A 72,089-nucleotide genomic window follows, 5' to 3' on the forward strand; every position below is an offset into this window, starting at 1 on the left:
GTGAGCATTTATAAGAGATCAAATACTCCCCCAGAAAGATTGCTAAACTGTCTATATATGAACATACACACTTTATTAAACCATTCCCTTTCTATTGGACAGCCAAATTATATACACTTGGAGGGATCAGAAATAACACTGAAGTAAGTTATCATTGAACCTGTCTTTGTATAGATCTCTATTTTCTTAGATTAACTTGTTTCTAATAGATTTACTATACTAAATGATACTGAAATTTTCTTAAGGCTTATACAATATGTGAGCAAATCACCTTCCCCAAGATTACTAATTTACTACCCTTCAAGTGTATAAAGTTTTACTTTATATTCATAATACATTTGGGAAGGGTGAAAATAATGTCTTAACAATCAACAGCCCATGGACTGCCTTGACTCAGAGTTGAGCTACTGGATTTTTCTATTAGCTTGTATAGAAAATTAAGTTTACTATGGAAGAATGTGTGCTCCTTTATTATTACACTTGTATTTTTCCCAGTATCATCTCAGAAAGAAAACAATCTTAATTTTATACTTTTAATTATCCTTTAACCTCATCTACTGGTAAGCCTGTGAAATAACTCATTGCTAGTTCAATAATTCTAAATTCATTCTTCAGAAATATGAAACATATTCACGTAACAACATGTTTCCTTATCTTTTAAGAAAGGTGTCTAATTACAGAATATCATTATGCACTTTAAGAGAATGTACTACTCCTTTTTAAATTAAACTAAAAACTTTTCAGAGTCTGGTTAGAGAAAAATTTAGAGAAAAAAATTTGGAAGAAAGATGCACAGATGTTTGCTATTCCCTTTTAATCACTTTCCCCCAGAAATTGTTCGTTTCACCAGAATTCACTAAATATGGGAATAAAACTGCTGCCGAGTACAATCTATATCCACAAATGAAATTATCTAGTTATATTCAATCTATTCTGTATTTTTGAACAGCAAGTGCATTTTCTATATGAATAGTGAGCATTGAAATGCACTACAGCCACAAATTGTGATTAGAAAACTGCTTGTTTAGCAGTTTCAAAGGAAACCAACATGACAATCAAACATGGAAAGCAGATGGAAGATTTATTTTAGGACATGTAGCAATAATAGAGAAATTAGGGAGCAATTAAAACATGAAAAAAATCAGTTTAGCTGAGAAAGTGAATCCAAAGTTATTTCAGTTCAGTTCTCAATTATGCTTGTTCTTAAATGAAGATTTGAATTAGGAAGAATGAAATCTGAATGTTCTTTCAGCAAATAAGGTACAACTTAGAATGGCATGTAGTGATTGTTTAAAACAATCTTAGCAACCAGAGCAATTACTCAAGACGAGTATTTATTTTTAGATGGTAAATTCCCATATTTAGACTGTTGGCTAGATATCAGCAGTATCAGAAATTCATTGTATTCGGCCTTGTCCACTCTTAATTGTTTTTAAAAATTACATTTTCCATTGTAAGTAGATCAAATAATCGTAAGGACCCATGTGTGAGTTTCTTATACCTCTTGTGCCGAATACATCAAGAGAAATCAATGTGACCCTTGAAAATAAAGCCTTCTATAAATCACTATTACTGGACTTGGTGGGAACACGCCAAGGCACAAGGATACCTTTGTAGGAATATTTGAAGTTCTATACGTAATGAATTATAGTATCAGGTAGAAGTAATTCCAGACACTCACCCAGAATGCTTGTATCGCACGTGCTGGAGACGGACACAGAAGGCAGCAGGCACATCCTGAGGAGAAGGGATTGGTGGAAAAGGAATGGGCTTACCGGTGTTATTTATAGTGTCTTAGGCTGGATTCACAGGAAGCAGAACCTAACCCAGAGACTCGTATGCAAGTGGTTTAATAAGAAAGTGCTTCCAGGAGAAACCAACAGAGGAGTGGAGACCCCAAGACAAGGAAGAGGTTGGAGCTAATTAGGTGCTGTTTTAAGCAGAGGCCCTGGAGGGTGGTTTCAGCCTGATCCAAAGAGAATTTTGAAGTGTTAGTTATGCCTTAGTTTTATCCCAACACATAAATGTACTTCCGAGAAGACAAGAAGACTTGATTAAATTAAGTTGCCGGTAGATGACTGGTCTCTTCGAGAGCTGATAATATATGGAGCAAATAATATCAGAGTCTACTTCTGACACATTAGATATTCAACATCCTTGAGAAGCCTGCATTATTGGTCCCTGCATAGTTGCCAACCTAATACCACAGTGTCTCAGTTTGTGGGCCTAAAGGGGAAAAGATGGTAGTTGTTATAAAACATGATTTACGTTTGTTGAAAAAATTATACAGGTATATAAGGTACTGATGAATATCTTTTATTGCCCCACCTCCACCACAGGTATAATCACTATTAATTATTCAGTACATGCCTCTTTCAGGCCTTTCCTCAAAGCTTTCTCTGTAACTGTTTATTGAAAAACCCTGTGGGGAAAAATCATTCCTGAGCCTATGATCACTTTAAAAAAGTACATGAATAAAGGTCAAATCTCCCCTTCTGTCCTCCTTCCTCTCTTGAGAAACAACTACTAGAAATAATCAGTATTATATTTGCTATTTATTCTTCCCTATTTTCCAAGTTTATACAGATATAACTGTTAATATGTATTTATATAGATGTGGTTTTAGAAAAATATAACATGCTATGCTTATAACTCAGTGCATTGCTCTTTCCAGTTAAGAATATAATATGTACAGATTTCCAAATTAATATATATGTAAATTATCACATTCTGTTTAATTCTTGTATAATATCCACCTTATAGGACACATTATAATTTATCATAAATTATATACTATAATTATAATTTATACATTATAAGTTACACATTATAATTTACCCATTCTGCTTTATGGGACATTAGATTGTTTCTAGGTTGTTGCTTCAGAAATAATACTGAAGTAAATACCTTCTTACTAATATTACACTATTGCTTTTTAGGGACAGACGCCCTGAAAAGAGACTTGTGTCAAATGTGTTTATCTTTTCATTTAATATATATCATATTTACAGCAGTTTTTAAAAATAATGAAAAGTCTCCAAAATATAGGTTTTTAAAAAAATCAATTCTACTGCTGCAGATACGTAACTTAGTGGGAAGGAATATTATGTGTTTTATAAAACAATTTAGAACAGTATATCTTAAGGATGAAAGAAATCTTTGGATTGTCTTAGCAATTTTTAATTTTTCAATTTTTTAAAAGATTTTATTTATTTATTTGACAGTGAGATAGAGATCACAAGTAGGCAGAGAGGCAGGCAGAGAGAGGGGAAGGGAAGCAGGCTCCCTGCTGAGCAGAGAGCCCCATGAAGGGCTTGATCCCCAGACCCTGAGATCATGACCTGAGCTGAAGGCAGAGGCTTAACCCACTAAGCCACCCAGGCGCCCCAGTTTTAGGAATGTTTTTAAGCGGATTTTATTTATTCATTTGAGACTGAAAAATACAGAGAGAAAGCTTGAGCAGGAGGAGAGGCAGAGGGAGAAGCAGACTTCCTGCTGAGCCAGGACTCCAACACAGGGCTCCCTCCCAGGACCTGGAGATCATGATGATCCTACCCAGAGACAGACATTTAACCATCTGAGCCACCCAGGCACCCCTGTTTTGGCGATTTTTCACAAAATCCCCTAACTGTTTGTTTATATAATATGATAAAGTCAAGGCATGACATGCATGGCCCAGTCTCAGATAAAAGAATTCCTCAGCCAAAGGAATTTTTAAAATTATTTCTTTGTCTATTGTTATGCTCATGCAGGAATACATGTTCACAATGGCACTAATTTAAATTCTTTTTCTCCCTTTTTTTTTTCTTCACACATTCAAGATGCTTCTGTATTTCATCCTTAATGACTATCAAAAACTTCTACCTTAGTTTTAATCTGCATTCCACCTGTCTCCCTTCCCCATTCTTTTCGAGTTTTCATTTCAAACAAAAACATAGGCAAAGTATAATAACCCTCGAAAAACAAAGAGAAGAAACTAAGTTGGAAAGCTAGAATTCTCTTTAAAAGGGAGGCAATAGAAAGCAGGTAGACCTTCCTAACTTTTTGTTTACTAGCCAGCAATTTCGTAAAGGACTTGAGGTTATTTTTTAAAATACATGCAATACAGGGGCGCCTGGGTGGCTCAGTGGTTTAAGCCTCTGCCTTCAGCTCAGGTCATGATCTCAGGGTCCTGGGATCGAGCCCCACATTGGGTTCTCTCCTCAGTGCGGAGCCTGCTTCCCCCTCTCTCTCTGCTTGTGATCTCTCTCTATCAAATAAATAAATAAATAGAAATCTTTAAAATACATGCAATACAGTAAAAAATAGATAAAAATGAGGCCAAACATAAAAGTGAAACCTATATTCATGAAACACTTTATTTATAATTTATACATTACATAACAGAGATTTCTACAGGATGATTATACTATAGCCTAGAACCTGACCGTGACCTGGGAGGTAGTCAGAACAAAAGAGTGTACTTTGGGTTCTGTTGAGGATATAGAAAGCTGGAAAGTACGTCACTCCCATGCACACAACAATAAAAACATTCAGATACTCTGCAAAATCATAACTACTTTTGAACACAATGGGAAGTTAAGGTTTCAGGGTAACTAACTTGAAATCTAAAGACAGGAACATCCAAGGAGAGACAAGATATGACCACTTACTAGCTTAACACCACACAATCTGGTAAAAAAAATTCAGGTGAAAATTTAACCAATTGGTAGAGGCCAAATGTGGGCTAAATGTGAGAATATAGAACATCTGGAAGACAAAGACATAGGGAGGATTCATACCCACTCACCGGGTCTTCTTCACGAATCTCATCAGGTATGTATAACAACTGGGGCAAACTTTTTAGAATTAATAATTAGTGTTTCATGAAAGCTGTTTCTAAGGATAGGAAAAAAAAATTTATTAAATGAATACAGCTTAATATCAAAACAGAATTGTAACAGTCAAAGAGAAGAAATTATATGCAAATTCCACTTGAAAAAAGATGTAAATCCCCAAATTAAAATGTTATCTAACCTAATTCTACAGCACATTTTTAAAACAAGACAATCATAATTGATTAAGATTTATCTCAGAATAAGTAGGTGGGGTCTGGGATTAGGGAGGGTGAATGATGGGGACAAAAAGTAAAACAAAGGAAGTGAAATAAAATCAGGGTCATAAATGGACTGGATGATAGTAAGCTTCACAGTTATTCCACGTACCTGAGTTTTAATTAAAAAGAAAGTAGACTGGAGCAAGAAGCTGTGGTAAATAACACGAAATGTTTGTTTTTTGGAGCTGGTCAGATATCACCCTGGGAGAGCCAATATATTTTTCTCCCTGTTAATCTGCATCCTTTCCCCCACCCCACCAACAGTGGGAAGTGTCATCTGGTTGGTCTTGTCTCTGTGAACAAAAATTTATAAGGCATTTTATAATGTCAATACTTTGCAAGAATCCTGTGACCTTGAGATTATGTACACTCTGAGAAAGCAAGACTCACGTGGTCAAAAACAAAAAATGTATCCATGGTCAGAATTTTGTAAAATACAGGAGAATGAAAATTAGAAAGTAAAAAATATATATAACCTATAAATAGAAGAAATATTAGGCAAATACCATTAAGACATCTCTCTAGCCACATTTCTAGATAAAGGACAGAAGAGTGTAGATAACAGAAATTAACAGATATATTTTCATAAATAAAAACATACTTTGCATGTTATTTTAAAATAAATTATTAAATTAGTTTTATTGAAATGTAACAAAAGAACAAGGAAATAAAGCAAAACAAATAACTGCTAACTTGATGTAAATATTTCTTCACGACAAGATATGTTAGTTTCTAAAATATACCTATAATCTTGAGGGTGAGAAAGGCTACAAATTCTTTAGGCATTAAAATAAAATCTTAACTACATTAGAAATTTCTAGAAGGTATCGATTAACTCCCTGACATTAAATAAAAGTAATTAATAATTTGGCACTTATTTCCACCAGAAGTTTTAAAATCTGTCCATAAACACTTGGCATTCCTTTTGACAAGACATAAAACTAACTCAACTTGTTCTCCCTTTGAGAACAGGAAAAAGTAACCTCTGAGATGAGGACATGATGGGCAATGTGGTTTTTACTTTTTTCTCTTCCTTGGACCACTCCATTCTGGGGGAAGCCACATACTATGTCATGAGGACATTCAAGCAGCCCTAGAGAAACATCCACTTCAAGAGGAACAGGGGCTCTCTGGGAACAATAGCAAAGGAGTAAGTCCTTTGCCAACAGACATCAGTGATTCCCCCAGCTGACCCTCCAGCCTCAGTCAAGACCCAGCCAACAGCCTGATTCATGAGGAACAATGACTCAGAACCACTCAGCTACACCACCCCCAAATTCCTAACCCACAGAAATTGTGACTTAATGCAAGTTTTGGGGTGATTTTTTTATGCAGCAGTAGATACCTAATACAGCTTTTTATTCTTGAATTTAAAAATTTTGATTCACTTTTAAACACTGGATTTTGGTTTTTCATTTTTCTTTTCCAGAAGAGTTAAGGGTTTGTTTTGACCTTTAAATCAAATGATTTAAAGGTCAATTAAAGATCAATTTAGCTGAGCATAAAATTCTTGGATCATATGTCCTTTCCTTTATAAATTTGTGGAGACACAGGGACTTGATAGCCCATTTTCTGGTACTGACTGGTTAACTAGTCCCTTTAGCACAGTTTTCCCACTTACCACAGAATAATTTGGTTTTCAAGTACTTAAAAAAAAAGTTTTAAAAAAATTTTTAGATTTATAGAAAATCTTCAAATATCATAGACAATTCCCATATACCCTGTATCCATTTCCCTCTGTTATCAATATCTCACATTACACTGAGTTGGAGGACTTAAATCTTTCCAAAATGAGAAGAGCAATTCTGACTAGAGATTAAATGTGGGTTTATCGCAATAGATAATTTTGGAAGTTCTCACCATGGATGAGACTGCCTAGGCAGTGAGTTTACAAAGAGAGTCTAGGGCAAAACCTTAAGGAAACCCAATGTTTATTCAAACAAACAAACAAACAAAAAACAAAACAAAACAAAAACAACGTTTAATGGCTAGATAGAGGAGAATGAGGCTAACAAGTAACTATAGAAAGAATAATGGCCAAAAATATAGGGAAAATCATGAAAGTGCAATGTTACAGAAGCCAGTGTAAGAGTGTTTTTAAAAGGAGTAGTTGGGTTTATCAAACACTATAGAAAGATCAAGAAAAATAAGTGTCCCTTACATATATGCTATAGAGGTCCCTCTTTCAATAGGAAAACAGAAAACTCTCGAACAATGTCCATATTACAGCTTTTTGAAAGAAGGGTGACATGCTGGGGAATTCTAATAAAGGTAGTGAAATATCTTCTAAAATTTCTAATTATAATGTTCAGTGAAATGTAAGGCAAAATTGCATTCATGGAAAGGAGTCAATACCCAAAGCTGTGACTTCGGGTTCTGCACTCACGTATAGTATATATGCCTTAATCTATGTTTTGGGGATATTTCAAAATGCATACTTCTCCTAGTCATAGTTGATTAGACCAAGGGTTGATTCTTGATATTACATGGCCCAGTCAGAGTCCTTTCTCAAGCCCAAATTAGAATTGGAAGTCTCCGGTCAACCAGAAATTCCAAGTAATCTGTGAAAAAAAGAAAGAGAATGGGATCTAACTGGAGAATTTATCAAGTCTCAGATACAAGCAGAGGTGTACATCTCTTGCCAAGAAGTAGTAACAGGGACTGGAGTCACATTTTCATAGGAAACAACTAGAAAACTGGATTAAATATCTTTTTAAAAACCTGTTTTTAAGACTTTGGACAACAGGCAACTTAGGACCATTAAGGTAAACAAAATGGGTAAAGTCTATGATGGCCTGGCTTTCTCCCTGGAGGCAACTGCAAGCTGTGAAACATGGAGAGCAGAATGCTGCTCTTCCTGAATCGACAGAGACCGGAGTTCAGGGAGACTGAGGCAGCCAGGAGTTGCAGGACAGAGTTATGTAGAAGAGGAGGTAAGCAGAAGAGGAGCTTCACAATTCCACAGAAGAGTTTGCTTAAGTCTTTGCTGAATACTAAGAAGTGTATGCACAGGGCAAACAGGCAGCAGGGGATTTCAGCTGAACACTTTCCAGAGCACACAGAGAAAAGATGTTCTTGAAATTCACTCAGGGAATTCAGTAGAAACCCCAGAAGAAGCATGTAGGACTAAACACTCCCCAGAGTAAAGGTTATTTTCAGCTCATCCAAACCATTGTTGAAAATGCCAGGGAAGGGACGCCTGGGTGGCTCAGTTGGTTAAGCAGCTGCCTTCGGCTCAGGTCATGATCCCAGGGTCCTGGGATCGAGTCCCACATCGGGCTCCTTGCTCGGCAGAGAGCCTGCTTCTCCTTCTGACTCTGCCTGCCTCTCTGTCTGCCTGTGCTCGCTCGCTCTCCCTCTGTCTCTGACAAATAAATAAAATCTTTAAAAAAAAAAAAAAAGAAAATGCCAGGGAAGCCACAAGTAAAATCTAAAGCCAGCATGATAGCAGGATACAAGGTCAGTGTGCAAAACTAATTTTCATGTATATATACCAGCAAGTAAACTATTATAAATTAAAAGTTTTAAATACCATTTAAACTAGTGTTAAAGCATGTATTATTTAGGGATAAACTTAACATAATATATCCAGGTGCCAGACCTAGATACTGAAAACTACAAAGGTTGTGAAAAATTAAAGGGGGGTTAAATAAATGGAGCGATATACCATGTTCATTCATCAGTATACTCAACATTAAGATGTCAATTCTTCCTAAATTCCTCTGTAGATTCAATGCCATTCTAATCAAATCCAAGCAAGCTTTTTTTGGTTAAAATGCAAAACACTGGGATGCTTGAGTGGCTCAGTGAATTAAGCATCTGCCTTCCACTCAGAAGATCGCTTCTCCCTCTGCCTGCTTCTCCCCCTACCTGTGTTCTCTCTCTCTCTCTCTCTCTCTCAACATATAAGTAAATAAAACCTTTAAAAAAATAAATAAAACTAAAAGCAAAAGACTGATAATACCACATCAGGAATGTGGAGCAACTGGAATGCACATTGTTGGTGGAAATACAAAGCGATACACCTAACATATTATTCTTGTACTTCTGTGTAACAAATTGTCATAAGCAGTGACTTAAAACACACACACCACTATTTTTAACTAATGGTTTCTACAGGTCAGAAGCCTGGGCATGGCTTAGGGAGGTCCTCGGCTTAAGGTTTCACAAGATTGCCATAAAGGTGTGGCCAGGGCTAGGTTCTCATTTGAGGCTTAAGATTCTTTTCCAACCTCCTCAGGTTTTTGGCAGAATTTATTTTTTGGCTGTAGCATTCATGGAAGCTGGATTTTTCAAAGACAGCAAGGTACAGAGTGACTCTAGAGTGAGTCTACCAGCCAGCAGAGATTCGTATATAAGATAATGTGTTGATGGGAATGACATACCCTCACATTTGCCACCTTCTGTTGGTTAGAAGCCAGTCACAGATCTTGCCCACATTCAAGGCACGGAGTTACAAAAAAGCATGAACACGAGGAAGAAGAAATCTTCTAAGGGGCTAACCTTAAAGCCTGTCTTCCACAGACAGACTGAAAAGGTCTGGAAGTTTCTTGGGGGATAAATCTGCACCATCCCATCACTCCCCACTTCTAATCCTAAGTCTTTACCCGAGAAAAATTAGTGCATACGTCCAGATAAAAATGTGTATGCGAATGTTCATGTAAAACTCATGTATAATCACCTCAAACTGGAAACAATCCAAATGTCTAGTTCCTGGCAGATGGAAAAACAAACTGTGGTGTATATACAATGGGACGTCTTTCAGTATTAACAGGGGAGAAGCCACTGACATACAACAACATGAATGAATCCCAAACATCTGTGCTAAGTAAATGAAGCCAGACACAAAAGATTACATTTTACTGATATGAAATGATAAGGAATTTTATGTAGAAAAAAGGAAGATACAGTATTTCACAGTAACAGAAAGCAGATTTATACTTGCCTGGTGCCAGGCATGAGGGATGGAGACTGACCAGAAAGGAGCACAAAGGAACATTTTGGGTAATAATGATATCATGTAGTGGTAGATTTCTGTAGGTGCATAATGTCAAATATTTATGACCAGAGCCTGGGATACCCTTTTCAACATCATATCCCACTCCGCCTGGGAGGAGGTAGTGCGTATAAAGGAATGAGGTGTCCGTTTCATTGTAGAGATTGAGGGTGATAATATGAGTTCAGATTGCACTCAAAAAAAGAAAAAAACCAACCTCAACATTCATATGTCTGACTATATGGAAATGGGAGTAAAGAAAATGAATGTGGGGTTTATTTCTGGATAGAAAAGCCCTAAAGGTAGACAAATGAGGGGATTGTAGTACATTTATTATGGCTGCTGTTAGAATTCAGATTGGTACAAGAGCAAAATAAAAACAGAGTTATCCTAGATCCAATGAAAGTTAAAAGAAGGTTAAGTGGAAAAGAAGTAGGCAAGCTGTAGGTATAGGAGAGAGAATGCTGTAGACGTACCATGGGTGATGACAGTGTTCAAAGTTTGTAGAAATGCAATTGAGATATTTAGAGTAAGGATGTTAAATGCAGAATCTTGGAAGATACATGAAGGGGAAATTGAAGCTGCTGACCTTTAAGTCAAGTAATTAAATATGTGAAAAAAGATTAAATGATAGACAAGAAAAGTATGCTATGGCAATGAAGATGGGGTGATCATGATGCAAACAGCTACAGTGGACTTCAACAGACATAGCACAGGATTGACACGGGACAACAACCTGAAGACAGGAGCTGTTTAGTCTTCTGGAAATATTCTTATCAAAACACCAATCTGTGTTCCAAAATATCAAAGTTCAGAAATTATCTTGGGAAATGAGACTCTGGGCTGCAACAATAGTACCTACACTAGGATTGAACCAGAGGTTAAATCAAGCCATCAGTTAGAATCCCTGCTTCCTGGGGCACCTGGGTGGCTCAGTGTCTTAAAGCCTCTGCCTTCAGCTCAGGTCATGATTCCAGGGTCTGGGATTCAAGGCCCGAACTGGCCTCTCTGCTCAGTGGGGAGTCGTCTTCCTCCTCCCTCTCTCTGCCTGCCTCTCAGCATACTTGTGATCTTTGTCTGTCAAATAAATAGATAAAAATCTTAAAAAAAAAAAAAGGGATCCTCGCTTCCTCACTAAAATGAGATCTATAACATCTTTGTAAATGTTTTTGCAATGAAATTTACCAAGATTATCTCCTTATTTTGCTTTTTAAGTATTTTTTAAAAGATTTTATTTATTTATTTGGCACAGAGAAAGATAGGAAGAGAGGGAACACAAGCAGGGGGAGTGTGAGAGGGAGGAGCAGGCTTCCCGCTAAGCAGGGAGCCCCACCCAGGGCTCCATCCCACAACCCTGAGATGATGACCTGAGCTGAGCGGAAGGCAGATGCTTAACGACTGAGTCACTCAGCCGCCCCACTTTTAAAGTTTAAATTAGGGGCCACTACAGCCAATATCATTTTGGCTGATTCTTGTATATAAGTAGTGATTTGAAAGATTCATTCGAACCGAATTTTCTCTGTCACTGGCCCTTCTATTAAACTGTTAATCGAATTAATTTATCAAGTTAATTTCAGTGAACCAGACATCATCCAAAGCCCTTATAATGAGGAAGCAGTAAAAGGAATTTTGAAATGTCAGGAAAAAGCAAAGTCAAGAGCTGAATATATTGAGGATCTCTATAATCATGATGTTGGGTTCATGCAAACCAAGCAGTTGTCTACTTTTTAATTTGAGGTAGAGAAGACCTAGATGTCTATGTGTAAGCTTCCCATCTTATGTATAACAAGACCATAATTCTCAATAAGCAGTTAAGCTCCCTGAGTTGATTAAAAATAGCTTTCCTCTGTGGAGACAGAACATTTTCTAGAAAAGAACAGTCTACCAAATGATCTTACTAAAGAATGGCATTTATCTAACTTTGGTGGACTTGCTTATATGGTAGGCAATGCTTGCTAAGAAGTCAAACAGGAAGGAAATGCTGCTATAGGTAAACTGCAACCCAAACCTAAAGGCTGTTAGTTATTGTAGGTGAGATCACAGAGAGGATAGATTGTTTCTCCATTACAAATAGAAATCTATAAGATAGTATTGATGATTTATTTTACTTTCCTATTGTAGATGTTTTTGTTGATGTTGTTATAAAAAGGATAGCATGATAATATCTACCATAAGCTGAACTGTCAAAATGTACACATGGAAACAGCCTAGCTACGTTATGGTAATCTACCCTTTGTGCAGATTATTTTTCTTCTGAATGAGTCTTTGGACAACAAATGTATAAACATACAACTATCAAATAAAAATATAAAAATCAGACATGTATAGATTGAAAACAGTGCTACTTCACATTCAAAACTCAATTCAAGTGCCTCAGGTCAAAAATTCATGCCTCAAGGGAGAGCATAAAGAAGCAGAGTATCCTGGTGAGAACTCCTGGCAGTTGGAAAACCGGGGCACCTGCTTAGAAGAAACAAACTTACCAGCTCCGGGGTTTTGTTACCTCATGGGAATGCCAACCTAGTAAGACACACTTCCTCATTTTCTTGGAAAGTCAAACCTGATTTTCATGTAAAATCTTGTAATGTTTCATCTTGGTAACTTATTTTAATTTTAAAACATTTACAGAACAAATTTTAGGTGGTTTTGTTTTGTTTTGTTTTGTTTTGTTTTTTGAGGGGAGAAGCTAGTGTTTGGCCCAGTTTTATATCTGGACCAATGGACTACCGATTGCACCAGATGGATTTACTGAATGAAGTTTAGTTGCATCTCTATGTTCATTCACTCTGTCTGGATTGATGACCTGCAGCCCAATCGGTTGGCTTCAAAAGAGAAACTCAGACTTCCAATGTAATTAGCAAATTTGCGAAACTTTATAAGAATTTACAGTTTTTAGCACGTGTGATCACAGAGCAAACAACTGAATGAATTGTGAGCCTGGAAATTGAATCCATCATTTAAACCAGTTAAGTGAGTTCCAGAAGCATAGGATTTTGTCACGGGGGATATCCCGCTTTGGTTTTCCATGGAACCTAGTTCACCGAATAAGCTACTCTTACTCAAATGCATACAAGATAAAGGTCTAAAGGGACCATGGCCTAGGGCAGTTCAGATTTGGTTTATAAATATCTTAAAGTTGTCAGAAATACCCCAGAGTTGTACAAGGGCCAGAGATTAAGAGATTCAATCCAAGAAAAGGAAAGAAAAACCCCACTAATGATACAAAGAATTGGACAAAGGATGACATTAATGATACCCACTTATATTTTGTTCTGACAGTTCTTTTGAGGGGTGTGTGTGTGTGTGTGTGAGTGTGATCTGTTTCTTTGAAACTAGAAATATCTTTCTGAAGGAAGGCTTGGTTTTTTCAACCAAAGCACAGCTAATGTAGCTTAAACAAGCAATAAATGTTATTGGTAAAAATGCATTTGAATTTTAATTAGAAAGTTGGAAAATTTTGAAGTTTAAAAGAAAAATCTGAATTTACCAACATGAAAATGTTATATTATTGATATTATGTTATATTATTGATTGGTTTTCTAATCTTAGCATTTCTTCCAGGGCTTTTTTTTTTTCTTTTAAGATTTTATTTATTTATTTGAGAGAGTGAGAGAGAGAGAGAGAACATGGGAAGGAGGGAGAAGGAGAAGCAGACTCCACTCTGAGCAGGCAGCTTGACATGACCATGACTCAGGTTGAAGTGAGATTCATAATGAACTGAACCACCTGTTTTGGGGGCCTTTCAATAAAGATTCTTATATTAAAAACAAAATCAAATAATAATTATTATTATCATTATCATTAGTAGCCACTGAAGTGTTTTATCTGAAACATGTTTCTATTAGGATTAAGGTACATGAAGAAATGTTTTTTAGAGAAAGATCTGAAACCAGATAATTAACTATGTGCTCTGATTTTTAAGGAATAATCTTTATATAGATAGAGAAGCTTAATAAAAGGCAACAGATGCTGATTAACCTAAATGTTGTTTCTTAGAAGTTTTAAATTTAGGATTCTTTAATTAGAAACTAAGAAACTACCAGTTCACCTTCTGAATAATATGTTCTAAAGTCAATAGGAGAAAAAGAATTACATGATTACTAAGTAGATGTCCTATTGGCTATCCATTAATTTTTATTCTGTATTTTGGAACAGATGTAAATATAATAATCAATAAATTAAATGAAAGAAGTGGTTAATAAATAAATAATGGAAATTCATGGCTTCTAAAATTTTACCAACTTTTTTCTAGGGGCAATCACATGGTTTCGCAAGTCAATTGTGAAACTTAAGGGAACTTTAAGGAGACATTAATTAGAATTAATATACACACATAATAGCCATTATGGAAAATACATGTGGATATTGATAAATGTACATTTATGAGGATTACTCTCATGGAAAGCCAATAAGCAACCATGAAAGAAAGGAAATTATTTGAAATCATGAATGCTGAAATTAGGCAACAAGAAATTACCGCGAAGAAATCTCTTTCTTTCTAAATGCCTCCTAGGAAAACAATGTCCAGTAATTAGATCCAGTCTTCTTCCCCACTCTGGCTTTCTTGAGGTCTGACTGATATACAAAATACTACCCATATTTCATATGTAGAATTTTATGTGTTCAGACACATATGTACACTTGTGATACCATCACCACAATCAAGGAAATAAACATTGGATCTAGTCTTTGTAGCACTTATGATAAATGTAGCCAGCTTTGTAGAAATGCTTAAGTTTGCTTTAAATTATTTTTATTTCTTAAAAGTACTGGAAAATTTATTACATTATGTGAAGGGGACCAGAGTGACCGTGGAGTGAAGATGTGAGAACTATTAGGAAAATATTGGAAGTGATAAGTACTTTCTAGTCAGTGGTAACCGCAATGAGGATCATTGCCCTCATAATTTTGAAGTTTACAAAGTATATTCCTGAAAACAAAGAGAAAAACAAAAAGCAAACAAAAATACCTATCAGATGCATTCCAGCATTTTTAGCCATCTCCATTCTTATTTAAAAAAAAAAAAAGCGGAGAATTTCTTGACAATGTAAAGCATTTCATGCCAGACATGCATTGTATCATTTAAATATTATGAATCCTGTCAATGTCTGTAATCGGTTCTCATATACATACGTGAGGATTCACATCTTTTCATGATTAGGACACTAACATATTAGCACACATTTCAGAAAACATTATTGCATTTGGGCTCCAAAAGTGAAAATCCTTGGAATTTAAAACTGCATATGCCAGAATCATCTTGGCCAAAAGATTCACAATACCTATTTCTAATAAAAAAATAATCTCCAATTCAAATAAAGCAGATACATATCAGTATTAAGAAAGCAATGAGCTCTACCTAATGTTGGAGATCTTCCATTGAACTTCACTTCCTAGTAAGATATTACCACCAAAGGATCCCTACATGAAAGACTTAATAAAGGGCCACATATGGCCCTGGGTTTGATTATTAGTGTACTGAATTCTGTTTTTATTATAATTGTTTCTTCTTTACTCTTCTATGCTTAAGGGATCTGCTCATATAAATGACTACAGGATAAATAAAGCTGACAAACACAAGTGACTGTATCTTTTGGCATTAAGATAATTATAGATCATTACACGGTAGGAATAGTCAATAGCCCTAAAGTAATATGATTAAATAAAGCACTTTAAAACTGTAATTCACCTAGCCTTTTTAATATTTTACTATTTCTTCTTTGTTGCTCTAAAGCTATGAATTTTAAGATTTATTTGTCACTACTCTCTATATTTTCTGCTGTACACAGTATTTGTGGGCTATGGCAACCAATCCCCTTGGGCTTTCTTTTGCTTTAATTTGCATAAACACAGGCATCATATGAATATTCAGTGAGTGGCTTTGCATTAAGTAAGTGCCCTTAATCAGCTTTTCAGTTCAGTTTTATTGGTTGCACGCACAGTCAGTTATTTCATCCAGAAAATCTGAAGGCCCTACAAACTAACCAGGTAAGGATTGTAATTCCTTGATGCATTTAATGAAAGAATATTATCATTTGATTACATAGGTTCTGGAGAATGCTAAAAGCATGGTGGTTTTTTTTTTTTCCCTGTGTTTTTTTTCTTCCCTTGGTGGTCAGGTGGGTGCATGATTCTCTAATTTGCATAAACATCAGATCTATGAATAATTCATCAGGGTTATTTTAAACACTAGGCTTCTACTTTGGATGGCACCAGGGTACCGCCATTTGATTGGCTGAATGCTGTTTTCATCACCAGCAGAATTCCTATAACATGAAAGCACCTAAAGGAGCTGAATTGAATATACAGTATTTGTTTTTTGAAAAAATGTCTGTTCTCTTTTCAAAGCAAATTGGGCTGCTTTTCCCCCTCCCTAACATTAGAACTTCTAGCTTTTCATGATAAATACATTACAAGCTCAAATGTGGCTACCGTTTGTAGACTTGACCGGTGTCTATGATTTCTGCAGAATGGGGTAGCAGCTGTATTCTTCTGAACATGCATAAACATGAGCGACATCTAAATAAGAAACTGTCACATGCATATGGAGCCCCGAACAGCTCCATTGCTAGGATCCATCTATTTCTCTTTATCAGAATATTCTCTCAATAGATAACTTTGAGACTGTTTCAACTATTTTAAAATGCCATGGACAATTATGGTACTATACATGCACATAATAAGCATATATGATCTGACAAATTATGTCTTGTGCAATATGTAATTTATAGTTTCTTCTCAGCCCACCTACAGATTTTTAAATCTGGGAGTTCTTTGCAGTACAATAGCGACAAGGAAAAGTGTTCCTCAAGAATGACCAACTAATTAATTTAGATATTAGGGTGTAATTCGCTCCCACAATTTACTAAAAATAGATTATACCTTTCTTTATACTTGTGGAGATGAGGAATATGGAGGTTTACACCATCCTTTGTTAGTCACTTGAACATTAGCCATTTGCATTTCTGGTCTCAGAGTCCTCACTGACAAGATTCTCATTGTAAACATCTGTGATCTTGAAACATTACAAAAACATGGGATTGGAGAATGGTGTAAATTGAATTTAGTCTTTGGCACATTCCATTTTTGTTTCCCTACTCCACAGAGGAGTATATCACAAATAAGATGTTGAACAATTACTGTTATGAAAGGTACTCTGAATGATATGTATAATCAGCCTGTGTAATCAACTATAAAATACTCCATGTTCAGTGTACTTGCTATACATTATCTGGATAAAAATACCAAAGGCATCTTTAACAGTGAATAAAAAGGCTGAAAATTTCTCAGTATTTCATAGGTTTTCCATACAAAATTTTTAGTTTACTCTATTATGCTGTAACATTTTTCAGACTTTTTGTAAAAACATTCATATGTGAACTTCATATGATGCTGAAATTAAAGAAAAATAAAATCCTTTTGATTTTATTTTCTAGGTCTCTATATACCTAATGATAGTGTTGGACTAGTTTCCATTTTCCTTTCTTTGAATTATTTATAATTAGGTGAGGGTCTATTTCTATTTTTCTTTCTTTCTTTCATTTGCTGTATCTTTGGAATCTATATAGGAAAGAAATATTTTTGAAACAATATTTCTTCACTCAGAACCAACTATCATAAACACATTTGACATGTTTATTATTTTATCTGTTGACAAAACACTTTATAAAAAATATGGAAAAAGGAATTCAAAACAAAAAATTGCTTAAAATGAGATAAAATTGCAAATTTTTCTCAGAATTCCATGGACTCATATGAGCAATTGTGTTTTACATTTAATTATAAATAGTAATATAAATCTCACATCTGCAGTATGCTATGTTTAATTAAGTCTTGCAGGATTCAGTATGGATGCTGTTTATTTAATTATCAGCCATTAAATGTTTACAGCTATAATAAACACCAAGCAATCTTTACCATACTATATAGAGATTACAGATTTGAAACTATTTAACCGAAGACTCTTACTCAGGTGATGCTCATCTTATTGAATACTTATCGTATGAAATCAGCTAAACTTACATTTCTTTAATATACAGTCCTTTCATTTGTTTCAAAATAATGCAAATTATTTTCTGAACAAAAAATAAATAGTTATAATTTCAGAAGAGATCTTGTCTTTCTTTAGATCTATGATAGCATATTTATGATTCTATTTTAGGTACACATAATTTTGAAAATGAAAAATTCTCATTTAACTCTTTTTGATGAAGCTATTGTGAAACCACTTTAATGTGATAAATGAGTTCCTTTGTGCTTTTGCCATCTGTATTATTTGCAAGAATCATTGAAGCTCTTTTAAAGAAAACATATTTTAAATGAAGTTGGAAACAACAAAGATAGTAAATGACCACAGAATTTACCTTTCATTTTAGTAAGAGATTCTTCCTAGAAGGGCAGGAGTCATCTTGTATTGCCTTGTGTAAAGAAAACAAAGCATTTGTTTAGATTTTGGAAAGAAATCATCACATAAATAGAATTAAAATTATAATGCATTGCATTCCTAAGGAAGAAAAATAATTTGCATCTTGCAAATAGTTTTATTTCATATAATGCTTATTTTATTTTTAGGCATTTAAGAAGAAAAGCAGTTGAGCATAATATACAAGTTTATGCTGTCATTTTAAAAGATATTTTTCTTTAAAAAAAAGATTTTTTAAACATCTAATCACCCTGTGTTTAATGAACAAAAAACATATATTCAGAAACCATGATCTGTAATATTTGCATTCTCATTTTAATCTTCTCATTAAAATGGTCAGAAAATGGTCCAAAAATTGTTGGTGAGTGATTTAAACAATTAAAGCTGTATGTTTATCATTGCTAAATCAATTGATTGTTAAGGTAAATTGTAACCAACAAGTGCTTTGACCTATATAAAATGAAACGTGGATTGATCTATATGAGGTGAAGCCTTACACCTGAGGAACACTTGTCTATACAGAAGTTTGGGAACCAAATATCACCTTAAGGCAAGAGATATTGATTACCTTATCTGGATTCCCTAGCATGATCATGCATCCTTAAAAATGACTGAATGTTCTCAATGAAGCTAGGACATCCTTTAGAAATTCTTTATCTAAAATTGATGGTGCAAGTCCATGATATGACCCATATACAAATCTCTCCACGCAGTGTTACTCATCTCTCAGGAACTCACTCAATCATTCCAAGTCGAAAATATACCTGAAATTTTCATTTTCCTGAACTAATCCTGTTGAAATCTAGATAGACAAAGTCTTTTTAGTAAAACTGTGTGTGAGTTAGCCAATTAAGTTTTTTAGTATAGTGGAGGACAAGGAGGAGGAGAAGAGATGGAGGCTTGGCTTACTTTTAAGTTCTCTTCTTCTGATTGGAGTTCCCCTCAGCTACTCTGGTTGCTTGATTCTCTTAATTAAAATTTATACAATCGATAATTTAATGGGTGGGTTTTGTAAATTATTGGGTAATGAATCTGTACAGTCATTCTTACATTATGATCCTTATCATATTTAGGCTGCCAGCCAATATCAGCAAAAATTCTATAGGCTTAGGTAGTATATATTTTTATTACATTTTAAGTTCAAAACTTGTTTGCAATTTTCTAAGGACCGCCAACCCAGTAGCATTCTGAACTCAGTGATAAGGAGAGCAAAAATTATTTGTAATTAAAATTTTATTTTAGAGTTTAATTATTTTGGAGGGAATTAAAACATTTTCAGCTTTCTGCCATATGATTTATGGAGGACATATATGATATACAGAGAATCTACCTGGGATGAGTACTTAAAATAGAAAGATCTTTAAGAAGAAATTTTAATAAGGGAGCCCCTTTTAGGATTACCATTGTTCTCTTCATTTGTTAGCATGGTTACATGTATAAATTTCTTATGGTGACTTGAAAAAATCACAAATACTAGTTAGTATCATATGCAGTGTTCTTCCACTTCTAATTTTAAGTGAAAGCAGTTAAAAAATTGGGTGTTACATTTTTTGTCAAGTTTTAGCATCAAAATTATGTTAGCCTTATAAAATGTGTTGAGCAGATTTCCTCTTTTCTCTGACACAGGTTCTATATGAATTATCTATTTCTTTGAGTTTTGTATAAATTGCCTATAAATCTATCTGGGCCACGCATCTTTTGAGGGGAATTTTTTCTTTCTGATTCAGTTTCTGAAGTGGTAGTGATCAATTGGGTTATTTCTTATTGCATATATTTTAATCATTTATATTTTTTCTAGGAAAAGGTTCTTCTCATTTAAGTTTCAATTTCATTTTTTTCATTGTATTTTCTTATGATTTATAAAATGTCTACTATATGTATAATATGTCCCTTTTTTAATTTTGTGTTTTATCTATTTGTGATATTCTATTTTTTCCCTTGGTAATTCTTGCAAGAGGTTGTTCGATTATCAATACTTTCAAGAACCAGTTTTGGGTCATCTATATTGTTTCTTTGTTCTTTATTTTTATTCATTTCTGGTTTTTTTTTTAAAGCTTTGTGGTCTCAAATTCCTTAGAGATGATCTCAGAGCTTTGTCCTAGCTCTAAAACTCTGTCATTCTATAAAAAGTTATCCTGTTTTCAGAAGCCAAATGGAATACTCCCATAAGCATGAAATGAAGTAGGATGTTAGTTATTAATTTGGTGAACTTATTTTTTATGCAGAAACCTTTTGTTCTGAGTAATCACAACCAGACCATTTCATAAGGTTATGAGTAGACTTTAGCTTTGGAGGAAATCTAGCTGGAAAGATTCCTATTCTGCTATCCTGAGGATAACATGATTTTTTTAGTGACTTTTTAAAAGTGTCTCCTTTTGACAGAGCTCAAATAGTCTATGGAGTAGTACTTGAAATACATTGTGCTCATGATTAAATACAATTGCATTAATTGCTTAGAATATGTTTGTGAAAAGTTCAGAACACAACACATGATTGCTTTAGACTCATTAGAAGGTTGCTAATCTACTTGGGATTTTTTTTTTTTTTTTACTTTCTCCATTTTGCAAGTGGACCACTAATATAAAATTATCTCAAAATCAGGCAAAATTAATGAAAAAGTGCATCAGTATTCTAGTCTGTCTGTTTGGATAGGATTTTCTTAGGAAAATCTGATTCATGCCTTTGGTATTTCAACATTAAGTCAAGTTAAATTCTCAAGTTAATAGACACACACAAAAATCACAGACTGAATTCTTATCTGTATGAAGAGTTGGTTCTTGTGTGATTGTTTAGTTGTCTGTTTGTAAATTCTCCTAGAATGACCTGAATATGCCTATCAGCTGTCATTCTTCCCTCTGAGCATGGTAACACGATGAATCATTTGGCCTAAACAAACACCAATTGAAGCTGCCCATTGGAAGTGTTTGAAATTCTATACAAATACAAAATCCAAAAAGAAAACAAGAACTTTTTGGAGAAAATATTTTAGCAAAATGATCAACTGTCTTGTGGAATATAGTAATCTCAATTGAGAGCTGTAACATTAGAATTTCGTCATCAGTTAGAAGCCCCTTGTACTTTTTTCATTCATAGCATATGGATTTGACCTACTTTAGTTAATAAAGCCTCTGATTAATTTATCTGCTTTAAAAATATAGGTAAATTTGGGAAGAAAACAGTTATTTAAATGTTAGTGCTATATATAAGTGATCAAACATGTAGAAAATAATTTTCTTTTAAATACAAATCATACATTACCTAGTTACATTTTAGTCATGATTATTTTTATTCCAATGTGGTCAATTTTACATTTGCTTCTTAACATGATTTCAAGAGCAATATTCTACTTATTTCAAGGTCTGTAAATTGTTTAGTTCAATATCTAGTTCCCAGATACTTGTATCAAAATATGTCTGAGCTTGCACCTATATTTTCACATTAAATTAGACCATTAAACCTAACTTCAAATACCCGACTCAGTGATTCTTTTTCTCTAATACTATCCAAATTCCTTTGCCACCAATTTTGAAGTCTTCTGGTCACAGTGAGAAGAATTTTGCCTACCAACAGACTATTTTAATAAGTCACATAAAGTACCCTGGAGAGAATTTGATTTCACATAGAACAGAGAATAAAGTCTCAATAGTGGTTGTTTCTTGATATCTCTGAGACAATAAATGATGTTTTAAAAGTAGTAATATCAAGATTTTGAGGGGTTTTAATTCTAATTAACTTACAATACCTTTGTGCAACCTGATAGGATTTTTACCTGATGGTAAATTTGTATGACATAACAGAACAAGCTGGGAATAGATTCAAATCCCCTAACAGATCTTGCAATTATATTAGGACTCTCTTGCAAAAGAGTTATCATTCTCTCACATGTACAATGGAGTATTATATTACCAGTATTTATAATTTATAAATCAAACATTGAACATCTTCTCTTCTTCTGCTCCTTCTGAGAAATAAATGATAACTTTCTCTAAGTGCTGAGCCTCACATGATGCAATCTGTTAAAAGGCAGTGCAATAAAAACAACAACATTGCTCGGGAACACTTTCCTCTTTATGTCAAAAATTGTAGCCTTTTCTCTTTATATCATCAGAAATAGAGAAGAATCTCCTTCTTCTGTTATTGTCCATCCACTATGCTAGTCTTTGATTACTTTGATTACATGATTACAATAAAGTTCATTGAAGCTGATGGTAATATGTCAAGCAATAGATGTAAGTATGAGAAATATGAAGTCATAGCAGGCGATGATTTTTTAAAAAATCAAAATATCCTTTTCATGTAAATGCCTGGGGACAGAGAGGTAGAGAGAGAAAGAAAATTGCAGTAACTACATGCAAAGAATGAAGTGGACCCCTATCTTACAAAATGTAACTCAAACAGATTAAAAGCCTACATTTAAGACCAAAACCATAAAACTCCTAGAAGAAAACAAGGGAATAAAGTTTCAGGAGGTTGGATTTAGCAAAGATTTCATGGCTGTGACACCAAAAGCACAGGTAACAAAGAAAAAATAAACAACACTACATCAAACTTAAAAACTCCTGCACATCAAAGGACACAATCAGCCAAATTGAAAAAGCAACCTATGGAATGTGAGATAATATTTGCAATCATATACCTTATAAGGATATACAACTCAACAAATATGAAAGCTGTAGTTTGCAATATACTACATCTAGAACCCAGAGGAGGTGAATTAGACAGAAGAAATAGTCATTCTAATTAATCAATTAGGTAATATGACACGTTGGTTTGGATTGTCAAGACTATCCACTTAAGTTTCCTTTTTTCCCTTAATGATTAGAGGTCCCAAGTTGTCTCCAGTCTCTTCATTGTATTTTGTGTGAAACCCATCACAGAACGGGAAATTTTGGGACCTCCAACAACGGCAGTACACACCTTTCCAAGTCCTCCATGTCAAAAGCAGGTACTCTCTTGGGGCTGTCTTTCTGGATGTGAAGGTTTTTACCATAGATTTGTCCTGATGATCTTTAACATAAAATCTTTTGTAGGCTACATAATGAATCGTAGTTATCTCAACAGCAATGGTAGCAGCCACAGTGTATTCAACTCGTACCTTGAAGTCAGACTCACGGCGCCATTGCTTGCAAGGCATGTGCACAGGACACTAGGCACAAACAGGCTTTCAAGGAGGGCCTGAGTAAAGATGAGAGAAACATCATACGTGCCCGAACTCCAGACCACTAAGGTGCAGGGACCGAGGTGGATACTAAGCATGTGTGTGTGCTTCTGATATTTTTAATATCTAGTTATCAATCTGTCTTTATCCACACACCCATCCATCCAACTCTCCATTCGTTCATCTACATATATATACTTTACCTCCTTCCTTTCCTTCCTTCTACCCCACAGATCTGTGGGTGATTACCTTAGCCATATGTTCCCAAATATTTTAATTCTCTAAGAACTTAAAGAATACAGAAAGAAGAGGGTTTTTTTTTTTTTAAGATTTTATTTATTTATTTGACAGCGATCACAAGTAGGCAGAGGGAGGAGGAAGCAGGCTTCCTGTTGAGCAGAGAGCCCGATGTAGGGCTCGATTCCAGGACCCTGGGATCATGACCTGAGCCAAAGGCAGAGGCTTTAACCACTGAGCCACCCAGGCGCCCCTGAAAGAAGAGTTATTAAGAATTTTTAGGAATTCCCATAATATCGACAAGACTATGGATACACCTTGTGCTTTTATTAACTACCTATAAAATCCCCCAAATAAAAAAGCAACAGGAAATGTGACTCAACTTTTCTTAAACTAAGTGACAAAAGGAAGCTGCACTGTGATTCACTTACTCCCTTACTATTAACAACTATTGTGTTTGCTGTTCTTCACACTAGTTGCTGTGTCAGGACAACTGCATACTTTGCACAGTGTTCTCTAGCAAATGTTTTGAAATTTACCCTCCAGAGACCATCTGCTATAAATGGGCTTCAGTGGAGTTAATGAATATTTTATTACTCTCTCGCCTTTTTTTTTTGGTTTAAAATGGGAAACATGGGTTAAGTGTGAAGTGTCAAATTAACAATAATGTTTCATTGAACCACTCATTTTCTGAGAAAGTTTTGTTCAGTATATGTGTATATTTCATGTAACCAGTTTATCCATGTGAATATATACCAGGGAAAACATAAGTGACTCAGTATGAAGTGTCGAATACTTTCTAGGCATAATTTCTGGCACTATAAACACATCACTTTTGATTGACTTGAAATAAGGCAGTCATTGACTGGTTCAATGAATCTGATAGGTCATATGTTCTCTTGAAAATCAAATGGCTTGAGAAAATTTTCTGCAGTAAGATTATTCACCTCACACCATTTTTTCTATTGTCACTGTTTGATCATCTTTTGCTTTGTAGCCATGTAAAACAGTGCTGAACTTCTCAAGTCATTCATTATTTGCCTATCAGAGAATTACTATGAGTTCTGGGTCAAATTTGGGGCATTAGCTTTCAAAATTCCTTCTTTCTAAAACAAAGAACCATTAATTAAATAATGTTACATGACATCACATTTTTGTATTCCAGCAACTGCACATGTGTTTTCTGTGGTTTTAAAAACAGATGAGCTGAAATATTATGTGAGATTTAATGACTTCATGTCACAAGATACAATTAAAAATATCTACTGAAGATCTACTGTGTGCCTGATATAATGTCGTGATTTTCAGATGTATCGTCTCATTTTATCCCCACATTGATTTATGAGAATGGATATCATCTACACTTTATAGCTGAGGAAGTTCAAATTCAGAAAGGGCAAGCAGTTTATCCAAGGTCACCCACTTTTAAGTTGAAGTTTCTTTTAGTCTAATGCAAAAACCTAGGTTTTCTGTTTTATCATGTGGACTCCAGGCTAATATTGATAGTTCTTCATAACATGAATAGAGTTACTTTTATAATAAAATTTTTAAAAACTCACTTTGCTTGGGGCACCTGGGTGGCTCAGTGGGTTTAAGCCCCTGCCTTCGGCTCAGGTCATGATCCCAGGGTCCTGGGATCGAGCCTCGCATCGGGCTCTCTGCTCAGCGGGGAGCCTGCTTCCTCCTCTCTCTCTCTCTGCCTGCTTGTGATCTCTGTCTGTCAGATAAATAAAATCTTTAAAAAAATAAATAAAAAATAAAAAATAAATAAAAACTCACTTTGCTTTTTCAAAGGAAAAGTAAAAAGGAAGAGAAACTTAAGTGCTCTTATTATGTGGTAAACATTATGCAAGATATTGTCAAATACTTTCAACTGAATCTTTAAAATAAAAATTAGATTATTTCTATAGTAAGTATGATAGGTATGGTTGGAATTCTTAATTCTAGACTTCATTTCTAGTTAACATAATCCATGCTTTTCTTAATTAGGTGGATAATTTATTTTTTAACCTTAGATAAACATTATAGATAATGCACGTTTTGCTTTTAGATATCAAGGAGTGAACCACTTTTTTGCTGATTTTATTTATTTGCTTACCAAATATTCACCAAGTGTATATAATAGGCCAGGTAGCCTTCTAGGCGTTCAAGTTGTAGATAAAAATATCCATCACTGTAGAACTTACATCCTACTGAATTTTATCTCTAGAACTCACTCATATACTACATGGAAAAATATTAGTTATAGACAATATGCCTTTTGATAATGTTTGTCTACCATTGGTTTAATTTAAGAGGTCAGAATCATCAAAACATCAAACCTAAGTTGTATCTTAATTTGCCAGTTGGTAAAACCATTTCTTGCTTTTTTTCTAACCTCAAGAGAATGAGTAGAAAATGTGCTCACATGTGTACCTGAAACAAACTTTCTTTCCATCAACAAATAACATCAGTAGCACATTCTGAAATCAAGTAGGTAGCAATTTACTGAGCTTCTTTTATTTTTTTTTTCCCCCCACAGTCATCTCTCTTGCAGTCCTTTGCTTTCTTATCCTGTGCCTAAGGCCTAAGACACCTACTTTATATCTCATCCCTTCTTAAATTCATTCTTTTTTTTTTTTAAAGATTTTATTTATTTATTTGACAGAGAGAGATTACAAGTAGGCAGAGAGGCAGGCAGAGAGAGAGAGGAGGAAGCAGGCTCCCTGCTAAGCAGAGAGCCCAATGCGGGACTCGATCCCAGGACCCTGAGATCATGACCTGAGCCGAAGGCAGTGGCTTAACCCACTGAGCCACCCAGGCGCCCACATTCATTCTTTATTACCACTCCTAGTGACATTTCTGTTTCTCCACATTTTCTTCCATATGAAATGCATAAAAAGTTTCAAAGTTGTTACGTGTGTGAAGAAACCTAGTTTCTGTGGTTACAACACTCTCATATAATAAGGTGATGTTGAGCATATATGTTGAGCCATTACAAATTTCATTCAGTCCTTAAAACTTATCATTATGTGTATATAACAGCTGTCTTCATTCTCTGACTACTTGAACAGTTTAAAAAGAGAGAAAGGGTGTTGAGTTTCAGAAGTTCTTTCTAGATCTTAGATATTAGCCCTTTATCTGTAGTGTTATTTACAAATATCTTCTCCCATTCCGTGGGTTGCCTCTTTGTTTTGTTGACTGTTTCCTTTGCTGTACAGAAGCTTTTTATCTTGATAAAGTCCCAAAAGATCACTTTCTCTTTTGTTTCCCTTGCCTTTGGAGATGTGTCTTGAAAGAAGTTGCTGTGGTCGATGTCGAAGAGGTTACTGCCATGTTCTCCTCTAGGATTTTGGTGGATTCCTATCTCACATTGAGGTCTTTCACCCATTTTGAGTTTATCTTTGTGTATGGTGTAAGAGAGTGGTCGAGTTTCATTCTTCTGTACATAGCTGTCCAATTTTCCCAGCACCATTTATTGAAGTGACTGTCTTTTTTCCACTAGATATTTTTTCCTGCTTTGTCAAAGATTATTTGACCATAGAGTTAAGGGCTCATTAATTGATTAATGGGCTCTCTATTCTGTTCCATCGGTCTATGTGTCTGTTTTTGTGCCAGTACCATGCTGTTTTGGTGATCACGGCTTTGTAATATGGCTTGAAATCAGGCAACGTGATGCCCCCAGCTTTGTTTTCCTTTTTCAACATTTCCTTCCTTGGTGATTCCGGGTCTTTTCTGTTTCCATGCAAATTTTAGGATTGTTTGTTCCAGCACTTTGAAAAATGCTGATGGTATTTTGATTGGGAGGGTGTTGAAAATATAGATTGCTCTGGGCAACATAGACATTTTAACAATGTTTATTCTTCCCATCCATGAGCATGGGAAGTTTTTCCATCTTCTTTGTATCTTCTTCAATTTTTTTCATGAGTGTTCTGTAGTTCCTTGCATACAGATCCTTTACCTCTTTGGTTAGATTTATTCCAAGGTATCTTATGGTTGTTGGTGCTATTGTAAATGGAACTGATTCTCAAATTTCCCTTCCTACAGTTTCTTTGTTAGTGTATAAGAAAGCAACTGACTTCTGTACATTGACTTTGTATCCTGCCACATTACTGAATTGCTATATGAGTTCTAGTAATTTTCAGGTGGAGACTTTAGAGTTTTTCACATAAAGTATCATGTCATCTGCAAATAGAGAGAGCTTGACTTCTTCTCTGCCAGTCTGAATACTTTTTATTTCTTTTTGTTGATAATATGGGCAGAGGACAAGAGTAGATACTTATCCAGTGAAGACACACAAATGGCTAGCAGACACATGAAAAAATATTCATCATTAGACATCAGGGAAATTAAAATCAAAACCACATTGAGATACCATCTTACACCTGTTAGAATGGCAAAAATTAACAAGGCAAGAAACAGTAAATGTTGGAGAGGATGTGGGGAAAGGGGAACCCTCTTATACTGTTGGTGGGAATGCAAGTTGATATAGCCATTTTGGAGAACAGTGTGGAGGTTCCTCAAAAAATTAAAAATACAGCTACCCTATGACATGGCGATTATATTACTGGGTATTTACCCCAAAGATACAGAGGTAGTGAATAGAAGGGCCATATGTACCCCAATGTTCATACCAGCTAACATCCACAATAGCCAAACTGTGGAAAGAGCCGAGATGCCCTTCAACAAATGAATGGATATAGAAGATGTGGTCCATATATACAATGGAATATTACTTAGCCATCAGAAAGGATGAATACCCAATTTTTGCATCAACATGGATGGGACTGCAGGAGATTATGCTGAATGAAATAAGTCAAGCAGAAATAGTCAATTATCATATATTTTCACTGTGGAACATAAGAAATAACATGGAGGACGTCAGGAGAAGGAAAGGAAAAGTGAAGGTGGGGGGAATCAGAGCAGGAGATGAACCACGAGAAGCTGTGGACTCTGAGAAACAAACTGAGGGTTTTAGAGGAGAGGGGCTTGGGGGCATGGATGAGCCTGGTGGTAGGTATTAAGGAGGACATGTATTGCATGGAGCACTGGGTGTTACATGTAAACAATGAATCTTGGAACACATCAAAAACTAATGATGTATTGTATGGTGACTAACATAACACACACACACACACACACTCACAAAGATAGAAAGACACAGAAAATTAGGGGTGATTTCTCCACAAAGTACAAATACTATACCCATCCTAGTCAAAAGCAGACAGTTCAAAAACAACAACAAAAAAATGATAATTTCAAAGAAAGCTATTTACATGCTCTTTCCTTAACCTAAACACAGATGAACATGAAAATAGGAAAACCACTGTTAGGTAAAAACCCAACTACATTTAACCTTTGCTGCTAATAGGTAATTGACATGGAAAGGAAACTTTGATCCCAAGACTTCTGGGCATAAAAGGTAGAGTTGTCCTCTTTTTGCCAAAGACACTGCAGCAAATAAAGACCTTTAAAAAACATCCTTAGTAGTAGACTTACTTACAGAATTGGAAAGCTAAGCCTGAAATTGCAGCATTTGTATATCTCTTTGCATTAGAAAATAGAAATAGAGGGACGCCTGGGTGGCTCAGTTGGTTAAGCAGCTGCCTTCGGCTCAGGCCATGATCCCAGCGTCCTGGGATCAAGTCCCACATCGGGCTCCTTGCTCGGCAGGGAGCCTGCTTCTCCCTCTGTCTCTGCCGGCCACTCTGTCTGCCTGTGCTCGCTCTCGCTCCCTCTCTCTCTCTGACAAATAAATAAAAATCTAAAAAAAAAAGAAAATAGAAATAGAAACAGCTTATTATATAGAATTATAATTGGTGAGTACTCTAAACTTTTAAAATCAAAACTTGGAACAAAATGCTGTTAGCTTATAAAATTTCACATGGGTAAGGAGTTGACGTGAATTGGACTGGATCAGCCTGAAAAGGGATACGGATGATGCTCTTGGAAGGACATGGAGCCATACGACTCAAAGGAAATGGTTACACCAGAACAACTCCAGAGACATTCTACCCAATTACAGCTTAACTAAAGACGATTATTACACCAGAAATTCCCTCTTCCCTTCATTCGTTTATTCATTGGGATTGAATAACTCATTAAGATCTAGTCGGTAACAACCAGAGAAAGACAATTATTGATCTCTCTGGTACGAGGAGTTTGAGAGGCAGGGTGGGGGGCTGTGAGGGGTAGTGAAGAAAAAAATGAAACAAGGTGGGATTGGGAGGGAGACAAACCATAAGAGACTCTCAATCTCACAAAACAAACTGAGGGTTGCTGGGGTATGGGGGCTAGGGAGAGGGTGGCTGGGTTATGGACATTGGGGAGGATATGTGCTGTGGTGAGTGCTGTGGAGTGTGTAAACCTGATGATTCACAGACCTGTACCCCTGGGGCTAATAATACGGTATATGTTAATAAAAAAAAAAAATGATACCACCTAAAACACAAAAACAAACAAACAAAAGACCTAGACACTAAGATAGGTGTTAGAGATACATCAGTGAACGAAAAACATAGAACCTCCTCCTCAGAATTCACACTTCAGCTATTTATGTATAGTTTTGGTAGTTTGGTATTATTTGTATAGTAGTAGATACTCTTTGCTACCGATCCCATATCCATTCACCTCTTTTCCTTTTAAAGAAATCTCTGTATTATCGAAGGTGCCACTGTACTCAGAAAAAGCAGCATTTGCCACCTTCCCTTTAAAAGAGAGATGTTGGGGGGCACCTGGTTGGCTCAGTGGGTTAATGCCTCTGCCTTCAGCTCAGGTCATGATCTCAGGGTCCTGGGATAGAGCCCCGCATCAGGCTCTCTGCTGGGCGGGGAGCCTGCTTCCCTCACTCTCTCTGCCTGCTTTTCTGACTCCTTGTGATCTCTGTCAAATAAATAAATAAAAATCTTTTAAAAAAAGAGAGAGAGAGATGTGGGGCGTCTGGGTGGCTTAGTGGGTTAAGCCTCTGCCTTCAGCTCAGGTCATGATCTCAGGATCCTGGGATCAAGCCCCACATCGGGCTCTCTGCTCAGCAGAGAGCCTGCTTCCCCCCTCTCTGCCTGCCTCTCTGCCTACTTGTGATCTCTGTCTGTCAAATAAATAAATAAAATCTTAGAAAAAATAAATAAATAGAAAAGAGATGTCTAATCAAATGTCAGCAAAGCCAATGGATGAGGCTTCCAGCAAAGCTCTTTAACTCTGAGAGCTCTTTAACTGAGCTCTTTATCCCTGCGCACTTCTTCCTTCTTTCCTCCTGTATGGAACATGAATATGATGGCCAGAGCTGGACAGTTATTTTGAAACTATGAGACAATTTGAACATGGAAACAATATTCTAAAAATGTAGAGGAGAAGAATCAAAGGAGTCTAATTTTTAGTGAAATCTCAGAATGACCACAGAATTTCCAGAAAGCCTGCCTCTGAATTTCTTCCACATGAAAAATAAAGTCATGTATTCATTTCAAATTATTATTTGAGTTTTTTAAAATATGCCTTTCTTTTTAATCTTGATATATACCAAATATATATATATATAATGTGTTATATCTATAGAATAAATGCTAACAAAAACATGAATTTATATGCATACCGAAATGTTATTCCAAATGTGGACCTTGTTATTTTCAATTAAAACTTCCACACACCCCTACCATTCCAGCTTTATAAAGCTTTATGTTGAAAGACAGCTTTGAGATTTTTTTAAGGAAAGAGACCTAACTCGAGAAACTGGATGGCTATTCTAAACAGTTTTTCAGTATTCAGGAGGGAGAAACTAGCCAAGAAGAGCCCCTCCTCCAGTAAAGTTCAAGATAAGCTGCTCCTATTTGATATCTTTTACATGTGCATTGATTTCAGTTTTGTCATTTTGTAAATTCTTATAACATATCTTCTAGGTCACAGAATTCATTGTTTAATTAACCACCTTTAGTTTAGTAACCACCTTTAGTACCTTTATGAGTATCTTCTGCTCTTCTGTACAATGACCCCTGCATATAAGAACACTACCTCTTCATGTTACTTCAGTTACCTGACTCAGATTAGGATAGGATATTCAATTATTAATGAGGTGACAGTATCACCCAGGGGTCCATATTTAGGGAATGAAACATGCTATTTTGATTTTTTTAGAACAGTTAAAATTTGCTTTTTAAAAAGATGTTTACATGAGCACTTCTTATAAGGTACATGTTTTCTAATACATAAAATGTCATCTTTTTTGCAATCTACAAGTGCACTTTTAGAAGAATGTCTTTAGAGGAGATCTCAGTGACAAATTCTGTGATACTAGTCAACATGGGTTTCCATTGTTCTTTAATTCAGCAGATCTTTCCTGAGGACCCTCTACCTAGCAAGCGTTAATTTAAGCTGGAGGGGAAGGGCAAGATGGGTGGGATGCAGTTAATACAAAAACTGCACCACAAAGAACTATCCTAACTGGGAAAGTAGACTATAGACAAGCATGCAAATGTATAATATAATTATAGTATAATATAATATAATATATCTATAATTCTAGATAATAAGAGTAAAAAGTTCTAGAATGAAATTAAAGCATAATGGAAGGAGAGAGAATGATGGGGATGAAGACTTCTTTTCCACATGGAGGTAGCAAAGCCTGCAAAACCAAGCTCTAGAAAACCAGATTCCAGAGCCTGAGGTAGATAAGCACTGGGTTTACTCCAGAAAGGCTAATGTGTCTGGATGGCTTTAAGTGAGGCATAGTTCTAGGAGCAGAGCTCCCAAAGGGAGGCAGAGATTGTTCAGGATTTAGGAAGCAAAAGTAAGAGTTTGCATTGTACTCAAAAGGTAATGGGAAGTAACTAGAAAGTTTTAATTAGGGCAATGCATCATGAGATTTACATAGTAAATTGTTCCTCTGGGTACAAGGTAAAGGAAAGAGTGTTTGGAGAGCCTGAGAGGAAACTGAGAGACCAGGTAAGAGATCACAAAAGTAGTTTAGGTGAGAAAGAAAGTGAAGTAGACTATGAGAGTAGTGTTGAGAAGTCAAAAGGGGCCACATTTAGAAAATATTCAGCAGGTAGAATGGAGAGGACTTTCTGATACGGGTGATGTGGTGGCAATCTTTCGTTTAGAGTCAACATGTAGAGCAGATGAAATCCAGAGTGACCCCATTAACACACTGAGGTATTGAAAAAATTGTTCTCACTTCATCCAGAGAAAAACACAGCTTCGCTTATAGGAGTTTGCCTTTCAAATGAATGACCTGTAGTGGATAAAGGGAGTCACGAATACTTTATAAAGAATTCTTATTGGTGGTTAATAATTCTTAAAGTGGCTAATCAAGAGTAAAAGGGAGAAAAATAAAGAATGTTAATTTTTATGATGATCATTATTTTGTGAACAATTTAAATCATCTGGCTTTTAAATTACACATGTTGTAAGTTTCTGCTTTTATTTTGCCCAAAACGTTCACCCTGTCCTCTGGCAACTGGGCAATTTTAATTATAGTAAGAAAAATTTTTTAAAATGACAACTTAAAAATTTATAAAACCAGATCAGTTAAGTTGCAAGCACTCAGTAGGAAGCTCTACTTCATTTCTGAGTTATTGGGTACCATCAGAAATGCAGACATTCAGAGGAAGTAGCACATATCAGAAAATTGACAGCTTTGTGGATGGCTTAAAAGGTAGGAGTAAGATTTTTTTAAAAAAAATACAAGAGAAAAGGAGTGAAGCTTCCCAAATGTAGAGAACTCAGTGATTAAGTGTGTTTTCAATAGATTCTGACAGTAGGTATGCGGCGAGACTTCGGGCATTTCTCACACTGGCACTATTGCACCAGACAGGTAAACAAATATCCACTTATTTGCTCCCTGAATTTGATGACTTTACCCCAGTTCCCATATAGTCAACACTACTAGGATTTAGTGCTATTTATTGTCGATCCTGCAGGGAATATCTGTCTGGAATATGGCTCATTTGTGACCACGGACGATGAGAAGTGAATCTACTGGTGATCAGTAGGTAGGCAGGTAGGTAAGTTGACAAGCGCTGAAGCAATTGTGGCTGGACTGTTGTACCCACAAGAGGGTAGAAACATTTAATATGCCCTCATGTAACACTCCTGGGTGGGTTGGTTTGTTATTTCACATGATAGCTCTTACTTAGATATTCTTTGCAATTTTAGAAATTAAAAGCTAAAAAGAAAGCGATGGACAGAATAACTTCCCGGAGATCATTTTGGAAGCACTGAAATTTTAACATTCAGTTCTCATTAAAAGTCTCAATGTGGGAAACTTCTAAAAATGATTGATGATCCAATGATATCAGCACGAACAGTTTTTGCCACGATAGAGCCTGACCTTTCTGACTTAAGCTAGGTTATCAGGTCCACTAGGGAGAAAAATAGCACTTAGGGTTGGAACCAATAGTTAGCAATTAGGGACTGGGCATTATAGTAATTTCATTTAGCATTCAAACAACTTTAAGATGTGATTTTTATCTCCATTTCCTAAGATAAGGAAACAGGTTCAAAAAGATAAGTAGTATCTAGGATTTGCAAAGAGAAGTGAAGTAACCAGTGAAACTCTGATTCAAACTCACTCTTTGCATGGTATTCCCACACTCTTCTTTCAGTAAGTCTCCTCTTCAGGAGATTGAAAGGGAATCTTCATTAGATTGAAAGAAATGGTTAGAAGGTACATTTCCGCTCATAAAAAGGAAGCACCCTCTATCTACTAACTACTCTTCGAGCGAAACAGACTTTCTCAGGAGGTATTGAGATCTCTGCCAACTATCACATCACAGGAGTCTATTACTATATTCTATAATCGGGATGAAATAAAATCAGGAATGGGATTTTATCATGCAATTCAATTTATTACAAAAAGGGAGTCAGGGGGTATGGATCATCTAGGAACTGCTAACAGCACCCAGGGAAGCTAAAGAAAGATGGTTTATACCCCCTTCACCACTGTGCCGACACCAGACTGACACTGCTCCGCTTTCGTTGCCTTGCAGACTAGCAGTAAGGGATGAGACCAGAGTTAGATTGTGAATATCACCCACACAGAGCTACACATGAGTTCAGAACAACTAGCAAAGAAAATGCACCAGACAGTTTCTGATTCCACCAGGGCTACTCTTACCTTTTGCAAGTCTTGAAATGAGATATTTACTTTATATCTTCACCAAAGCACACTCTATCTTCTGATAGAAACTGAACCAAAATTATTGGTCTGCCTAGTGACACAGACTACTCTCAATTGTTTTGAGTCCAATACAAATATATTTAAGAGAAAAAAATGCTACCCTAATCTAAAGACAAATGTCCTTAACAAATAGATACTTCTCATTCAGCTGATGCACTAGAACCACCCCAGTTATTTCCTCTTTTGTGAGAAAAGGAAATTTTGAGGAGCAAGGGATTTGTTCACGACCTTGGCTTTGTTGGTATTTGAATGGATGAACACTTATTTCAAAACGTATATTCTACACTTCTGATATGGGCAGTTTATTGCGTGTCAATTATATCTTCATAAAGTCACACAAAAAGACTACATATATAATAGAGTTGCTTGTTCTGGTAGAAAAATATTTATAGTTAAGCCAAGGCTCATCGTGCTACTCAAGAAGTCTTCTGAGTATTTAGTTAATACATTCAGAAGACCACTTTTTTTAAATGATGCAAAATGCCAAACAACAGTGAACATGTGTTACTCTGAAAATATCCTCTTGTCTATCCCCAGTGCCTTTTTTTAAATTATAGAATTCACCTACTTGTTTCAAGGAGCTGATGTTAGAAACCTACAACTGGAAAAAACTCATATGCAAAATTTTTACCTCTGTTCACATTGGATATTATATTTGGTCCACGGTCAGCTTCATTTTAGCTCCATCTCTATTAAAAAGCAAAATGGACTTTTACAATGAAAACTAACCTCCTTTCTAATGCAACTGGAATCTGTTACTCTCTGTCATTGCTGTTTACACCGAAATGTTACCTAAGCCCCAGTCGTGTATCAGGTACTGATAATAATAGTCACTTGGGACAGTATTCACCTCCAGGAATAATGTAATTATAGTCTAGAAAACCTCTTCATTTAATGCTCCTCAGCCATGCTGTGCGTCGGAGTAAAGACACTTTCTTATTCAGTATTAATATACCCGTTTCCTGATAGGAGCCTCAGTTCTCTCCTATATCTTTCATAATGATGAAAAAAAAAAACACCTCTTTTATTAGTATTGCTAATGTTCTTAGCCATCTGAGTATTGCACTCTGTCACCCAAGTTCATTCTCATCTGATACAGGAAGACTTGCTGTTAGAATATGTTGTGAAGGAAGCCACAGCACATAGGCCAGTATTTAGCTGCAGTTCCCCTTTGTGTGTAAGAACCTCCTTTGTTCCCAGCGTTTACTATTCTCAGACGGAAACTCAGGAGGGAGTTTCAAGTCTTCTAATACTTTGACATCCCACTGAGAAGCTGTGGGATACAGGAAGGATTAAATATCCAAAGCCTGTCTGTGAGAAAGTTTCTTTTTTCCAGGCATTAAAAAAAGGTCAACTGATAACCAGCTAAGAACTCTGGCTACCCCCAGGGACCTCCCCCATTTACTAACTTATTCAGGAGAGGTGGAACGTAGCCTACCTAAAGGTACACTGAAAGCATGAACTTAAGGGCAAGGACAGCTTCATAGGCACTGATGACCTGCACAGTCATACTGTGCTTAGAGAGGCCTATGTTTGGTTTAATATTCTTCTTTTGCCTCTTGAAGGGCAATAATTTTTGAACAAGGGGCCCCACATTTTCATCTTACATTGGGTTCTCACAGACTGGGTAGCCATTCCTACTAAGAGCTCAGACGGACCATTTATAAGTTGTATAACCTTCTAAGAACCTGTTTCCTCATCCATAAAATGAAGGTAATTATCGCACCTACCTCCCAGGATTGTTCTTAGGAGGATATAAGAAATACTTAAGCTTCATGTCTGGCACATAATAAATACTGAATATATGTTGACTATTCTCTTTGTGGTTCTAAAGTCATTTGGTTCACTATGGTCTTCTGTTTGAAATTATGTATTATGTTGTTCAGTAGGGATAGATTGGTGTGTTAACTTTTAAAACATACACATATATACAATTTAAAATGGATTATGTGTCTGAATGCCTTACATGACGTTCTCTTGGATTTCCTCAGGAGAATGAGGACTAACACCCTGAATTTTACTGCATCCCATGCTTCCGAACAACTGATGATAAAGAAGAGGTTAATGTTCCCCTCAGCTTGGCTCAACTTGAGACAGCCTTCTTCTTGACTCTATGCCCTTGACCTCCCTTCTCTTAGAGCATTTAGTTTAGCAAACTTGAACTTCTAAGTTCTTTCTTTGCCCCTTTGAGATGTAATTCTCCCAGACTTTGGCCAGTTTTCCAACCCAGTAACTGTCTTTTCAGCACCTCTCTATCCCAGTCTTGGTGAGAACATGGGAGCCTAACTTAAATAAGCAGCAATCAACAAACACAGATTACCTAATCACTTTGACCAACATTCGCCCTAACATCCCTCAGCAATTTTTTTTCACTGGCTTCCCCAGCACTTAAAAATCCTCTTTTTTTCAGTGGAGATAAGGTCCGTATTTCTCTCGTACTGAGATAGTCTTAAAGGAATCGTCCATGCCTGTTTAAATCTATCTAGTGTAATTTTTCTGACACTGAGGACCCTTTTAAGGGTTTATGACTACCTCAAAGTGTGTCCCAGAAAGCAAGCTGTGTGGTTTCAGATCCTAGTCACACCATTTATTATCTACAGTATACTTGGGTATGTATCTTAACCCCTCTGAATCCTGGTTTCCTCAATTACATATTCATAATATTAACATTGTCTTACAGAGATTTGGTGTGAAATAAATGAGATAGCCACTTATAACTCTTAGCCAATTTAAGGTTGGCTAATAAATACTACTTATAAACAAATATTTCAATAAATGCTAGCTATTAATATTAGTTATGGCATCAAAGTGACAGATATTATTTGGTCTAAGGGGATAAACCAAGCCTTTGTCATCTTTTGTTGTGACTACTGGATGTTTCTGATTTCCTTTTTAAATCTACAGTCTTGTCCATGCCCTCACCCCTCAACACAGAAGTATCCTAAAATGCAACTTCTATTCATTTTCCCATTTGTATTACCCCTGGATGCTTTCCCATTACTCTGAGGATAAAGTTCAGATTCCTGAAGATGGCATTCAAAGGACACCCAGATCCAGCCCTGGCCAACTCTCCAGTCTCCTGTCTTGGGACCACCCACCTGCATTTCTGTTTGCAGGCATCCCCTACCCTGTGTGCTGGGAAACCTTTCCCTATCTTCCACATAAGGCACAGGTAGTCATTAAGACTCACTCAAATGCCAACTCGCCTGTGAAGTCTTTATGTTTGTTCATTTTTGTACTGATTTCATTTATATTCTAATTAAAATATAATCTAAATTTATTGTAGAATATTCACAAAATTCAAAGCCAGAATGTGGAGATCATTTCCTTAACATGTCTCCCCTTTTTCATACCCTATCTGAAATGTAACCATGGTTTAGAGTTTGGTTTTCTTCTTTTCACTGCACTTATAAACTAATACGCAAAAACATGCTCGATATAAATTTTTTTAAACAAAAGTATGATCATTCTGAACATACAATTCTGAAACTTGCTCCTTTTTTAAAACACTATTTTATGAGTGATCTCATTTTCTTCCACAAGGACCTATGAAATAGGAGGCAATATTTTCTCCCGTTTTCCAGCAAAGAAAAAAAGTTCAGAGTTTACTCCATGGCTCAAGTTCAGGCAGAGATGGATGACTGACCCCAAGGTGAATGGGTGGTAGCCATCACAGAAAGGCCCAAATTTGATGTCTTAGCGGTAGAAGAGTCTGAAGCCCGTGTAAGCTTCAACAGAAGTGTTGCTGGAGGCAACAGAGAAGGACAAGGAGCTTGGAAATCTTAAATCTCCCTTATCAGAGAAAGTGGTAGAGCCAGGAAAGGCTGAGTCTCGTTTCCTAAACCCGACACCTACGGGACTCAGTTTATGGGACTATGTGTTTGCTTCTTGGTTTAGGAAATTGGGAGGAGTGGTAAGGAAAGTATGGCTACCACTTCTCCCTTTGTAGGTAAACATCGGTCCTGATTTGTCCTTTTCCCATGACATGGGACTTTCAGCACTAGAAGCAGAAAGCACAAAACCCCCAGGATGAACTAGTCACCCTACTCGAAAATAACCTTCTGGAAAAACTCCTCCCAAATTTCCACCTGCATCTCTTAGACCTATTTTAATCCCACTCAGCCTTGGAGGTCCACCTTAGATGTCACATTTTCCATGTCATTCCTATAATTTCTACTATTAATATAATTTCATTTAATTATGCCAATATTAATTATCTCAATACCACATATTCAATAACCCATGTTTTCCCATTGACCTAATCTCTCATACATTTAGTTTCCATATGTGCTAGGTCCTGTTTCTAGGTTCTCTCTTAGAATTCAAACAGCTTAGTAAGAAGCCATTATCCTAGTCATTTTGAGTCACCAGCACCACCCTCCCTCAGTGCCAGACTCTACACATCCTACTTGGTAGGTGCTTAACAAATATTTACTGAACTTAATTAAAACAAGCCTATTATTGTTATAAGTCCTTTTCAACTTTTACTGCCTTAGATCAAAGGGAAGATTCATGGAAATTTTTAATGTACTAGAGCTGAAAGGACATCATTGGAGGATTTGCATTACAAAGCTTCAAAAACCTGTTCAGCATATTTCTGACTATTTACTTGGATTGGACTTCAAATATGACATCAGATTAGATTCTAAAGCAGAAAAAAAAAATTTACCATTTCAATTTGAAATAGCCAAAGTAGTCACTTGAAAGCTAATGTGAAGATTAGAAGTGGTTCTCAAAATTGGAAAACATGGAGACACTGTTTATGAAACAAAATATGGGGTGCCTGGGTGGCCCCGTCAGTTAAGCAGCTGCCTTCGACTCTGGTCACAATCCCAGGGAGTTGGGATTGAGTCTCGCATGGGGCTCCCTGGTCAGTGGGGAGTCTCCGTCTCCCTCCCTCTCTGCCTCTGCCCCGCCCCCCTGCTTGTGCTTTCTTTCTCAAATAAATAAATGAATAAAATATTTAAAATAAATTAAAAAAACAAAATATGAAAATAAAACCATGGGATGGCAAGGGAATGGGATATTGGAGAAAGTAGTATACAAGATTACTGTCCAGTTTCTACCTTTTGTTTTGGGTGGTGGGTTAGTAAGTGTTTATTTTACTATTTAAAATGATTATCAAATAATAATTAAAACTTGGGACATACATAGGTTCCATACGGAGCAAGAAGCCTGATGCAGGACTTGATCCCAGGACCCTGGGATCATGACCTGAGCTGAGGGCAGCTGCTTAACGGACTGAGCTACACAGCCGACCCATTAATGAAAATTTTTTTAAAAAGACAAGCTCAATGTAAACATATTCATTGATTTATATCCATATATATCTTTCACTTTCACCGGCTATTTTAAGGAAAAATATACATTTAGGGAAAGGTTAACTGTTTGTGTTTTTTTAAGATTTTTATTTATTTATTTGACAGAGAGGGCACAGGTAGGCAGAGAGGTAGGCAGAAAGAGAGAGAGAGGGGAAGCAGGTTCCCTGCTGAGCAGAGAGCCCGATGTGGGCCTCGATCCCAACACCCTGAGAGCATGACCTGAGCATGAGGCTTAACCCAATAAGCCACCCAGGCGCCCAGGAAAAGCTAACTGTTAATGATGGATGAAAATCTTCTATTCTTAACATCGTCTTACTCTATGTTATTATGGCATCTTTGAATTACCTTATAATATGGCTGAAAACTCCTACCAGAAGTAGGAGAAATTTCAGCTGTCACTTTCCTTTGATTCCCTTATGTACAAATTATAAGTATTTTTGATTCAATCAGTAATTCTGTCACCGTTGACCAAGGCACATTTTTTTTAAGATTTTATTTATTTAATCGACAGAGAGAGATCACAAGTAGGCAGAGAGAGAGAAGAGGAAGCAGGATCCCCACCAAGGAGAGAGCCCAACGTGGGGCTCGATCCCAGAATCCGAAGGCAGAGGCTTTAACCCTCTGAGCCACTCAGGCGCCCCGACCAAGGCATATTTTAATTAACACAAAATAACAGACTCTGGAAATCCATTTAATCAGTCAACTGGAGGTGAATAAAGGCAGGGGGACAATCTTAAGGCCTCCAAATGATGGAACACTCATACACACCTGGTACCAATACTTTTGCAATATTTCTGAAGCACATATTAAAAAGTTCCTGACAGTAACAACAATAAAATTCTCAGAAGTGTTACTTTGGAGAATTTATGTTAAGAAAACTGTCAGTGAAACAGACAAAGATTTATAAACTTAGGTGTTCCCAGAGCATTATTTCTATTATCAAAAAATCTAATGAGTTTAAAATTTTCAACTGAAGAATTTTTAAACAATTTGTACTCATCCACATGCTGGAATAATAGGTAGCCATTAACATGGTATTTCTAAAATATTTGATAACAATGAGAAATGCCTATAATAGTAAGTAAAAACAGCAGGATACAAAATAGTGTATACAATTTAAAAATATAAATGTAGGGAAAATTGCAAGGTAGCACATTTTACATTTTCCTTTGTTCTGTTCTTCAAATTGCAAATTATCCACAATAAGCAAGAATTACATTTATAATAACAAAATCTCCTTATAAACTTATTTTTAAAATTAACCCTCATAATCCTGCCACCCAGAGATAACCATTGTTAAAATTTTGGTTTCTTCCTGTATTCTTTCCATGGATATTAGTATGGTGGATATCATACATACATATACAAAACTTTAATATCTTACTTTTTTTAAAGTTAACAGCAAATAAACACATAATCAGTATATACTAGTACTTAAAAGATCTTTGGGTCTGATAGATCTGAGCTTACGTCTTGATTTTTCCACTGACCAGCTGCATCAAACAGATCTTTGTCTGTACTCACCTAACAATGTAACTTGTGTGACTTTATCAAACACCATTCAGGGACTTACGTAAACATGGGCTTGTACAGTCTTCAAGAATTTCCTCAGGTCCAGGCTTCTCCTAGCCTCCTGTCCTGCCATTCTTAGCTTGTGGTTTTCAGCCATGGTTATGAGATGACTACTACCCACACAGGCTTCACCTGCTAATTTGGGAGAAGAAAAGAGGAAAGATGAGGGTCAAAAGGCTGAAAAGTCCTGTTCTGTTGAGTCTTCCTTTAGAATAGCAATCTCTGCTTCAACTGAATTGGCCATAACTGGTCATGTGGCCAGCCTGAATTGTGTTAGGCTAGCAGCTCAGTATTTTCAGCTGAGCTCACTGCAAACTCAAACAAAATTGGAGACCTGTTAGTAAGCAAGAATAGAGAGTGGATTTTAGATGTAAAATCCTCAGCAAAACACTTAGCCTTGCTGAGGTTCAGTTTTTCCACCTTTGAAATGAGATCAAGAAAGTATCTCACCAGGTGACTGGGAAGACTTAAAAGGGGATAAAATGATTAGCAAAATGCCTAAAATCTATAAGTATTCAAGAAGTTTCAGCTATTATTTATTAGAATTCAAAAGCATAATAGTCTATGATAGGATGATGTACCTCAATTTCTTTGACAATGCTAATTTATTTTGGCTATTGTAAACATATCTGTTCTAATTGATAATAAACATATTATTGCTAAATGCCGTTATGAACAATTTGTGCATAATTTTTCTGTTAGTTTTTATTCTTGAGGAAAATTCATAAAAATTGAACTAGTGGATCCAAGAGTTTGAACAATTTTCAAACACTGGATCCATCTTGGCAGTTTGCTCTCCAAAATGTTTATTCTCATAATTTGTTTCCACAACAGTTCTCACCTCCTCACTCTAAACTTGACCTCACTGGCTATAGTCATCAAAAATCAAGTTGCTGGGGCGCCTGGGTGGCTCAGTGGGTTAAGCCTCTGCCTTCGGCTCAGGTCATGATCCCAGCCCGCATCGGGCTCTCTGCTCAGCAGGGAGCCTGCTTCCTCCTCTCTCTCTCTGCCTGCCTCTCTGCCTACTTGTGATCTCTCTCTGTCAAATAAAAAAAAAAAAAAGAAAAAGAAAATCAAGTTGCTAACTTGATTTAGCAAAGACTACTACCTACTCATCAAAGCCCACATTTTCCTCTTCTTCCTGTCTGCACAGCTTTTCTAGCTGTTATATTTTGTTACTTAATGTTTTAATAAAGAAGCACCTTTATTATTATTCACATGCTCCTGTAATATTTTATTGTTATACTTCAATTTAATTGGCTTCTTTTGAAATCTTTTAAATTCTATTTTATGTATTTAAAAACATTTTCTGATGGGGTGCCTGGATAGCTCAGTTGCTCGGATAGCATCTACCTTCAGTTCAGGTCATGTTGTCTAGGTCCTGGGATGAAGCCCTGCTTTGGGCTCCCTGCTCAGTGGGGAGTCTGCTTCACCCTCTCCTTTTACCCCTCCCCCCACTCATGTTCTCTCTCTCTCTCTCTCTCTCTATCTTTCAAGTAAATAAATAAAATTTTAAAAAGTTATTCAGAAAAGAGGTCCTAAGCTTCACCAGACTGCTAAGATAGCCCCCGGTACAAAAGAAAAAAAAAAGCAACTTAAGAATGTTTGCTTATGTTATGTTTGAGCCATTTTACATTGTTGAGTCTTTCTGTTACATCTTTTAGCACTGTCCTAACTTATATAAGTAATGAATAGTGCCTGTAGGGTTTGGGCATTGTAAAGTTAAATTTAATGTCATTACATACATATGTGTATTTCATACATCAGTCTTATGAGATTATTGTATTTGTGGCAAATGTTCTTACCAGTTCTTGTTTGTCTTTTAATTTTATGGTATTTGATGTATAGCATTCAAATGTGTTTATGTGGTCAAATCAATCATTCACTTCTTATGTGATTTTTATATATCTTTTTTTTTTTAATTTATTTATTTGACAGAGACAGCGAGAGAAGGAACACAAGCAGAGGGAGTGGGAAAGGGAGAAGCAGGCTCCCTCCAAGCAGGGAGCCTGATGTGGGGCTCGATTCCAGGATGCTGGGATCATGACCTGAGCCAAAGGCAGCTGCTTAACAACTGAGCCACTCAGGGGCCCTTATATATATCTTTCTTTTTAAAAAAATTCTTCCCCAATCAAAAGCCAGTCACGGGTACTAACATTCCTCACCCAAGAGGGTGGACCAGTCCATGTGAATATAACTCCTGGGTTGTGTAGCCTCCAACATGGGCAACTGTAGTCAGCAACATCAATTTGTTAAATTCTTACCTATGTATTTTAAGTATTTAATCCATCTGGAATGTATTTCTCTGTTGTGAGGTAGATAAAGAAGATGGATAATTTTGACAATACCAATTTTCTAATAATTTGACTTTTTCACTGCTATTTCCTTTGGAATATATTAAATTTTTAAAATATACATTGATCTATTTTTGAATGGTTCCATGGTAATCTTGTGCCAGTACTGCATCTTAAAAATTATTGTTAATTTTATTTCATTGTCTCATAGCTGAGTGGGTTAGTTTACCTTTGTTACTCATAATTTTTAAGTTTTTGATACTCTGAAAAAATGTCCCAGAAAAAAATTGCAGAATGTACTCTCAGCAGAATGATATTTGACAGTTGCAGGCAAAATCTATATTGCCAAGCAAAGAATCACTCCAAAATTTCTTGGTGTATTTTGTCCCAAAGAAAATATTGTACTTATATTTTACCCACAAATTTATGAGTGACCTCACTCCAACTTTTTCACATAGACTTAATGGTGAGAAGAGTTCTGGAACAAGAGTCAGAAAACCTCAACTTGAAACCATCTTTAATTCTTTCCAGGTGTCTAACTTGAGACAACTGGCTTATTGTCTTAGAGTCTTAGTTTCCTCATGGGTAAAATGTGAGTATAACTTCAATTCTACCTATTATTCAGGACTGCCATGAAGAATGAGATCATATATTTGAAATCTTTTGAAAAACTGTAAAGTATTATAGGCAAAAAATTAATATTTAATTAAAGTTACTGTTTTACTGGACCTGGAGATGTATTTACTGTGGTCCACATTTGTATTACAGCATTCTCTAGAGCAGAATTTGATATAAGACAGATATGTCTTGGATATTATCCAAGAAGATTTAGTTTTGCTGGAGAAGCCAAAAAAGATCTCATTATAAGTTAGTCCCATGACATGGACTCTTAGGATGCTATTAGACACAGTTTACAATTTATGTGCCTTCCAGTGTTTGAATGGGATACTTGAGGGGAAAAATTAACAATGTCTTGACTTGACACAAAGGTAAAATATGGGGATAGAAGCTGAAAATAATTTATTCCCCTCCCCCAAAAAAGATGAGAGGCTGGTTTTAGTTGTACAAAAGAAAAATATTTTTGAATAGGGGTCAAGATTATAGATGGTTCAGAGTTGTCAAATGTATACCTGTCAAAGCCGAGTTTTGCAAGGAGTTTGAGTTCAAGGTAGAACACAGTGGTGAGACATTCAGTAACATTTATTGTGGAGCAGCATTTAATTTCCTTGCAGAACAAACACATTCCTTGGAGACACTGTATAGCACACTATTTCTTCCAAAATTATATGTACAAATTGTGATTGATATGTTTCCACTCTAAAATTACCATTATGTGTGTACAGTCCACACTGTTGCTGTAGAGAATTACCATAAGCATCAACAGGAGGAGTGCATTTCCCTATGAAATGATGCCCAATACTGTAAAACTGTTTAAAAAAAGGAAGTACATTCTTTAAACAGACTCCACGTGCCGTCCTCTATTGCTCTTTTTAAAATAAGAAATGTTTTTACCAATTATGAGGGGAAATGGTGAGGGAACTAGCATTTTATGGACTCCTACTATGTGTCACCCACATACAAGCAGTAGGTTATAATCATAGCATTAAATGTTTCCATGCATAACAGCTTTGAAAGTTGATTTCTAAGTTTGCTAATGTTAACTTTAGAAAGCAGAGGCAGTTTTCCATAGTATGTAGACTCTAGGGTCAGCAAAACTGGGTTTGGAAACCAATTCTGGCTCTTATTCACTATAAAAATTACTTGACCTCCGTAAATTTAAGCTTGATTTTTCATTTCTACTAATAATAACCGATACTACTACTAATAGGAATGGTGATATTAATACATCATAATAATATTAGGAAATAATAGTAGTTGTGTGACCAAGATAATAAACATAAAGAGTTTATTCAATATCTAAACTTAGTAAGTAATAAATAATTGTTCATAAGTATTAAGAAGACTCCAAAAGTTTTACTGGTAAAAAGAAAACTTTCATATTAAATTGTGTTTTCCAAGATATTTTTTCTTTATCTCTTTTCTGGAATTTATGTAGTTCCTGCTGTAACTTAGAAATTTTTCACTGAGCCAGATTACTAATTGAATCTCTTTAATGTGCATAGCATCTTAACTAGATAGCACTCTGGCCCTGCTTCATTTTACGTTTCGGAATAGTTAGCGAAATGCTGTGGGCTCACTAAAATTGGCTAATTCAACTTCCTGCTTCCAGAAACAAAAATAATTATTTGTAGCCTGACAGATTTAACATAAAGGGATCTATTTTAAAATTTACACATCATACTACATAAAGTGAGCAGCTAGGAGGTTTTAATCTACTTATAAAATAATTGAAATATAGTTCCTTAATATCTCCAATTAAAAAATCCTCAGAGCATTATAATTGTTAAAGAGAAGACTGAAATTCCCTCAGATTCTATTCCAGTAGCTTCCTGCTCACTTGAAAAAAGACTGACGTCCTCGGAATGGCCAACAAAGTACTAAACAATCTGCTTCCCCCAAATTCTTCACCCCAACACTCACACCTTTCCCTCTAAGACCTTGATTCCTCCTCCAAGCTCTAAGTTCTAGCCACACTGATTCTACCACCAAACATCAGGCTCCCAGGTGCATCTTCTTTTTCCTGTGCCTGAAACACTCTCCCTAGATATCCTGATGGCTCCCTGACTCACCTCATTTGGAAATTTACTCAGATATGTTCTTTGTGGCAAGACCTACCCAAACTCTCCTTAGAACCAAACCCCACTTTGTCCAGTGACCACCGTCTCCCCTCTCTGTTTAATTTTTCTCTATAACCTCTATCAACTATCTTTAATACTTCTTATTTGACTTCCCTTTCTTTATTTTTCGTCTTCTTATTTGACTTTACTTTCTTTATTTTTCATCTTCTTTGCAACAAAATGTAAGTGGTATGATAGCAGAGATTTCAATTTGGTTCACAGGTCTATTTCCAGTGCCTATTATATACATCATTCCAGGCGTATAATAGACACTTACTAAATTTTGATTAAATGAACACTTTCTTCCTTCAAAAGTAAAAGTTTTAATTGGTGACATCCAACATGAAAAAAAATGCTCATGTACTCCTATGAGACACTAATGGCTAAATATTTAATGTCTACTTTCAATCCAAGAACAAGGAACAACTCCAGGAACACAATTTATTTAAGAGGACATCCCTACATTATTCTATACAACCAGAAGGAATGAAAATTCTGAGGAAGTAAAAGCTGGATAGGGGAGAAAGAGCCTTGGGGCACTGGAGGATATCTTCAAATGCAATGGGACAGCTCCCTAATTCATCCTATGAGAAATTACTGAAAGAAGTACATAACTGAGGACTTCATGCCAAAATGAAATAATGTTAAACTAAAAGACAAGACATATTCTAAACTACAAATAAAACGTATACTGATGCTATGTTCCTCTTGGTTGTTAAACTGAATTATTCAGAATGAATTTCCAAATGAAATTTTATGGCTCTAGACTATTATTTCAATGCTTTTAATTGTATATCCAACAAAACTGCCACTATTACAGTTTTGCAATTCAACTAGCAATATTTTTATTTGTCTTCCATCTGTCCAACTTTCCTAAACTCTACTCCAAGGTCATACTTCACCCTTTAATTGTGACCAGATTGGCAAGGTCAAGCCCTTTTTTACTTTGAGAATGACACCCAGACATCATTTTTCAACCCTGATAATTGATGCAGACAGCACTGTGGGTAGAGGAAAGGTGGAATGGAATTCACTCCATTTGTTGTTAGGGATGTTGTTAGGGATGCCACATGTCTTACGAATGCAATCAAAGCCTAATGACAAGACAGACTCTGTTCCCTTAGTTGGGCTATAATGAGCACTTGAAAACTTCTTCCATGAAACAAGGGAGATGGCTTACCTTTAGTAATCAATGAAGACATTTGGAAAGGATCATGTTAAAATTATTGATAAATTCTTCATCTTTCCTCTATTAATTTCTGGGATTATGGAGCCATTTCATGTGAAAAGCAAGCAAGGAGTTCTCTGGAGCAAGGACAGGGCAGCGCTTCTGATATCTCTAAGAAAGCAAAGCTTTTTGCTCCCAACACAGGACTATGAACACAGAGACACAGTCGATTGCTTTTGTTACTGTTTTCATGTTGATTATTGTTTTTTTCATAGAGGTGATCACTAAAAGTATCTAGCTACTCATCTAAGTTTCCTTACTTAGGTTCTTATGAAATGTCTTAAGTTTTTCCGAAATGTTTAATTACAACGAACACTGTCTTTGTAGCCATATCTAAGAACTACAACTTCAGTATTTCCAGATGTTGTTTTTAATAACATGGATTGTCTGAAGGTCACCAAGTCTGAACAGTTGTCTCCCGCCACATGTCTCATCTACCTCATTCCACAACAGCAGAAGAGGAATTCATTTCCCTTATTTGAAATTCCTCCCTCTTCCAAGCCATTGCTTCTATTAAATTATCCTCATAATGTGAGACTCCTAGTTTTTTTGTTGAAGTTCAAAACACATGACTTTAGCTGTTTAAAAGTTAGCGTATATCACAATTTTTGCTGCATTTAAAGAAAATACACACACACAATACCTCATGGGTATTTTGACCAAGCTGCTTCAAGTCTTTTATCTTCCCTTCCCTTTTATGCATAGGACTGGAAAACAGTAGTTGAAATCAAGAGAAAAAACAAACAAGAGCCAATGGGCTCTCCCTAAGTACATCTGTCCTCTGAACAAGCCAATCAGGAAACCACTGTCTCATTTTTCTCAGGTAGCCTCAAATACCCTTGCTTGTAAAGTTATTCTAGAACACATGTATGTGGAACTTTCTACTTTTCAGTCAGTCTCCAGAAATCCATTTACATTACATATTTACTGTCATTTTTTTAGAGGTTTATAGTGTTCAGAATTTACCATATAGAAAAGCTCCTTGCTTCCTAGTTTAACACTTTATGACAATACATTACCTCTAGCTTCTCAAAAATGCTCTTCAACTTTTCAAAATGCTTTCACAAAAAAGTGAAAAGAAACTGTTTCCCTGGGAGTGTAACGTCACCATTTGTATCCAGTTTAGGCACTAAGGAAGTTAAAGTAGAAATAATTTTCAAGTGTTCAAAACCTATTTAACAGTTTAAGGTAAACAAGACATAATTATTGGATCAATCTTTTCAGTCTTTAATATATGCAGTGTGTTCACTTAGTACTTTACAATTTGCTGTCTAGTCTACTTGAAATCTTCCAAAGACTTGATTCTCTGGGTTAGTGAGGACCTACAGTAGAACAATTGGCTTCCCTTTATCCATCACTCTCAACAACCCCACTCGGGTGCTTTAAGTAATATACCTAACTTTTCTCTTGAAAGGTTTAATGTTTACAGGAGCAAGTTGTGCATTTTATTTAAGCAGATTTCCTGTTTTCTAAAAGGGGTTATTTAAGCCAGTGAAATATCTGAAAGATAATGATAAGAGTAAATAATAATTTATTAATCATTTCTTATTTTTCAATCTCTTTTCACGGCCTCTAACATACCTTATGTCATTTCACTCTCATAGCAGCCTGTGGGTAGGTTCTACTCTTGCGTCCATTTTATGGATGAGGAAGGGGTGCGTGGGAGGTGCTCAGTTAAGTTTCTGACCCTTGGTTTCAGCTCAGGATATGATCTCTGGGTCATGAGATGGAGCCTCAGGTCAGGCTCCATGTTGAGCAGCAGAGTCTGCTCGAAATTCTCTCTCCCTCTTCCTCTGCGCCTCCCACTCATACTCTCACTCACTTTCTCAAATAAATAAATAATTCTTTATAGATGAGGAAAATGGGGCACAGTGTCCTCCACAGTCATAATGCAACTTGCCCAGGGTCAAATAGCAAAACACGGCACTTGTTTTGACTACAACTTATTTAATATGCAGAAATTTCATCTTTGCAAATGATAAACATCTTCAAATATTTCAAGTGGTGAGATGCCTAAAAGAACATGTGACCAATGTAGGATTGTTCTATGCATACAACAGATTTGGAGCACTGTTTCCTGCCATCAGAAGGACTAAGTATATGATTTTAAACAAATTTGTTTGATTTCTTAGACCCTCAGTTTCTTTGTCTGCCATATTGTCAATATCAATATGATCTGTGAGAATTAAAATGAAGTAATAAATATGTAAGGACCTAGGAGCACCAGGCTTATTTTAGGTTCTTAATAAATATTAGTTGAATTTTCTCTTTCCTGAAGACTCAATATCCAAATTTATGATAATTTAATTCTCACACTGCACTGAAAACTAACATATAACTCATTACAACTTTTTATTTAAGAATCCTTGCTCTTACATTGGTCATGCTTAAATACCCCATTTTATAATTGAACCCCATTTTATAATTTAGCTTCATATTTCTATCTTGTATGCCAAATCTCTCCCTTTTTTCTTGTGATGTATAGTTGACGTAAATCTCTCTTTAATATCATAGCTCCTATGAGATTCCATAGGAGTTGAAATTTCTAACAACTAATTTAGGAGAAAAATTACTTTTGTTCCTATTAAATATCTTTCCTACTCATTTATGGTGGAAGTGCTTGTCTCATGAAAGTCTATGGTTGTGTTCCAGGTGTTAGTGAAACTTTCATTTGTTACTAAAACTTGTTTTTTTCTTTTAAATATGAGGCTCAGCCACCTAGAGCATAAGCATCATTATCTGTGAAGATGCCATGAAGGCTTTTCAACCACTTAATAGGAAACAGAAAACTTATCAATTATACAGATTCTAAAGTAAAATGTGTTTCTAAGTTTAAATGATTTTCCATATTGATTTATCTCTTCTGCTTCTTTGTAATATGATTATTCTTAAGAATTGCTTAGCAACAAATTAGGTCTTTTTTTTCTTTAAATCTCTAAAATCTTGATTTTAATTAGTAGACAATCATCTACCTACTGAAGAATATTACAGGTAGAACAATGCAGCAAATTCTCATAAATAATTGTCTTGCTTATCTTAGCAGTGTACAAAATGTTTTCTCAAGTCATGTGTGCAAAGGAAACATGAACTGAGGGAAAATATCAGAAGACTTCATGACATAATATATCAATGTATTTATATGTTTCAAGGCCATGGATAAAAAAAGGAAATTTTACCAATGATATTATAATAGGTGCTTCTAATATTTTTGGATATACTATACATTTTCATTTAATAGTCAAATAAATTTAAAGCTAACTCCATGCAAGAAAGACCCATATACTCTAATACTGTATTTGGGCTAAATCAGATGGTCAATATATATTTTAGGTTCTGCCCGGTCTCCGTCACTGTATACTCTCTCTTTGACTCCCAACATGACCATAACTCTCAACCCTATCCTCTCCCCATCATGGCCAAGGGCTGTGGCTTATTTTCATCAGAAATAAGGACATTTCAGTGAGGTGGTAGAAAAGAGGAAAGTCAAATCCAAAAGGGTGTTAATCCAAGTCAAAATGAAATAGTATGAATGGTTTGGAAATCCCTACCACCAACATGATGCAGTGGTTGAGGATGCCTTCTTTCTACCATATTCTCCAGGCTAAGTTCTGACCAGACACAAGAAGGTGTTTAAAGGGGTCTTGGTCAATACTCAGATACTCGGTGCCAGCTCACCCATGAAGCTACCCTGGAAGGAGTTTCAAAAGCCTGTCAAAGCATGGTCTTTGAGCATGGCCGCTATCTTGCTTCCAAATCCCACTCTCCATCTTGGGATCTGTTTTTCACTGGGCTCTGGCTGGTACCCAGTCGTTTCTTCTCAAGTCTTCATTTTCCATATATAGGTCTCTGCCAGGTTCCTGCTTGACCCCTCCCTACAACTGTATTGTGTATGCATTCTGGCAGCACAAGACAGCATGTTGAAGCTGAGAAGGCCTTGAGAAATCATTGAATCTAATAACCTCCTTTCAGAGATGTGGCAGCCAGGAATTAAAGCAGATTCTCCCACTTACATGCTAAAGACATGGCTTGAGTATGACTCCTCATTCTTCACTATGACTACGTGGGGTGCATCTTCTACAAATCAAGATATTCCTTACCCAGACCTAACCTGCCATATGTTTCCTCCCTCCTCATTGACACTTCCTTTCCATGTGTTATCTTGGGTCTTGTGCCACCTGCAGAGAGACTGCTCTCTTGCACACGATGCAGGTCTACATGTGTAATGAAGGAATGAGGGATGGTCTACATTCAGATTCCCACTTGCCAGAGAGTAACTGCTCCTTCTTTTTCAACTCAGAGAACCTGAGGACTGTCTGACATCCTTTATGCAGATAGAAAAATGACATTCATCCTATAGAAATGCAGAATTAAGATACTGGTTTTGAAACCTGCTTGCATCTCTAGCTTTTTTGTCATGTGGCCTGTCCCTTATGCATCTCCTGCTACCAACAGAATTGGTCACATCTGCTTTTGAAGTGGTCCTGGTGTGAAAGTCTGGAGCTGGAAAGGTTTTCTCCCACTGAAACAAGTGAGGTGTGGTTGAAATAGCACTATTATTGCCATTGTGTAAGTCTATTTTGCATTAAATAGATTTTTTTTTCATTCTTCACCAAGAACATAATCAGCAGATCACATAATTTCAATGGGAAGATGTGTCTTAAGATCCAACCGATATCAAAATGAACTTTCATCTCACATAATTCATTCAAAAGTTCACAGCTACCAGAATTAGCAGTTTAAAGTGGTCTGCATTTCTTGTTGTGTGGTGCTTGTGTTTGGTGTTTCAATATAACTGAATTTCTCCCCTTGGTATTTCCTTGCTTAGCATTGACAGTCAAGGGCTTATATATCAAGATGAGTAAGAGGTAACAATTCATTCTCAAATGTCTGTTAAAGTTTTTTTCTTTTTTAGTTCTGGCTGAGTGAAAAAAATCGATCCTACATAATGTTAAAGCAAAAGACAGAGTTAAAAGGTCAAGGTTCTGAACAAACTTGTCCAGGGACTGCCTGTTTAGACTCAAGTTTGTTATGTCAGCTTTCCGTGTATCAGGTTCCACATCAACCAAATACCCTCAGTTCTTGTTTGCAAAATACAGAGAAGTCCTTGAGAAAATGCATGTAGTGTTATAATGCAGAATAGGCTTACCATTAAGAAGAGTGTGTTGAAGGGCTCACTGTCCACTTTTTGTGCACATAAAATCAACCCATGTTCTGGGAAATGCACAGACTGTCTGGGCTGCAAAGAAAAGATGTATTTAATACAGCAAAGGGTTTTACTAACTAAATGTTGTGAGCTTAGGTTACTGAGGAAGAGAGGCTGAGAATCTTTTATGTGATAAATGTGTGAAATTCATCTTCTGTAGTCAAAGAAATTGCTCAATCAGAAGAAGGGGAAAAAATAGAGAACAGGTTCTATATGGGCATATCCTTTTTAATAAAACCTTAGGGAAAGCTATGTGTTCCAGGTTGAGGTTAGGAGAAATATGACAGACGTGGAAATATGAATTTGCTTTACAAACTTGTCCAGTATTTGGACACACAATGAATGACCCACCCAGGGGTCTATTTTTGCACGGGGCCACAAGGATTGGCGATTGTTTATGAGAGTGGGCAAAATGAACCGAGAAGAGTAATCATCAGGCAATTCAGACGCAGATTGCCAGCACTGAGGAAAAGGGGGGGAACTTGCAGTTATGATGAGTAAAATCGCTGACTTTAGTCATCAAGACCAAGTGTTAAATATGTGTTTGCTTTGTTAGGGATGAATCAGGCTGAATGACAATTGTCTGTGGTTGTGGTTAGTGAGAAGAGAGTCGCAATGTGTTATATGAGTGCCTGGCAAGTATTCTCACCCTGTGTGAGCCTGGGCGGGGCGGCGGGGGAGGTTCCTATCACTATTTCCATTGGCCAAATCATGTGATCATTTCTAGGGCAAAAAAATTGTGGCAGAAATTTATATAAATGATACAAGCACTGCAATACTCATTATGCCACAATGTCATGCAAACTGTAGTTAGTATTAATATTATTGAACATAGAGAATGTTAAAAAAGAGTATATTGAAAATGAGATATCAAAACTATGTCATTAATACTTCTTTGATTTAGAAGAAAGACAGGGAAGCTTCTCCAATGTAGAAAGACTGTAACTTCTGACAGGTCAGCTCCACAAGTCTGGATTAACAAACTATGCTAGGTGTAGCACGGTTCAACCTATTATGAGGGATGAATTCATGGGAGAGGAATCCGCAAGCAAAGTGGATTGATTGATTGATTGATTGATGAAGTGTTCATCATCAAAAAGAGCAACAACAACAATAGGAGCATATTCAAGTAGTACATGGCAAGGCCAGGATTATAAATCCTACAGGAATGTGGAAAAGAGATCATTCAAAATGAAAATGAAATGAAAGTTTTGATGGTCTATTTTATATTTGATCAGTTGGAAAGCAATATAGTGTGACAGAAAATGAGCTACCTAAGTGGTAGGAAAGTCTGTTCTTTTCTTTGAGCTTCAACTTCATCATTTCCAAGTTGGGACACTTTAGTAAGAATAAATAATCCTCACTGACAATATATTGCATTCAAATTTTGAAACCAGACTTCCAACCCAGGCTATAAGCCATTATTTCATTCTTAATGTCTTACCTTTGTTATGTCTTACCTTAATGCCTTTCCTCATCAAATGGAAAATTATTAGGTCAGAAGATAAGATGCCAAATCTTAAGTTCCATAATATGTCAACATTGATTGATTGAAGTCAGTGAAGCCTAAAAACAAAACATAACTATCTCTTAAATTAACAACCAAAAATAGATAAGTTAGTTCTTAGGGCAACCCAATAATTGTACAATTGCTGGAGTTATTCTTCAGAATGCAAATTAGAAATCTCTATTATGTTCATATCTTTCAACTTAATAATTCCATTTCTATTTATCTAAAGTATAATATTTAGTGTAGAAAAACTATTTGTATGAAGGTGCTTACTTCAACCCTGATCGATACAACCAAATTTAAAAAAATAGAGAATTGATTGGGAAAATTGATGGAATACCATGAAACTACTAAAACCGAGAGTTATGAAGACTATCACAATGGCATCCCAAATGCCCATCCAAGTGAGAATAGATGAAAGAAATGTCATAGAGTCACAGTATTCCATAATGAATGCCAAAGAATGATAGACAGCATTGTAAGTCTTAGTAATGAAATTATTAAATGAAAAAAGTAGATTCGAAAAGATTATATGCAGTATATTAAACCTTTTACAAAGTTAGAAATAAAATAAGTATTTTTAGGATCACATGTAAGTATAATTTATATATGTGTATACACACAATAATGTATATACTTATATATAATATATATATTTCACATATATGAAATAAGGGGACAATAACAGAATTCTGAATGCCACTTCTGTGGGGGAAGGCAGGTAGAGGGATAGGAGATACAGTGTGTGTTATAGTAAGTTACTGTCAATCTCATAGCTTTTGGGGGAATGGTGGTGAATTTCTGAGGGATTTTATAGTATTACAAAGAAGTACATACTTGAGCCACTAATTGGAATATTATCATGAAGCAAGGATTACGATTCCTGCAATTATGTATATCTACAAGTCAGAGGGGGAAAAAGAAAAAGCACCTTTTTAAAAAATATATAGTTTTTACAGATTCATTAATAAAAAAGACCAGAAGATAATAAACACAAATAATGGTTATGTTAATGTGATAACTGTGTGATTTTTTTCTTTTTCAAATTTTCTAAAATGTATTACTTTAATGAGAACAACTGTTTATAACTCATTAAAAAACAGTATGCAGACCCATGGATCTCTATGCCAGTGAACTTTTGTTCAACATGAAGAAGACAAATGAAATAATATAAAACTGATCAGCATTTCAGCAGGCTGCTGGAGGACTTGAAGGAGCTGGAGGACTTGAAGGAGGCACTATTGACCTTGCATGGATAACTAATTTAAGAACCAATCACGAAAAAAGAAATGTGACTATTTGCAAGAGCACATACCAGATCCAATTTGTAATGAAAAGCTATATTACCTACTAGAAAATATCTCCATTTGGTACTGACCCGGAGAGTACAACTTTTGGGTCTCAGAAACACGAAAGTAGTATGACCGATACACTCTCCTTTTCAGTTATTTCCGCAGAGGTTGTAGACAGAGGAATTTTAGATTAACACATATAACATGGACTTTGAGACCATTAGCTGAATACTGATGTGCAGAAAACCAATAGGAATAGGGGATGATTCAGAATACAAACAAATTGATTGGACACTTTGACAATGATGCTCCTAGAGCATGACATCGTTGCTGGCTAGATGTTAATGCACTAGAAGGCTCATTCAGCATGAGAAAAATATTACACCAAATTACAATTTTACAAAGAGTCAGCTGAAAACCTTTGATTTACAAATATTTTCCTTACTGTTAGCTTTTAAGATATAAGCCACATTATTGTTTTAAACATATAAGGATAATTCCATTGTATTTGAAGAATACCAGATGAATTAGGTGAGTGGCATACTTTGCAGCATTGTGTTGTATATATTTTCCTTGAATTTAGTGTTTTCTTTCTAGTATACCATCTGTAACACATATAAATCAGTAGATTTCACAGTGCGTTTATTCCAGTTTTATTTCCAAGTAATTAAAAGAAAAAAAAATATTGGGTAAGAAGTAGCTTTCAGAAAAGAGTCTGTTTAGGGAATTTAAAAACTATTTTCCCTTTCTCTTCTCTTTTGTGTTGTTTTTAATTGTAAAATAAAAACAAAAGTTGGAAAGTATTTTATGAAGTAATTATTTATCATTTCTTATCAATTGTATTTTACAATCAAAAGTGTTGGGGTTTTCTCTTCTTGCCAGTTAAAGTCTATGGCTTTCAATGACAGGCGTAGAAGGCTATGTGATAAAATTAAATGGATCTTCAGATTTGAAAGAAAATAGCTGAGTTTGAATTCTCACACTGCCACCTTGAAAAAAAATCACATAAAATCTCTGAATCTTATCTTCCTAATATGGGAGAAGTTGAAAGCAGCCCAGCATAGCTTACACGGCTCCTTGAAAAATAAATGGGAGTTTTTATTCCAATAAGCAAAACTCTAATGTTTTTTAATAATTGTTTGAGAATGAGTTTCTAAAAATAGACAAAATAATTGTTTTAGAATAAAGAACTTGAAACCAAACTCTCCTCTGGGGGAGGGGCAAGGAGGACCAGGCTGTAACAAGAGCTCGTGGAAATCCCAGTGAACCCTTTTGTAACGGATTAAGGGCAGTCTTTTTGGAGCTCAGTCACCTGATGTGAGACAATGCCAGTATTGCCATGTTTTCCTGAGAAGGAGCATGGCAGCGCCCGCTCTCTGCAGTTGAACTGAATTCAGTCTGTGGGCTCTAATGTAAGTACCTACACAGATGTGCTGTGGAGATTCTGGACAAGACATGTCACTGTCAGAAAGTAGAGAAGTGTGGCACAAGTGAGCTCTTGCCATATAAACATAACATCTGGTCTAAGCTTCTGGCATTGCTACGAAACATGACATTTCAATATATGTATTTGTTGCATTTTAAAATTATTTAAATTATTCATGTTTATGCAGAAAGATAGATGCCAAAAATAAAACCAAGCAGGAAAAAATTACCCATAATCCTACCACCATAACTGCTATTAAGTATATTTCCACCGATAGCATGGAACCACTAGAGCATTTCGGACAATATTTTTATATGTTATTTTCAATATGTATGGTTGAAATAATATGTATCTTTAAAGTGGGACATATTCATTGGAAAACTACCTTTAGCCTTTAGCAACATATCATCAACATGCTACATATTGATCGATGTAGATTGACACCATTATTTGTAATAATTGAGAAGAACTCCATTTTATGGATGTATGAGTTACTCAAGCAATAATCTATAGGTGTACATTTAAGTTATTTTCAGCTTTCCCACATTATAAATACTGTTTTTGATACATATCAACATTTCTATCTTTATGAATCTGATTATTGAAAAAATTCTTGGAAGTGGAATTTCTGAATTAAATACATTACTTCCAGTTACACTGTAGAAAGTTTCTACTATTTTTCCTCCTGCCAACAATCTGTGTGAGCCCATCTCTTTTCAGTGAACCATACTGGGCATTTTCCTTCTCTAACTCTTTGACAGCCTGATGATTGATGAGAAGAGAGAGGATCTCTAATTTTTTGTTCATAGTTATGATTACTAGTAAGATGAAATGCTTTTCATCATATATTATCATTTATATTTCTGATTTTTTTGTACCTTGCCTGTTAAATGTTATTTTTGTTATGCGTTTGTAAGATTTCTACATCTTAGACATTAACAACTTTTTGTCACACATAGTTATATTTTTTCTTGTCTGTCATTTGCTTTCTCACTTGGATGGTGGTACTTTTCCCCACAGAGATATCTTAAAGTATTTATCTTTAAACTTTTGCCTGGAGTCTTCACTGAAAGGGCTTTCTTCACCTGTACATATGCATTTGTATTTTCTTCTAGTAGTTTTAGACTTTATTATGCACTTATATTCCACCCATTTGGAGAATTATTTTATTTTAGGGTTTGGGTTAGGGTTTTAAATTTATCCTTGCCAAGTGGTTAACTGGTTGCCACAATAATTTTTATCAAATTGTACTTATTTATCTTATTAAATCACCTTTATTATAGTCATTCCCCTTAACCAAAGTTTCACTTCCAGTTTGTTACCCATAGTCAACTGCAGTCCAGAAGTAGATGATCCTCCTTCTGACCTATCGTCAGAAGATCAATAGTAGCCTAATGCTATATTCCTGTGCCTATGTCACTCACCTCATTTCGTTTCATCATGTAGGCATTCCATCATCTCACACCATCACAGGAAGTGCGACTACCGTACAATAAGATATTTTGAAAGAGAGAGAGATCACATTCACATAACTCTTATTATAGCATATTATTATAATTGTTCTATTTTATTATTAGTTATTGTTGTTAATCTCCTACTATACCTAATTTTTAAATTAACCTTTATCATAGGCATATATAGGAAAAAAATAATAGGTATTGCACAAAATATACAATATACTTAGATACGTTACACAGAGGGTTACACATAGCATCTATGGTGTTCAGTAGGATTACCCATAATCCTATCACCATTAGCACTATTCCCTACATTTTCATTCTTAGCTATGGAACCACTATTAGCATGCAACCACTAGCAGATTTAACTACTACAATGAACAGTGCAGGACTAGAAAATTCTACATCAGGACTTGGACAATAATTAAAGCTTTTCTAGTGTGTGCACGGGGTCCACGTAGAGTTACCTATATGCAGATGGATATAAAAAGGTGGCTTGTAACAAACACAAAGAAAGAACTGGGAATTAAGAAATGCCAAGGAAGGGGAGCCAGCAAAAAAGACTAACAAAGAATGGCTTAAGAAGTAGGACAAAACAGGAGAACATCCAAGATTTGGAAGACCAAAACAAACAAAAAACAACAAAAAGAAAACAACAACAAGAAAAACGAGTTTTGATAAGGGCTGTTGTTTCTAAGTTAGAGAATCTTCCTAACTTATCAAGTTATGTCTTCAAGGAAAAGCGGGATAACACCAAAAAAACACTGGCGCTAAAGAAGTAATGATCAATAATTGTTTTAAACTGAGTACCTAACAAATTCAAAGTCTAAGAAGAACTTTAACTGTTATGATTTTAGCTAATTTCAAATATTTAGTCTTTACCTATAGTTTTTTTAGCTAAGCATAAAACTTCCTATTTCATCTTTAATAGAACAGAGTTATCCTTTACACCTTGATTTTTCCACATTCCATGTCTAATATATTATAAAATCTTGTAGTTTACAACTTTGAAATCTCTCCTCACAAATCATCTCCTGCCATGTTGATCCAAGCCACCATCACCTTCTGCTTGGGATGATATAAAAGCCTCTGGAACTGGGCTCCAGGATTTCACCTAACCCTCCAGTCCATATTTCTCGGAGTCGGTGTGATCCTTTTACAAAATAAGTCAGTTCTTAATCACTCCTCAGCTGAAAACCCTTGGATGGCTTCCCGTCTCTCTCAGAGTAGAAGGAAGAGTATGTAAAATTCTCCTGCAAGTCTCCATGATCTGACCATCTGCTGCCTCACAGATGGCATCTCCTACAGCAATTTCTCCCTTACCCCATTGGCCATCCTAACAATCCTTGAACCTAGCAAGCCAGTTTTGAATGTCTGGGCTCCCCCCTTCACTTCATTCAAATTTCTGGTCAAATATCACAGTACCAAGAAAAACTTTTCTGGCCTGTTAAAGGAGCAGCCTCCTTTTCCTTGTTCTATATACCCTTATTCTGTTTCATTTTTTCTCTTTAGCACTTCTCACCATCTGTCATCTATTGTATTATATTGCATCGCATTCTATTCTATTCTATTCTATCTATTCTCTAATCTCTCATCTCACTAGAAAGTGAGTCCCATGAAGGCACAATCTTTCTTTGGTTTCCTGCTGGATCCTGAGAGCCAAGAACAGTGCCAGCATTTAGTATCTATCTGCCTGAATGAATGAACATATATCCAGATATTTTTAAAAATCACCATAAGTCTTCTAAATCATTGCTGGCATTAAAAGTAATGTTTCCAATTTTGAAGTCTTTCAGAAAGGGTTTCTTCTCCCCAAGAGAAGATTGAATTTCATGCTTTGAAATATTAAATGAAAGGGAATTTGAGTTATGATGACAGAATTTTGGAATACCATAATTTCAAGAGATTTTCTTACTGATACAACTTTATTGTGATAATTGAGAATAAAAATATTTCTTAAAAGGTCATACGGCATAAAAATGAAAAATTTAACACTTTAGGACTTTACAGCAAGATGAATCTGGTCTTGGGAGATCTGTTTCCCAGCTGTGTAACTTTGGTACCTCTCTATCCCTCAGTTTTCTCATCTGTAAAACAAGGTCAATATCGCAATGCTGTCATGAGGACTAAATGATTTAGATTATGTAAAGGAATTAAAAAGTGCTTTGAACACAGTGCTTCATAATAATTTGCTGTTACTATTTATTTGACAATAGTATTATCATTTCACAAGTTGTTCTTAGTTAGCAGACTTTTTTGGATTTTGTTTATTTTTCTCTGTAATGATTCCATGAAAAAAATCTCTTTTATAGGAATCTAGACAGTGTTAATTGTGTAGGTACAAAAAATAGATAAGAGAATTAAGGCAATTTCTAGTTGTTTGCATAAACTCTCCTTTTTCTCACTGGTGGGATTCAAACAAACTTTTCTGGTGCTTACATTTTTCAAATGGATTTCTGCCTTACTTGCATGGGTAAAGTCAAGGATGAAATAAGGTGGATTCAGCAAGGGATTCCCTAACAGAATGAAACTCTAAAAGCAAGTTTTCTTGCTCCCAGAAAAGGCTATTTAGAAGAGTATGGAGCTCCAACATTGAGACTGGATGGGGAAAGTCCAAAATCACACACACACTAGGTTTTAAAAAATTGGCCCTATAAAAGATTTGGGTCCTTAAATATTTGTCCTCTTCAGGCAAATTTGACTTAAATTAATCATCCATACTTTTACTTCCAGAATCTAACTTCAATGATAATTTTTTTTAGCCTTCCAAAATACCTAGAAATTTCATATATTACATTTGGTAAATCTACTGGAATGATGATATTAACAGTCATAATTGATATTGAACCATGGTTTTTAAATTTTGCATCACTTGTGTTTATATATATCTATCATCTTATTTGGCTGTAATCTTTATTAAATTAGGTCTTTCATTTCCTTAGTAATTCCCCAAAGAGGCAAGATCAGTGCTCAGGAAATAATATTATTGGTGGAGATCTAACAATCAAACAGAATTTTGAAGGACATCATGTCCTCTCTTTCAAATATTATTGCTTTTGAAAAATATAATCTATTATTTAAAAGTAAATTTTAACAAGGAAAAGATCACTGTTGCATATGTAAAACATTTGACACGATTTTTGAACAATAGTGAACACACCTACAAGTTGATTTTTCTTCTGCCATGACCCGAGGCATGTTTATTAGTTGTTCACTGCCTAAAATGTCTCAGCCTAAAATCCAAGAACAACCCAGACTTGATATTCAATTTAACTGAGCAAAATATTCACTTTAAGGACTGAAAATATAAAAGAATTATATGAAATTATTTTCCTCCAACTCTGCCCCAGGGTTTACAATCCTGGCAGACACAAGTCATACCAATGGGAAATGGCATCTAATGAAATCCTGAGCCAACAGTACTCATCGAGCCAAGAGATCAGAGAAGGAAGTCATCACTTTATGATCTTCTTAGTCAGGGAGAAAGTGGGGCCCCAGCTAAAACCTAAATGGTGTGTAGAGTTTGGAGAAAAAGATGGGAGAAAAGATGGTTACAGTTCTGACTTTGGAACCGTCACCATTTTTGTTTTTTTTTATCATTGGCCAGGACACATTTACAGATGACCTATTGAATTGTAAAAAAGATCTTGTCCACCTTTATAATCTTTGTATCTCCCGAATCTGCTCATAGGTGACTCAGAGTCTACATAAACAAAGTTTATAGTCTAAGACAAAAATCTCATAAAATTGTATAAAATTGTTCCTGTTTTTTTTTCTTTTTTTAATACTGAAGGATTCGTTTTGCAGAGAGAGGGAGGCATTAAGCAGGGGGAAAAGTAAAATATATCCCCAACATTCATCATAATAGAATCTAGTATCCTTTATTTTGTCACTTAAACCCTGGGGAAATATACTACAAACTCCATTTTTACATCTCCAGTCCTTCATTTTGCAGAAAAAAATTAGCATTAAAAATATCCTTAGTTAAGTCATCATATCAACATAAGTTATAACTAAAAATGAATGAAATATAAAGCAATTGATCATTTTTATTATTTTCAAAATGTTTAATTGTAATTCTTCTGAAGAAGAAACTAACCACTACCACAACAAAATTATTTAGAGGATCTAATAATGTGGGGGGCAATAGATTTAAAAAGATGGGAAAAGAGAAAGGGCAATTCTGTTAAGAGTCCCAGCTTTATCTTAATTTTATTCTATTTATTCTAATTTTAATATGTGTCATCCTATAAAAAAATCCTGCCTCTTAACTCTAAAAGAAAGCTATTGATCCAAGGTATTTCGAGGGGGTTTCAGGGAAAGAGAAAGGGGAAGATACAGGGGATTGGGAGAAATTTATAGCTGGAGCTGATACTGAGTGAAAATTTAGAGTACATACCTAGCATGTTTTCTGCTTCCTTTCTTCCAGAGAGGAAATGACACTTTAGATTCCCTGGGATGCTGGAACCACATGCAAAAAAGGATGGGCAAATTTGTCATTCAGAATTTATGAAGGATATTTTTTCTTCTCACTGACTAAAAAGAACAAATCAAACACTAGGTTTCCAATTCTGAAAATTAGTAGACTCTGGAGAGCCAATTAAACATTATTCCCCTATCTCGACTCTGTTTTAACATCCTTCTTTATTGCACACTGTTTCTTTCGCTCACAAGGCAGGTAGATGGTGTTATCAGGCTAATTTGGGGACAGTTATCATTATAATGTAATTTTTTGCAATTATGTGGTAGACCAGGTGGCAAGACAGCATGGCTTTGCATTGCCAAGGTGCAAAACAAATTCAGTGTTCAATCAACCTGAGAGAGAAAGGACAATTCTCATTTGCATAAACATGTAGCCACGGAAACGAGATGCACAGAGGTATAAGGGGAAAGAGACCTATTTTACATGATGTGCATAGAATATTTGACAGTTTAGATTGGAGGCGTCATTGATGTGGGTTGGAATGGTACGGTTGGTTGCCATGGATATGGTTTTCCCTACTGGCAGTGCAGAGATTGGCAGGGATGGATGCTGGAAAAAAAAAAAAAAAAAAGCCCAAACCACTGCAACACTCTGGCAGCCTCATTCTTTTCTTTTGTTGAAAAGCTATGTATCCTTTCTGCACTAATGACAGCTCATCAAGTATGCAGTGTAATCTAGAAACACTGATATTTCTGTAATAAATCATTCATGTATAATATATATGCATTTATACATTCTATGCACATATATATGTGGCAATCTACATGTATATATTTGGAATAACATGTATGCAGATTAATAAAAGATTAGATTCAGGAGGAAAATATTTACCTCTTTGCTACTCTTTTCTATTTAGCATTAATTTAGGAAATTCTTAGATATAAAGATTTATTAAATAAAACAAACAATGTAGAAATATACTGAATTATCTGAATTATCATCTAACTTAGGAAAGGAGAATTGCACAGTTTGTTTTCGTGGATAAGGCAAACAATGAAAGGAAGGAGGAGTGTCTCATCGCAATGGCCTAGTCTCTGATTAGTTGACCCCTACAGTCACCACATTGCTGTAATATAACTACACAAATGATATTTGTCCCTGAAAAACAAGCTAGTTTCTATTTTCTTTATAGGTTCTAGCTAACTGTTGAGCATCATACACACCCAAATAAGCTATTTATGCTTTTTTTTTTAGAACAGTTAGGCATTTACTTTTTATTTCTAAAGGCTCACCCATCTTGTTTCTATACAGTTAGTCCAGAACCTTGTTTTTATTGAAAGGATTACAGGAATGCCTTTTGTCTTTCAGAATTTATCCACTAACACTCCATGTGATAAGAAGGACTGAAGGAGTAAAGTCTCTTACCCTGCAGGGTAAGAACTTCTGTCTCCATGAATTTAGCTTTGCACTAGCTTTGCACAGTAGCCATACTCCTGATATCTGAATGCTGGTCGACAAGTTATTTTGGACTCGTGGGTTTTCTCAATCCTCCTCCCAGACTGGGGAGAAATGTCGAGTGACACAGTGTCTTCTAAAACGTCTGTCCACCCAAACATTGCAATCCGAGAAAAGAGTTGGAAATGGGATTTATTGTACAATCAAAATATTAGGATCACTCTTGAAACATGACCAGATCATTTGCCTTTAATAATTGACTCAATATTATAATAATTGATCCATACAGCCAAAACTTGATGGATAATTACCAGTGAACCGATCTGCATTTAGATTAAGATTTAAAAGAATGTATAATTGAGAGAGCAATTAAAATGTTTTTCTCTCACCTTATAAAAAAAAAGGTCTTTTAAAATAGGCCAATAAAGAACATCTGCATTGATACCACATAATTTTGTCTTCACTTAACATTCTGGTGAAGATCTGTTATTTATGGATAAAGCATATGAAAGACATTAGTTATTTTTGCTCTTTTATTTTTTTAAATGAAGCCTACTAGTAGGTCAGTTCCTATAAGAACCCTCACTCCATGCCAGCCATCCTTGTTCTCAGCTTTCCCTAGAAATCACTCAACAATTGCTAGTATCCCTTCTCTGATAAACTAGTCAGTGACCCCTTTCTCAAGGTGAAAATCAGCTGTAATCTTATTATATTTAGTTTCATTATCTTTATTAGTTGATTTTTACCTGTGCTTCTTAGAATGATGAGCTCTTATTTATTCCCTAAATCTACTTGTTTCTAGTGCATGTGGACATGAATAAATATTTGTTGCCCAAAAAATAAAAGTTAGTAATTGCTTTAATCTCTGCATTTTATTATTTCCTAAGTTTTAAAGAAATGAAATAGGACCTCAAAATTCTATCCAGATAATAAGTTTATCATATAAGAATGAGGTTCAAATGATTAAAAAGTGAATGAGTACCCCCTTTTAATACAGTATATTAACATAATGCACAGGGTCAGCGTGGCTATATACCATGTCATCACATGTAACACTCCCACGCAGGCACTCCTCTTACCTACACTTTACTGTCTTATGTGTTTTGCTTTATTTTCTGTAACACCCTGTGTTCTTTTCTGTTTTCTTTCCCACTCCTTTGCTTCACATCTGTGAACTACTCCTCCATGTATAACTGATACGAAAGGTACTATCCTGAAGAGAAGTCAAGTGATGCTGGGGCATGTTCACCACCGCCCCCGTATTGTGGAGACCCTTGCGAGATCCTGGCATGTTTCTTCATTTATATAAAATATTTAGATGCTACTGCATGGAGCCCCTCGCACGTCACTGTAGAGGTGAACGAGTCAGCTGATATGTAGCAGGCACCGAAATAAAAGTTTTTAAAACCCCGTTTCTATTCCAAAGACACGAAATTGCTTGCTCATCATTAAAAATCAATTTTTAGTCTTGCAGGAATAAAGAAATACGAATGTGGTTATTTTATGAGCAAAGACCTGATTATCTCACGCTGTGTGTGTGATTCCTCAATGGTCAGAAGGGGAGTTCTGGAGAGGTCTACTTTTCTTGGGCAAGTTTACACATGCCTCAATCTCACTCATAAACCAGCCAACAGTCCCATGCACTGGGGCTTAACTGTGTTCATTTCAAACCAGGCAGGAGGCCTGACACACATACTAAATTTTCAATATTAGCATCTCCAAATCTTTATTCTTGTATATGTAGATTGATTCATTTTCAGACTTTGGTAACTGGTTTAATGTTAAATCATTTCAAAGCTTTTCTGTTGTTACAACATTCAGCTCTACTTAGTTTTAGTCACTTCCATATGAGAAAAAGGTAAGTTTTACATTTTGTATCATGGATTCACTCTTTTCCCCCCTGAAAATCAACACTTTCCTTGTTTCTCAGACTCACTCAAAATATAGGCAGTATTTCTTCCAGGAAAGAAAAAAAAGGCAGCAAATTGATTACTTATTGTGATCAAGCTTATTAAAACAGAGGCAGAAAACCAAAATTCACTTCCTAGATCTGTCGTTTGGTGATTAAAAGGGGGAGGGTTTCTTTTTCTTGTCTTACTTTCCTCATTTAAAGTGACGCCCTCTGATCTTCATAACCACATTTGACACAGTAAAACGAGTAAGTCATGATTTCCAAATTCAGTGTGATGAGGAGCAGTGACTGATTTCCTTGTGTTCTTTTAACCACAGCCTCAGGTGGGGCATGTGCTCAGTTGGCCATGACACAGACCTTGTTTCTGACACAGGTGAGGAGAGGACAGGTTGGTGGCCAGATCTGATCACACAAGTTGCTGACTTGGACTAAATGTTAATTTAGTTTAACTAAATTGGTTAATTTAACTAAATTTAGTTAATTAGCTTTTGACAGCTAATGATGCATTATGATCAATCTTCAGAATAACTGACTGATTATTGATGTCTTAGAAGTTCTTGGAGAAAGTGTTACCTATACTGACATGTGCTTTATATCTCATCTTCTTCATCTCTCACTGAAATTAAAGATCCTTTTATCTTCTATTTAAATCCATCCCCCGCCTTGGGATGGCATGAGCATTGGTATAATAAAGTGTAGAAAGTCTATTTGTTATGTGAAATGTACTAAAATTCCTGATGTATATGCATCTCATTATGATGACATTTCCTTCATTCTGATAAAATTCTACAGATATTAAATTTTCGCTCACAAATTTGTCTATCTGCCACCTACACGTAACATGACTCCACAAACCTGCTATCAATCTTGTCTCCCTTTTAGACTTCTAAAGAGTTAATAGGGGGGGGAAAAAAACCTTTTAGATCTCAGAATTACTAGATAGTGTTTCTTTATCTGGAAAAGAAAAAGCACTTTCATTCAGGGCTAACCTCAAATTTTTATTTTTCTGGTCTTCAAAATGCCACATGTCATTTTCTCACCGTACCACTATTTCGTGTCACCCATGATGACATCAAACCATGTGCCAATATGAACTTACCCTTATCCAGTCAGCTCAATAGGATGATGCCCTTCACCATTCAAATTAAATCTGAACCCTGTGTCACTGCTCCTAAGCTGCTATTCATCAATTTTTTCCTGTTGTCATGTAGCCATGCTGTGGCTTTTTCTAATGTCCTTATCTCCATCATTAATTTTACCTTCTGATGTAGTAGTACGGAATGATATGATTTACAACTTAACAAAATGAGTTTTTAAAACATTAAGATAAACTAGTAAATCAATTTTTATAAGAGTCAGCAGTCTAGGGTTTTGAAGGTAGACTTAATTTACCTCCTTTGCCTGATTTCATCTCAGGTGAACTGAATGGCATAAAACAATACAGTAAACAATGCAGTCATGCATAATACATAGCCGTTGAATTCAATTTTAGTGGTTCTCCTAATGGTGTCCAGATGAGAACAGAGTGGGAGTGGAAGTGTTGATAGGTGTTCTGAGGCATCTCCTTGACTTTGAAATCTCACTTTCTTACTTTTTTAACCTTTATGCCCTGAGTATAAAATTTATCTCTGCGGATACAATCCTTAAGGGGAGGGCAATTGTTTTTCACTGTTTGGAATACCAACTAAAAAAAAAAAAAAAAAAAAAAAAAGAAAAAGAAATGTACTCAGTTGAAGGATAAATAAACTGACATAAGAAAGAATATTGATAAATAGTTTGGCACAGTTTTCTGCCTTTAGGCAGGTAATTAGCCAAACCACCTAAGACAGATAGTTAAAAAAAATCAGATATTTATCTTCGAAGTGCAGAAAGAAGCAATTTGTTCTCCCTACTCACCAAGATGCCAATTTAAAGGACTAAGGCAATTTCAAATATTACCCAAATGTGTGTCTGGTAAGGTAATCTGAATTCTGTAACTGGATGGTAGTAAATTCCAGGATGACAAATACAATCTAACCTATTATAAGCCAACATACTTTTGAATAGTTATCAGGGTGAATAGTTGTTATTCATTCATTCATGAAACTCAATACAAGCTCTCGATATCATCCCAAAGACCTGTGTGAGTATTTGTAGGATCTACTGCCAAAAATAAACAGGAACTGACCATCAAGAGCATTTTTCAATGGCCCGAAATGGTGGGAGTAAGAATATCTAAACGCTTCATTACTCACCACCACACCATCATACCCCATGCCCACCCCAGGGAATGGAGTGTTCAGGGGAATTTCCAAGCTTTAAAAAGTACTTTTCTTCCCTTAATTTTGAAATGTTCACAGAAAATTATTAAATTCAAGAAGGAGATCCCAGTGTGAATGAAGATGGAGAAAAGCAAGAAACAGACTTTGTAGTAAACAAGGATATGATACTGTTATTCTATTAGTGTCAAATAATGGCAGCTATACTTCTAAGAATGATGTGTCAACAAGATCAAATACAGGTAGCTTTGTAAATATCCCTAAAGGACATTGACTTGTCTTCTCTGGGCCTCAGTGCCTTATACACAAATAAAGGTTTGTGTAGCTTTTAGACTTCAATTTCGATATTACCTTGCAGTGTCAAATTTGAACAATTGTTGGGTCTCCTTAAGACCTCATTGGTGATGGAAAAGTAAGAAAACAGATTCAAATTGATGGTGCATCTGCACTGGAATTTTCCTGGCATGTCTGCTTCCTGTAATTGAAGAAAGTATATCTGCACATACAACACAGGTGAAATCTATTTTAAAGATTTAATCTGGAAAAAGATCCAGATCCTGGTAGAACTTTGGTACTCATGTGTAAGAAATATTTATATTTATCAGCTCAGAAAGACAAAGGTTTATTGGATGTATGATCAAAGTTTACAAAATTAGAAGTAAGTTCTATGATTATCCCATCAAATCATGAAATGCTAGAGCAAATAGATACCCATGGAAACTCAAGAATTTTAGCGCTGGTCAGTATAGCAGTAATGATTTTATTACTTACATGTCCAGCACATACTAAATTCTGCAGTGGATATGGAAGTGTAAGGCGTAATTCATGTGCCTAAGTAGGTACAGTCTAGTTGGGAGCTCCAAGAGTTTATGGACATGTGCCAAATTTCCTAATACAGACCACAAATGTACTGGTTTATTGTTTTTACTGCAAGTGGTATAATATGGTCCTCTAAGTATGAAAATCCAAACAGGATTAGGAATTAGATTAGATTAGGGTGTCCCAAAGTGTGTAACTGAAGACACTAATCATAGGGAATACTCTTTAATACTGGCTTTTGAGGTCAAAAACACTGTATATTATATCCCCGCTTTGGGTGTTAAAAAGGTATTTTAGCATAAGAAAGGCTCTAAGAAGTCATGCAGAAAAGCTATCCTTATAGTCCCATTTAATCCAGTATTTTCCAAATTTAATTAACCATGGGACCCTTAATGTCTCTTAACACTTGTATTTCCCCAAACACACTTTAGAAAATAAATCCATAAATCACAAAAGCATGATATAGCAGTAACGGAACACAAGAAAACCAGGAATATGTCTATTTTTGTAAAGATGAATTTCAGGATGACAGTCAGGATCTTGATAGATATAAAATTTGGCTGATGGACCATGATCCAACTAACCTGACTCTTCGTGGCATTTATTATGCTCTCAGGAATCAGTCTAATATCCAAGCTGATGTTTCTGTTGTACTTTTTTATAGAATCACAACAAAGACACCCATATGAGAAAAAAAATTATTATAAAAACCATAGATGATAGCCATAGCACTCTGTTTGACTCCTCCATGCACGTGCTGGCACGGGGATAGGTGATGACAGGTTTGCCTTTGACAACAGGAATTTAGTTTTGATTGTAAGAAGTTTTGATTGGAAATTACTACTGTAAACTGACTGAGCAAAGAGGTTTGGTCTAAGCTCCTCTATGTCGTTTTCAGGATAGTTATTTATTTCAAGATTTAATCTTGGAAAACAAATACTTTATTTATAGCATTTTCTTCACCTTGGTATAAAAGTTAGTAATGGTGCTATCAATATTTTAACTAAAATATTTGGCCCACATCATTTTATATCAAACCCAACCAACTACGGGGTCTCAAACTGTTGGTTCTCTGTAGTAACATAATTCTGAAGCCCCTTGTGTCATTAGGCTACATGAAAACACACTGACAGAAAAGAGGTTTAAAAATAAGTTGTCCTGGTAGAATGGCATCAATAAGTATTCCTATTACTATCCACTGATATTTTCCATTGTGAACTCTTGACTTGGAGCAGTACCAACCAAATTTGCATGTACAAAAAGATGATTCTGTGGATTTTGTTAAAATGCATATTCTGATTCAGGAGGCTTGGGACCTGCCTCAAATTCTGCATTTCTTTCTCTTTTTCTTTCTTTTTTTTTTTTTTTTTGGTTTTTGTTTTTTGTTTGTTTGTTTGTTTTGTTTTTTGTTTATTTGAAAGAGAGAGAAAGAATGTGGAAGGAGGGGCAGAGGGAGAAGGAGAGAGAGAGAAAAAAATCCTCCAAGCAGACTCCCTGCTGAGTATCAATCCTGACCCAGGGCTCGATCTCAGGACTCTTGAGATCATAACCAGAACGGAAATTAAGAGTCAGTCACTAAGGGACTGAGCCACCCAAGTGCCCCAAATTCTGCATTTCTAATGAGCTCTCAGGTGATAATGCCCCCCAAACCACTTTCTAAAGAGCATGATCCCAGAGAACGAACACATAACAAAAAGGCTGACTCCTCTCCTGTCCTGGGAGCTTATTGGTTTTTCATTTCCAAAAGCACCTGGCAGAGGGATAAAAGGTAGCAGAGCTTTGTTTCGAGAATGTCCTTCTCTCTATGTGTTGTCCTTACCTAAAAATTCCAATCATTGTTACTTCCAGAGCAGTGTTTGTTTCGTTAGTTCTGGATAAATATAAGCTCTTGATAATTCATTTGTTTTTCAAATATTTGAAGGAAAGCAAAAAGTTTTTTGTAGATTATCTTCCATCAGTCTCCTCTTTTAAAATTGAGTCTGGACAGATGACCTGCGCTAGCCTGGGCTATGTTGCCTAAAGCCAACAGATCCTTGCCCAGCCGTACTTGAGAAAAGACTTGTGGCCGTTTAGGCTGAAAATCACTGACTGTAAGCAGGATACCCCTGGGACTGGTCAGGATGT

The 72,089-nt window shown here is 35.7% G+C and overlaps 1 long non-coding RNA gene across 1 annotated transcript; it reads right to left on the reverse strand.

The window, feature by feature from the left end:
• Positions 1–7,075: 7,075 nt before the first annotated feature.
• Positions 7,076–59,126, reverse strand: LOC132027974 (uncharacterized). The gene is made up of 6 exons (XR_009407284.1): positions 59,066–59,126; positions 54,874–54,979; positions 53,357–53,446; positions 41,952–42,085; positions 18,455–18,508; positions 7,076–7,656 (listed from the first exon to the last, which is right to left on the reverse strand). It is a non-coding gene; the product is annotated as an uncharacterized LOC132027974 (long non-coding RNA).
• Positions 59,127–72,089: the final 12,963 nt, after the last annotated feature.

Source organism: Mustela nigripes, chromosome 12 (genome assembly GCF_022355385.1).
Source record: "Mustela nigripes isolate SB6536 chromosome 12, MUSNIG.SB6536, whole genome shotgun sequence".
NCBI classification, from domain to species: domain Eukaryota; kingdom Metazoa; phylum Chordata; class Mammalia; order Carnivora; family Mustelidae; genus Mustela; species Mustela nigripes.